Source organism: Myxocyprinus asiaticus, chromosome 26 (assembly GCF_019703515.2).
Source record: "Myxocyprinus asiaticus isolate MX2 ecotype Aquarium Trade chromosome 26, UBuf_Myxa_2, whole genome shotgun sequence".
NCBI classification, from domain to species: domain Eukaryota; kingdom Metazoa; phylum Chordata; class Actinopteri; order Cypriniformes; family Catostomidae; genus Myxocyprinus; species Myxocyprinus asiaticus.
Genome location: NC_059369.1, coordinates 41,940,633 through 42,001,580, shown reverse-complemented (window position 1 = coordinate 42,001,580; position 60,948 = coordinate 41,940,633). Strand labels below are relative to the sequence as shown.

The window sequence follows — 60,948 nt, the reverse complement described above, 5'->3', positions numbered from 1 at the left end:
GACAATTAGCCAGTTGGCTTGTGATAGGATGTGTACTGAATTGGACGTGTACCTGTGGATGTATTTTAAGGCCTACCTTCAAACTCAGTGCCTCTTTGCTTGACATCACGGGAAAATCAAAAGAAATCGGCCTCAGAAAAAAATTGTGGACCTCCACAAGTCTGGTTCATCCTTGGTAGCAATTTACAAATGCCTGAAGGTACCATGTTCATCTGTACAAACAATAGTACGCAAGTATAAACATCATGGGACCACGTAGCCATCATACCGCTCAAGAAGGAGCCGCATTCTGTCTCCTAGAGATGAATGTAGATTGGTGATAAAAGTGCAGTATCTTCACAAGGTCCTTTTGCTGTTGTTCTGGGGGAAACAGGTAGACAGGTATCTATATCCACAGTAAAACAAGTCCTATATCGACATAACCTGAAAGGCTGCTCAGCAAGGAAGGAACCACTGCTCCAAAACTGCCATAAAAAAGCCAGACTACAGTTTGCAAGTGCACATGGGGACAAAGATTTTACATTTTGGAGAAATGTCCTCTGGTCTGATGAAACAAAAATGGAACTTTTTGGCCATAATGACCATTGTTATGTTTGGAGGAAAAAGGGTGAGGCTTCCAAGCCTAAGAAAACAATCCCAACTGTGAAGCATGGGGGTGGCAGCATCATGTTGTGGGGGTGCTTTGCTGCAGGAGGGACTGGTGCACTTCACAAAATAGATGGCATCATGAGGAAGGAAGATTATGTGGATATATTGAAGCAACATCTCAAGACATCAGCCATGAAGTTAAAGCTCAGTCGCAAATGGGTCTTCCAATTGGACAATGACCCCAAGCATACCTCCAAAGTTGTGGCAAAGTGGCTTAAGGACAGCAAAGTCAAGATATTGGAGTGCCCATCCCAAATCCCTGACCTCACTCTGATTGAAAACCTGACTCAGATACACCAGTTCTGTCTGGAGGAATGGGCCAAAATTCCAGCAACTTATTGTGAGAAACAATTTAAAGGCAATGCTACCAAATACTAACAAAGTGTATGTAAACTTCTGACCCACTGGGAATGTGATGAAACAAATAAAAGCTGAAATAAATAATTCTCTCTACTATTATTCTGACATTTCACATTCTTAAAATAAAGTAGTGATCCTAACTGACCTAAGACAGGGAATGTTTTCTACGATTAAATGTAAAACTGAGTTTAAATGTATTTGGCTATGGTGTATGTAAACTTCTATAGTGTAACACACTATATATATATATATATATATATATATATATATATATATATATATATGTGTGTGTGTGTGTGTGTGTGTGTGTGTGTGTGTGTGTGTGTGTGTATGTAGCATATTTATATATATTCTCGAGTGGACTTCAAAATGTAACACAAATTTCAGGATTTCTTGGAAATGGTATGTCCACTTTTCCCTTCAGTGACAGCATGCGCTCGAGCTGGCATGGACTACAAGTTTGATCCACATTATCTTAAACTTTCATATTCATTTTACATTATGGGGTGTCATTGTAAATGTTTTTAAATCCAAAAACCTGTGATTACTCACAGGTATAAAATTAATTTAGCACATTAACTATGGACACACATTCCAGGTTGCACACATGGACAACCAAAAAGTATTTTGAAAACAATACCTATGTTTTATCACTAAATCTAAGTTAAATCAAATATTAAATCTTATATTAATCAATATCTTGCATGAAATCAAACCTCATTTGTAATGTTTTCAACGCTTTCTTGAAAAGTGTACTATTTCTGCAATGACATTCATATATTTTTAAGTATTGCATATGTGCTAAATATTCAAGTAGAGATGTTTTTTTCTCTTTCAGAAACTTAGAAGGATAGTTCTCTCATCATTTACTCACCCTCATGACATCCTGGATGTGTATGACATTTTTCTACTGCAGAACATAAATGAAGATTTTTAGAAGATTATCTCAGCTCTGTAGGTCCATACAATGCAAGTAAATATTGGCCAAAACTTTGAAGGTCCAAAAAAAAAAAAGGCAGCATAAAAGTAATTCATAAGACTCCAGTGGGAAAATCCATGTGTTCAGGAGTGAAATGATAGATGCGTTAGAAACAGATCAACAGTTATGTACTTTTTTTTTGGCAGAAGAGGTAGGATCAGAATCAGAATCAGCTTTATTGCCAAGTATGCTTACATATACAAGGAATTTGTCTTGGTGACAGGAGCTTCCAGTGTACAACAATACAAAAACAATAACAAAAACTTTTTCCTCACTCTGGAAGTGCATAGTTCTTGAAGGGGGGGCAGGGGGCAACCAATAATCCTCTCAGCAGTCCGAATTGTCCTTTGTAGTCTTCTGATGTCTGATTTTGAGGCTGAACCAAACCAGACAGTTACTGAAGTGCAGAGGACAGACTCAATGACCGCTGAGTAGAACTGTATCAGCAGCGCCTGTGGCAGGTTGAACTTCCTCAGCTGGCGAAGGAAGTACAACCTCTGCTGGACCTTTTTCACAGTGGAGTAAATGTGTGTCTCCCACTTCAGGTCCTGTGAGATGGTAGTGCCCAGGAACCTGAATGACTCCACTGCTGCCACAGTGCTGTTTACAATGGTGAGGGTGGGTCAGTGTTGGGGTGTTTCTCCTAAAGTCCACAATCATCTCCACCATTTTGAATGTGTTCAGCTCAAGGTTGTTTTGACTGCACCAGACAGCCAGCTGTTCAACCTCCCTTCTGTATGCAGACTCATCGTCATCTCGGATGAGGCTGATGACAGTGGTGTCATCTGCAAACTTCAGGAGCTTGACAGAGGGGTTCTTGACGATGCAGTCATTGGTGTAGAGGGAGAAGAGTAGTGGGGAGGGCACACATCCCTGGGGGGCACCAGTGCTGATTGTACAGGTGCTGGAAGTGAGTTTCCCCTGTCTCACAAGCTGCTGCCTGTCCGTCAGAAAGCTGGTAATCCACTGACAGATAGACATGGGAACAGAGAGTTGGTGTCATTTATTCTGGAGTATAGTTGGGATGATGGTGTTGAAAGCCAAACTGAAGTCCACAAAAAGGATCCTTGCATATGTCCCTGGTCTGTCCAGAAGTTGCAGGATATGATGCAATCCCATGTTGACTGCATCATCCACAGACCTGTTTGCTCAATAAGCAAATTGAAGGGGATCTAGAAAGGGTCCAGTGATGTTCTTCAGGTGGGCCAACACCAGTCTCTCAGATGATTTCATGACCACAGACTTCAGGGCGACAGGTCTGTAGTCATTAAGTCCTGTGATTTTTGGTTTCTTTGGGACAGGAATAATGATTGAGCGTTTGAAGCAGCATGGGACTCCAAACTGCTCCAGTGATCTATTGAAGATCTGTGTGAAGATGGGGGCCAGCTGGTTAGCACAGGATCGAAGACACGCTGGTGAGACACCATCTGGGCCTGAAGCTTTCCTCGTCTTTTGTTTCCGAAAGACATATAGGTTAAGATATATGCAGTGTGTTTCAGAGCTCCTGCTTCAATTAAGCAGGTCATGGCAGTGGTTATAAATCACACAGAAAATAAACGGTGTGCTGGGACTGCTCAAATTATGATGGTCTTCATCAAGGCTTATCTGGCAGAAAGGGTGGTATCATTGTGCTGCATAATAAACAATACAACATAAGTCCTGTGGCTATTCCCCCGTTTAATTCTTTTGAATGTCTCATTCTGAGTGTCCCTGCACCCTTCACTACTGCTGTAGCTACAGTCTACAGGCCTCCTAAGACAAATGTAGATTTTTTATCAGAGTTTGCAGATCTACAGTCTATGGTATGTTGTGCCTCAAGTTTGAGAGAACTCTTATTCTGGGGGACTTTAACATCCACGTTGACACAAAAGACTCTGTAATGACAAAGGACTTTTTGTCCATACTGGAGTGCTTTGATTTGAACCAGCTTGTGGACTGTGCTACACATAATAAAGGTCACACATTAGACCTTGTGATTGCAAATGGATCGTTTGTGTCTCAGTTTTCCACCGCTGATTTAGGGCTGTCTGACCATTTGGCTATCTTTTTTAATATGGAACTCCCACACACTAACATTTCCTCTTCTCGCACTATAAATTATCGCAAATGGAAATCCATTGATCTCTCTGATTTCACTGACTTTATTGACTCTTCTTTAAGTTGTTTTTCTCCATCTGACCCTCTGGAGGACAAAATTCTATGTTTAATACTGTTCTCTTGTCTGGCTTGGACTCATTTGCTCCTATGAAATCACGGACTGTCTCATTTGTACGTTACGCTCCCTGGTATAATGATGAGCTGTGCTCTATGAAGGCAGCTTGCCGCAAAATGGAGCGAAGGTGGCGTCTCTCTGGCCTGAACGTTCATCACCAGGCTTGGTAAGACCACCTGCATGAATGTAAGGCAGAAATTGTATCCGCCAGGTCCCATTATTTTTCTCAGATAATTGTCAATAATCAAAGAAATCCCAGACAACTGGTTCATACCATTAACAAATTGCTCAAATATAATAGTTCCTCTATTGTGCCTGTTTCAACTCACCTTTGTAATAGATTTCCTAATTTTTTTCAGCACCAAGATTGACAATACTCGTAAATGCATTCTTTATACTCCTGTCTCATCTGCTTCTCCTCTTAGTATTTCTTATTTCTCTGGCACCTCTTTCTCAAATTTCTCCTCACTTGACCTGGTTTCTCTTGGTAATGAGGTATCACAAATGAAAGCTACGTCTTCCGGTTGATCCTATTCCAACTTGTTTGTTTAAATCATGTTTCGCCTCTTTGTGTCCTGTTGTCTTGAGCATAATAAATGACTCCCTGTGCACTGGTGTTGTTCCAGCAGCATTTAAAACTGCTGCTGTAACCCCTGTACCTAAAAAGACTAATATGGACTTGGACAATCTTAACAACTTTCGTCCCATTTCTAATCTTCCATTCCTTGCAAAAATTTTAGAATGAATTTTGGCTTCTCAATTATACACTCATCTCACTGTAAACAATCTTTTTGAGCCCCTTCAATCTGGCTTTTGCAAACTCCACAGCATTGAAACGGCAATAGTTAAGGTCACAAATGACTTGTTAATAGGTTTGGACTCTGGCTGTCTTTCAATTCTTATCCTTCTTGATCTCAGTGCTGCTTTTGACACTGTAGATCATTCTCTTTTACTCACTCGTCTTGAGACAGTTTTTTGGTGTTACTGATACTGTATTAAACTGGTTCAAGTCTTGAATCTCTCATCATCGGCAGTGTGTATCCTTCGGTGGATATACATTAGGTTTGATTAAATGTGGTGTTCCTCAGGGATCGAATTTGGGCCCCTTACTTTTTAGCATTTACATGTTTCCCCTTGGTCAACTCTTAAGATCTCTTGGTCTTAATTATCATTTTTACGCAGATGACACCCAGATTTACATCCATTCAAAACCTGGTGATCGTGTGGCAGTCGCCTTTCTTGCACAATGTATTACTAAGATAAAAAAATGAATGTCTCTAAATTTTCTTTGTCTCAACAGTGACAAGACTGTGGTTATGCTCATTAGTTCACCCCACCAGCTTCGTAAAGCTGATTCCTTAACCTGAAATATAGATGGCTCTGCTCTGGAGTTTCAAGCAAAATTGAAAATTTTGGGGGTGATATTTGTCAAGAATACTGTTAAAACATCATTCTTCCATCTCAGAAACATTGCAAGACTGCGCCCCATGTTATCTTTCTTGGTGGCTGAAAAACTGCTCAGTACTTTTGTATTTTCTCATATTGATTTTTGCAATGCTTTACTTGTTGGGGTCTCTAAATCTACCTTAAATAAGTTGCAGTATGTGCAAAATCTGCTGCAAGAATCTTGACTAGGACCAGGACAAGTGATCACATCACTCCTATCTTGGAGTCCTTGCACTGGCTCCCTGTTAAGTTTCGTGTAGACTTTAAAATTCTCATGCTTACCTACAAGGCTTTGCATGGTTTGGCCCCTCAATGCTTGTCTGAACTTTTAATCCCCTACACTCCAATGCGTGATCTCCGCTCCTTTGAATCTGTTTTCTTAACTGTTCCTCCTACTCGTCTACGTTCTGTCGGGTGACAGGGCCTTTTCTTCTGATTGCATGTTTTCTTTTTCTTTTTTGTATTTCAATGTATTTTTCTTTTTCTATTGTAAAGCGCTTTGAGATGCAACTTTTAAAGGTGCTATAGAAAATAAAGTTTTATTATTATTATTATCTTCCATAACAGCTATTTTAGATTTGTTTTGTTAGTTTCTCTGTCAGAACCTTATATTTTGCTTAAACTTTGAACCATCACTGCTTTGTTATTTCTTGCTTACAGTGTAACCTGTCTTTGGTGAACCTGTCTACTGCATCAGTTCATCAACTGCAAACTATCCTTCATTGTAAGTAATATAAACTATTTACTGTATTTGAGGGTTTATTGTTAGAGTATTCAATAAAGCTCTGATGGAATCCAGTTTAAGGTGGCAGCTGTGTTTTGGAACATTAACAATTTTAGCTGGTCCAAGCATGTTTAGGTGTCATCTGCCATCCGTTGTGCTGGTAGGCCATCTTGGTCAAGACCCTGTTGGAAAAAACGGCCGACCGACTGACCAACCAAAAACAACAGGTCATGGCAGCTTAATTTGGTCAAGCTTTTAGAACATGGTAGCTGGGTTGTTGCTTGCGATGTTCCAATTGCGATGTTCCAAAACACATTTACCACTTTAAAATGGTTTTAGATGGATTGTCCAGTAGGAAGTTTATTTCAGACATCAAAACATTTGGTAAAAATGTGCACAGACAGTGCATGTACAGTATTCTGTTTTTATTTGTGTCTAGGCCTGTATCTTGTAATTTCAACATTTCGGTCAATGAAATAGCAAAAAACGAAAGGTTGAAGACATTCATCTTTATTTCTGAAATAGAGAATACAGCTGGTATTTTTTATCACTATACCAAATGCACTCTCTCCCAGTCTGCCTGAGTCACCATGGCAACAGCGCTGCACTACCTGTACATTCACAACCTTTCATTAAATAAAAAACTCATATTTATATAATAAGGCATATTAGTATGTCAGCAGTACTTCAGCCATGTACTAAACCAAAAGTCATTCAGGGAGAAAAGGAATTAAATGATCATTAATGAGTCTACATTTAAAGAACTGCACACATTCTTGCAATAAATATCAACGTTTTTCTACGGAAAACACAATAGCAATTACACAAGAACACAGGAGCGAATGATGCTTGTGCCGAATAAGAGGTGTGATAAAACGTGTACATGGGATGGAGTGAGAATACGTTTAAATGGCAGCAAAGGCTGATATACCTCAAATATTTACAGCTCTGTTTTTCCTGGTGTGGTTAAAGCTTACAAGTATCAAAACACAATCACTTTTATAATATAAATATTCTGTTAATATAATATTTTCTCATGTGTTTAGAAAATCATGGCAACGAAATGAGTTACAACTGAGTTAACAAAAGTGACTTGTGGATCGTTGAAGATAAGAATTAACTCGGTTAAGTGTCACATTGCGATTGGTGGGATTTCACATGTCAAAGTTGTTGTCAAAGGGCTCGATGACTTCCGGGGTCATGACTCGGCCCATGAAAAGGATGGATCCTATGAGACAACAAAGGAAAAAATATTTAAAAAACTCATACATTTAAAATTTGTGAACGATCATATTTGACACAGTGGCTCAGCATATAGTATATATATATATATATATATATATATATATATATATATATATATATATATATATATATACACACATATATGTGTGTGTGTGTGTGTGTGTGTGTGTGTAAATACATATGTATATGTATATATGTATATACTGTATATACATACATACATTCATACACACACAAACACACACACACACACACACACACACGTACATATATATATATATATATATATATATATATATATATATATATATATATATATATTTCTTTAAAATAAATGTCACTTGGTTTCATATTTCATTGTCTTAAGCAATGACATTTTAGTGTGGCTTAAGCGTTAAAATACTTTTTGGGGTCACCGGGTTTCCTATCCTACATATTTCCATCATGGGCTTTTGAAGTTGGCATGTACCTGTTTTTCTGTTTCTAATGATGAAGAAGAAGGGGTGGTCTGCCATCACCTGAGGGTACAACACCAGCGTCCTCGTCAATGCGATCATACCTGCAGCAAAGAAAAAAAAAACTCATTATAATAAAGAACTGACATTAAAAGGTTTTAACTAACACCATATGATGACTTGGTCAACCTTATATGCTGTCATACACCCTAATTAAAATAACAGATATTGAACAGGTGGGGGCGCTTTTAGCATTTGCCAATGTACATGATTCTCCAAGCAATCTGCTGCAGTGAAATCCAAAAAAAGTGCTTAGAAATCAGACAAGAAAGAGCAAGACTGTACAGGCAAAGCAAAAGGTAAAAATGAGAAACCATGATAAAGAGGCTTGAAAAGGAGAAAAAATGAATCAGAAATGGCAAGAGATGAATGAAGCATGAAGGAAGAGAGAGAGAGAGAGAGAGAGAGTAAAATTATTAAAATGGATCATGTAAATAGAGTAGAACATCACCTGATCCGGCTGCCCCTTCAGCTCCTTCCTCTGTTACTTCCAAGTACGCTTTCTGCACTGCCTTACCGATAAACAGATCCTGTCCTTCTGTAGATAAACAAAGAAGACAAAAAATTAGAAAAGTATGAATATTCTAAGTATCTCCACACACTTTGAATTATTCATTTATTTATTGTCTGGTGTAATTTGGGATGCAGAGCAGAGTGGCTTTGCGTATAATGAACATACAGTACAGTTCATTCACAGACATAAAAGATTCAAGGGAAGTATATGTAATACTAAATGAAAAAATAAAAGTAAAAACAAAATAAGTTTTTGAGCATAAGCAACACAGACAAAAATATATTTTATAAAAATTGTATAAAATAAATGCTGAATTCGCATATAAACCAACTCTTTACAATAATAAAATAGTAAAAATGTAATAAAAAACATTCTTATTCATATCATTGTACATTTTCTCCGCAAAAATAAAATAACTGTTAAAAAAAATAATAATTCTGATTGGATGAGCTGCATTTAAAGCCGTTGTAAAAAGCCGATCAACACATTCTAGATTAATGTGCTAATTAATAATTATTTAAGAATGCTACAGTTTCTATATTGCTTGGCAACCGTAAACAGTTTAAAGTTACTTTTATTACTTTGCAGAGTAATAGTTTATTTTCATTATTATTATCACTATTAATACATTTAACTACAGTGTTTATTGAACATTGGGGTCTGCTTCACGCCTAAGAACACCTCTTAAAAGCACTGCAAGTCTTTTTGCTTTAATGACAACATCCTGTCCGTTAGCTGTCAATCATGTTTTGGAGGGCATCTGTGTGCATGTCTAGAATCCCGGAATGTTCTGATAGGTCAGTAGCTCTGAGGGGGGCATGCTTTATCGAGTACCTGCCATCTCAGCTGTCATGGCCGACAGATCAGCATCTTTGCTGAAGATGTTCTTGATGCCAAGCTGCTGCAGCGTGTCTCTCAGATCGATTTTCTGCTCCACCTTAAACCTACAAGAGAGAATACATATGAACAGGCCTAATGAGGATCAGCAAAGCTACCGCAGCAATTGCCAGACTAGACAGATTGTGGAAAAACTACTCCATCGGCTTTCCGACTACTTATTAGTACAAGCTTTTCAAGTCATTCGTTGTTTCCATTCTCCTTTACGGGTGCAAAGCATGGACCCTCCTGGCAGACACTGAGAAGAGAATCCAGGCTCACAAGACCAAGTGCCTGAGGAAGCTGCTCCTCATCTCTTATTTAGAACACAAGACAAATGAATTTGTGTCGAGCAGAATGAACACCCTGGATGGCCCTCAACTGTGGAATCAATTCAGCTGTATGGCCCTCAACTTCAGGCAACTGTGAAAAGAAACAAGCTGGCCTGGTTTGGGCATGTCACCCACTACAGCAGCCTTTCAAAGACAATCCTCCAAGGAAAAGTGGAAGGTGGGCGAAAGCGTGGACGACAAAGAGTCTTGATTCGATAACATCAAGGACTGGACATCCCTCTCCATGTAAGAGCTTCTGTCAACAGCCTCCAACAGACACGGCGGGAGGGCAATCTCAACTGCATTGTCCCTCATGTCTCCCCGATGGCCTGATGGGCCGAGGGACTGACATGACATGATATGAATCAACATTATGCTACAAATGCTGTCGATTGAGCTTATCTTGTTTAAGCCACACTTAAAATGTATGAATTTAAGTTCATTAGATAACAAAATATCAACGTCTTTAAATGACACATTTTAAATCTAACCTGGGCAGGTAGACCTCCACCTTCTGTCTCTTGACGTTGTTGGCCCATTCCTCCAGCAGCTGAGCTTTGATGATGGGCTCCAGAGAGGCCAGAGGAACCTCTTGACGGGGCAACACAATCATCATGCTCATGTCTTCACCTTCATAGAGCATCTCCAGAACCTGATACACTCCGCCAGCCTCTGTGGTGCCATCACTGAACTCTCCTGAGGATGAAGAATGTGGCGAGGTTAGTGTATTAAATGATAATGAAATCTACTGTATATCTGAGGTGATGCGAGGACTTTAGTATGACGTAGATGGACAACTGAATACTGAATGCTATGTGAAGTGACTATGAGTTCAGCTCTACTCAGTTGAAATTTAATCATTCATAATGTCAGTTTGGACTTGTCCTCCAGCCAGTTTCACAAAAAGCAATACTGCTTTTCACATGAACAACAACCTGAGAATGCAGACTCTAAAAACATCTCAGATCATTTCCGTTACTGTCTCTCCTTCTCTCGCACCATTTTTCTCACTTTTCACCTTCAGTTCTTCTACTGAGCAGTTACTCAGTTTGTTCTGTTTCTCTGCTTCTTCCAAATTCATCCAACCTTGTTCTGCCTATCTATCTATCTATCTATCTATCTATCTATCTATCTATCTATCCGTCCGTCCGTCCCTCCATCCATCCAACCAATCAACATTCAAACTTCAAGCTTTTAAAACTGTTTTAAGTTGTTTACAAGCAAACATTGTTGTTTTGAAGTGCCTTCACACATGCTCTTACCATAGTAAAAGTCTCCCTGTTGGTACATCATTAGGGTCTGAACTTCACTGCCATCGTCCTTGGTGAAGGAGAAAGTTCTTGTGTTTTCTGGTCTGAACAGATTCTTCCAGCTACCTCTGAAGTACACAGCATTCACCAGCATGATCATTGTAACACTGCTGAAGTCGTCCGCCGACACCAGGTTGTGGATCTTGCCTGGAATCCAAAAACAAACCCAAATACTGAAATAAACGTTGCACGCCTCCGTTTCGTCTCAGAACAGGAAAGATTGTATGATCACTTCAGTATCATAAAATGATCCCATATCAAAGCTCTGGGATTAGTGCTACTATCTGGGCTAAAGCCCCCCTGGGTATGAGGCACTTTTGGTTTTATTTTCTCCCAAAACACTACATAGCATCAAAAACTACCATTTTTCCTCAAAAAAACTTTTTTCTTGCTATCTCTAAAGTATTTGCATAAATTGACACATTTTTCCCTTTAACTATTACCCATACATCTACACTATATCACTACAACCCCCCAGATGGCCTTTTAACCCAAGTGTGGGGTAAAAGGCTCCCTCGCCACCTTAAAAAAAAAAAAAAAAAAGGCTCAGTTTAGGCTCAGTGGAAATATCGAACCAAAACCAAATGCAAATGTAACACAACTGTAACAACAAATGTTAAACAACGAATCATACTTTTAATCAAACATTTCAATAAAGACCATGTGATTTTTTTTTTTTTTTTTTACTTTTGTTGCTTTTAGTCCATGTCTATTACTGTAGCTTTGAGGCATTCTGTATGCAAGCATACTTCTAAAATATGACGAAACTGGACTCATTTTTAGTAAATTTTGGCCTTCATTTAAAATGTACAGTCTCTTCTTGCAAATTTTAATCCAGTAAAATGCTCTACAGAGTCTATGGACTGAGATTATTCCTCCCCCAAACACTACCTGCCTCTGACTAGCATAGCAATTTGCAAATTAGTTTATTGGTTATTTTAAACAAATGGATGAGGCTTATGATATGTCCTGAAACAAATTTCTGTTTCAAGAAGAAAACATGTCAATACAGAAAAGAAAACTGCACTCGTCAGGCCAATTCATGGGGTCATTTAGAGGTATCAACAGTTGTTAGTAACAGTCATAGAACAAGGACAATATTTCAACAAATCTGCTTAAAACTACAGCACAACAGGGCCATCTGAATCTATTCTTCATTCAGCAGTGTAAACAGACTTACTCTCAGTGTGGTTTTGGACCCAAGAGTTGATGTGTTCGGCCACGGCTGCTGACTCGCTGAAGTCCACCGTCTCCACCTCGGCTTTAAAGTACTTATTCATGAGATGAAGGAAGTCTTCGCTGAAGTGAACCCCTGTTTGTAGAAAGAGGGAATTGGCAAGCCGTACCACATACTGCTCTTCGTCTGTGGACAGGGCCTGAGTCAGGTTGCTCAACAGAGAGAATTCCTCATCTGGAACAGGGGGAGAGAATCAATCCCAATGGTAAATATGTAAGAAAATGCTTTTGTACCAAAGTAAACATTCCATTTAAAATCGAATATATGGGGGAATTTCACAAAACCTGTCAAGAACATGTCTGGGTCATATTTCACTCCAAATCAAAAGAAAGAATTAAGAAATTTCACATTACTGTAATGCCAAAAAAATATGATAAATTATTTAAATTGTAAAGTATTCATATATGATGGTATACTTTGTGTTGCCTTTAATTCGTGATGATTTAAATACACTCAATGAGCACTTATCAGGAACACTGTGGTCCTAATAAAGTGCCCGACTTGGTCTTCTGCTGTTGTTGCCCATCCACCTCAAGGTTCAACATGTTGTGCCTTCTGAGATGCTATTCTCCTCACTACAATTGTGGTAAACTGAGTTTTTGTTTTTGCCACCATTCTGAGCAAGCACAATCCCAGAAGATCAGCAGTTACAGAAATACTCAAACTAGCCTGTGTCACCACAATTGAAATAACTAAGATCACATTTTTTCCCCATTCTGATGGTTGATGTGAACATTAACTGAAGCTCCTGACCCGTATCTGCATGATTTTATGCATTGCACTGCTGCCACACAATTGGCTGATTAGATAATCACATGAATATGTAGGTGTACAGGTGTTCCTAATAAAGTGGTCACTGAGTGTAAATAAAATATAGCCGCAAGCAGCAATCATTGGGTCTGAGCAGTTTGGAAAAGTGGTGGAAATGACCAAAATTGGCAAATTTGAAAGAACAGATACTGTTGTTGGAAAATGAGCATACAATTCAAAATCTTAGAGCCACCTAGCATTGGATATTTACAAAATGTGGCATGTTTCTTCAGAGTGTCCTGCTGTCAATGTGTTCAAAGCAAATGAGAATGCAAAAATAATATTTGCTGTGGTCTTCCATTCACCACTATAGAAGTTAACTTCTGCGTTCCAAACCCATAAATGTGAAAAGGGTCAGTTGGACTCAAAAGTAAAGGGTTAAAACATCTCAGGTGACCCTCATGTACAGTACTATGCATTTAGATGCTTGTACCTTCTCTGAAATGGCTATAGCCCACAGCCTGTCTGATCTCCTCTAAAGAAGAGCCCCGGGCGCCCAGCTCCACCATGCCCAGAGCCAGAGCCACACTCAGTGGGGAGAAAATTATGTTCTCCTCCCCTCCTGTGATTTGAAGCTGGTGGTACAGTCTGACCGAGAACTCCGCTGTCACGTCCTCAGGAACGTCTGCCGCTAGGCAACCACTCCCCCGTAGCAACATCAGCAGCAAGAGTCCGAGCAGCAGCATGGTAAACGAGGGACAAGCTAATGGGAGAGAGAGGACACTAGTAAATGCAACTCTATGCGAATGAAAGGCATCACACTCTCCTGAGCATTAAAGAGCATTACAATGGAAAAAAGCATGTGCCATTGTTCTTTTGAAATGAAAGTGTTAAATATAGACAAACCAGCCGCCGCCCACCCAGACCATTTATGGAAACTAAGCTGTAAAAAACTGATGATTCAGAGTATACATATTTCACATGTTAAGAGGTTACAATTATAAGTACAGTTGGCAGGAAATCAAAATAGAAACTAGATAGGTATTTGTCAAGACAAGCTTTGATGTTGGCTTGACAAAGCCTTGTCTGAAAGTTTACTGGTTTTAAAAATGTGAAGACTGATTGTTATTCTGACATTACAGTAAGACAAACCACTAGATAGCCAGCAAGATAGTCAGACAGAATGTCACATGGATAGTCAGACAAACTGTCAGATAGATAGATAGATAGAGAGAGGGAGGGACATAAAGAGAGAGAGAGAGAGTAAGCAATTTAAAGCAGATCAAAGGCCTTCTGTGGGTTTGTGCCATCTTTGGAATGCTCCTGGGCAGCTATTGTTTATGTAAACAAGTGGCATGACAGTGCAGCTCCTATCTACTTGAATGGGGAAAGACCGAAATCTTCAAAACGGCTGGTCAAGATTACGATCAAAGAACATATTTCAAATCAGCAGTCAAATCTGACAACACTGGTCTCATAAATGGTGCTTCTTTACCTCAGATCACGCTCAAAAACACAATTTTCCCGACTTGACTAGCTAATGCGCATGTATATCTTGAGTTTATTGACAGACAATGTCTGTATCTAAGAAGTGGCTCTTTTACCTGTAAGGCAGGACTTCCTTTTCTAAATCCAATGACTGTTGGGAGTTTCAATTTCTCCTATTAATTTTAATAGAGGTGGCCCGTCTCTACGAAATAGTCTCTGGTTGGAGTTTGAATTAACAAGCATTCCGTTGGCCCATTTGATCATTCCGCCAATGTAAATCTGTAGGATTTTTCCATTTTTTGATCGTCCGTTGTGCAAGAACCGTGAGTCTGATACAGTAAGTTGGAAAAGACACAGCAAACTATTCCAGAACAGTCTGAAGAGCTGTTTCCCAAATGACGCATTACACTGTGCATTAACAATTTACACTATGCGCAGACATGTAGTGCATGAATTTTCAAAGTGTAGTACTGTCCCAAATGGAACACTTAACTGTTTTTCACAACAAGGACACATTTGGGGTTTAATATCTGACGGAAGTGACGTTCTAAATGCGTGCGATGTGTTGCTGCTAGCTTTAGCACGTTAGCCATCCTCAGTTCAACACTTGTATCTCAAATATCATCCATTTTCAAATAGTGTGGGGTGATGGTAAATCATAATCAAATTACATTTGTAAGGTGCTGTCTTCAAAGATGTTTTACTAGTTGCCCCATTCTCCATTATTTACCATTGTTTTGTCAGAACAGCATCGCAGTCAGGTAAGTCCGCCCCTTCCGCTACATACGCCAAAACGCGAGCACTGAGTGCAGGAAGTTTCCAACATTCCACGCTCTGTTTTGATGGTTGAAAAAGTGCATCATCCATGTACACAAAGTACACTTCTTATTGTTGTATTTTCAGTGTTGACATACTACTAGTCACACTACTTACACTACAAACATGACATAGAATAATGCAAAAGTGTGTGGTTTGGTACACACCTAAGGTCTGTACCAGATTTGGTGGATTTGTCAAGCCAACATAACTAGATAGGTAAAGTTTGTCTTGACAAAATGTTATGTTATCTTAAGCCACATCCACACTAATCCGTTTTCTTTTTCTGAACATCATCGTTTTCCATATTATGCGGTTATGGAGAAATGCCTTGAAACCCTCCATTTTTGGTGGAAAGAAACATCAATCTAGGATAGATAAGAGACGTAAACCTAGCAAAATGTATGCGTTTTCAAATGAAAACGTATTTGTCTGGACGTGGCCTTAAAGGACTATTCTGGGGTTAATACAAGTTGATGTTGGCGCTTCTATCCTTATGAGGACTCTCCATAGACATAATGATTTTTATACTGTACAAACTATAGATTCTATCTCCTAACCCTAACCCTACCCCTAAACCTAACCCTCACAAAAAACTTTCTGCATTTTTACATTTTCAATAAAACATCGTTTAGTATGTTTTTTAAGTGATTTGAATTATGGGGACACTAGAAATGTCCTCATAAACCACATTTATAGCATAATACCCTTGTAATTACCAGTTTTTAACCTAAAAAATTGTCCTCGTTAACCACACAAACCCGCCCACAGACACACACACACACACACACACACACATATAGAGGTTAATACAAGGATCGTGACAGGATCATGCGAGTGGTATCACATTGCTGTGACATCAGATCAAATTTACAAGTGCTGGCTAATGCTAAATGTAGATTTTCTAAAATTGTTATTCATGTCGGCACTAATGATGTCTGGCTTCGCCAGTCGGAGATCACTAGAGATAATGTTAAAGAGGTCTGTAAACTTGCAAATATGATGTCAGACACTATAATATGCTCAGGCCCCCTGCCTACACGTCATGGTGACGAGGTTTATAGTAGATTAGTGTCACTGAACGGCTGGATGTCTGAGTGGTGTCTGGAGAATAGCATAGGATTTATAGACAATTGGAAGAGTTTTTGGGGTAGACCTGACCTGCTAAAGAGAGACAGACTCCATCCCTCCAGGGACTAACTGGGGCCCAGGTCAGGAAGCAGACAAACTGGTTAATCCGAACATCTGCTTGCTGCCTTGAGATGTCACACAGGTCACATAAACTACAACACATTGAGAATGTATCACGTAGATCACATAGAGACTGTGTCTGTTCCCCGAACTACCAAACACAAAACTCTCGCTAAATCATTTAGAAAAAAATAAAAATAAAATTAAGATAAACATCATATAAAGGTAGGGCTACTAAACATTAGATCTCTTTCTACCAAAGCACTAATTGTAAATTAAATGATTAGAGATCATAGTTTGGATGTGCTCTGTTTGACTGAAACCTGGCTTAAACCAAAATATATTAGTTTAAATGAATCTACTCCCCCAGTTTATGTGGCTAAATTGGTTAGGAATAAAGCATCGACTGAACCAGATATTACGTCGCAGCACAATAGTAATGACTTCATTAATTTTTTACGGATAAAATTGAAATAATCAGAAATAAAATTGGAACCATGCAATCAACTGTCACAGCACCTCAGAAAACGGTGTCTCATGATTTTGCTCACAAGCAATTTCAATCCTTCGCTGTCATAGGTCAAGAAGAGCTAACAAAACTTATCAAAAAATCAAAAGCCACAACATGCATGTTAGATCCAATACCAACTAAGCTCTTAAAAGAGGTATTTCCAGTAATCTCGGAACCTCTTCTTAATATTATTAACTCCTCGCTATCCTTAGGACATGTCTCAAGAAACTTTAAAATGGCAGTTATCAAACCACTTATAAAGAAGCCTCAGCTTGATCCTTGAGAATTGGCTAATTACAGACTGATTTCAAATCTACCATTTATGTTGAAAATACTAGAAAAGGTAGTGTCCTCCCAACTATGTTCATTTCTACAGAGAAATGGAATATATGAACAATTTCAGTCAGGATTTAGACCTCATCACAGTACAGAGTCTGCACAAATGACTTGCTCTTATCATCTGATCGCAGCTGCATTTCTCTTCTAGAGCTATTAGATCTTAGTGCTGCCTTCGACATGACAGATCACGACATTCTCTTGAATAGGCTGGAGAATTATGTTGGCATTAGCGGACTTGCATTAGCATGGTTTAGGTCCTATTTATCAGACCGCTACCACTTTGTATGTGTAACCGAGGAATTGTCAAATCAAACAAAAATTAAGTATTTCAGTTTTAGGACCTCTGCTTTTCTCCTTATACATGCTTCCCCTGGGAGATATTATCAGGAATCGTGGAATAAGTTTCCACTGTTTTGCCGATGATACCCAACTTTAAATTTCTTCTAAACATAATGAAAATTCTCCAAATTAGCAGAGTGTATCAATGAAATCAAAGATTGGATGGCCAGAAATTTCCTTCTACTCAATTCCGACAAAATAGAGGTATTAATGATTGGACTGAAAACCTCTAAAAATAAGCAGCTAAAATATTATTTGACACTCGATGGATGTACTGTTACGTCCTCTTCTTCAGCAAAGAACTTAGGTGTTATATTTGATACCAATCTGTCTTTTGAAAATCAAATTTCCAATGTTTGTAGAACAGCATTCTTCCACCTGAGAAATACTGCTAAATTATGACACATGCTCTCTGTTGCTGATGCCGAAAAATCTAATTCATGCGTTCATGACCTCAAGACTAGATTATTGTAATGCATTACTGGGAGGATGTCCAGCAAGATCAATAAATAAACTTCAATTGGTTCAAAATGCAGCTGCCAGAGTGCTGACTAGAACTGAGAAATATGATCATATTAGCCCAATTTTATCATCGTTACATTTGCTACCTGTTAAATTTCGTTTTAATTTTAAAATTGTGTTAACTACATACAAAGCTTTGAATGGTCTAGCTCCACATTACTTAAGTGACCTTCTGATTCATATCCCGAGGTTACCAGAGCCTGCCAGATCCATCTCCGTTCCTGCTTGGAGTCGGACTCCACTGCAACATGTCGCTGAGAGATGATGACAAACTACAGCCAGTGCTAGCCAGGTATCACTTCAGTTTTTTTACTTCAGAGGATGAACTGATGGCAACTCCAACTGTAAGACATCGGATAATTCATATGCCACTGCCTGCACCTTGGACTTAGGATGGACCCCACCGAACCTCACCAAAATGACCTGCCGATTGAACTGCAGTGCACCTCATTAATCTCTGCCTGAATCACCATTGTCTATTGATGGACTACACTCTTGAAATAGAATACATAGACTATAATTTAATTGCCAGCAAAAGCCTTCATCAGCCAACTAACAAAGGACAATGCATCAATGTGAACTTCTGCAGTTAATCCAGGATGGACTTCAAAGACATTAGTCATTAATCTTAAAGTTATAACACACAAATAACTAATATTGGCATTATATTCATGTTGTTTAGCCAGAGGTGAATTGATTTCTCCATTAACCAACATCTTATGGAGTTTTGTGTTCCTTGCCACAGTCGCCTTCAGCTTGCTCAAAGGGGTTCTAAATACAATTATTATTTAATTATTTAATTTCTATACACATTTTACAATCATATTTAAATCAAACTACACAATGATCACTGTAGACATTATATATATTAACGGTTTCATTTTTTTTGTTTTTGTTAATGCATGATTTTCTGTAAAGCTGCTTTGAATCGACGTGTGTTGTGAAAAGCGCTATACAAATAAAAATGACTTGACTGTTTCTCCCACACATACTATACACACACATTTCCCCTCACATAGTACCTTCATCCTAGCATGGCACAGTCTCCCTGCTTTTGCCGTTGCCTGGCAACGGTGTTTTCCACTCAAATAAAGAATGCAGGGAGAATGTGGCCTTCTGACATTGTGTGATGGAGAGAAAGAGAGGTGGCACAGGTTGTGATGTAGGATGAAATGTGTGTGTGTGTGTGTGTGTGTGTTTGTGGTGTGGGGTGGGGAACAAACATGTTTTGCATGAGAGCTTTTGTATGTTAAAGAATGTGATGTGTACTCTATCCGTTGTGGTCTGTTTTTGTTCTAGAATGGTTTTCAGCAGATACAGTAACTATGGCTCACAACAATGACAGCAGTGATACTGTGTCTGAGATTTAAAGAACACAAAACAGTTTTACACAAGAAAAAAATTTGATTTTTTTGGAATTATCTGTATCTCTTCATAGATGGCTCTGAAACTGTTATCTAATCTTTATCGTCACCATATTCTAGTTTGAGCAATAAAATAGATTTGCCAGTACAACCGAGAGATCTTCTCGGTTTATTTAGTTATTTGGGTTTTTTTTTTTTTTTTGGTCACATGACAACAAAAAGGATACCTGTATGTTGGTAACACAACCTGACTTTTATTTGGTGGACAATGTTTTTTTTTTAAGAAATAGTAATGAAAGATCCTGAAGATTCCAAACTACTTATGCCAACATTTTTTTTTCTTTCAAGAATTTCAACTTTTAATGATACTTTTATTTATTTTACTGTCTCCAGATGGTTATACCACTTACACGTTTTTTTACTTTAGCCCCTAGAAAAAAATCAAAATGACTTTGAACTTAGAAATCGAAAACATTTTCATCATAGCAGAGGTCTATTCGAGTAATCTAGGGACCAACCACAACACAAGTTATATCCTTGTGACAACCTACAAAACCCTAGCATCGTGGAGGCGACTTTTGCACAGGTAAGCACCACTCACTCGCATTTTCTCTTTATAAAATGTAAAAATCTAGTTTTGTTACTCTATTGTTACACTATCTAGTGTTATGAAACACTATTTTCGGCACATATCTACTAATAAATACAAAGATGGATGAAAAAAATTGGAAATATCTTGCAGTTAATCTTCTAATGTCCTTCCTTACACAAAGGCAAAGACAATTTCTATTGTTTCAGCAGCCTCTACAACGTCACCAGTGAATTAACCTGACACAAGAGCCAGAAACAGAGCTGAATTGGGGTTTAATGTTGCTGATTTCTTTCTGGTTGGGGCCATTAGGGTGGTGGGAGTTTTCGACTGGTCTCGTTGCGTTCTCCCAGGTGGCCGTCAGACCTTTGTGTAGAATCCAGCCTGGGTGAGTGAAAGGTCAGGCTTGTCTGTTGGTTTTCAGGTGTACCCTCTCTTATTCCTCCACTCTCCTTTCTCTCTTATTCACAACCGGCCATCTGTTTTTCAGTCCAGACCACGGTCACCAGGGTCAGGTCCAGTTACACAAGCAGGGCGTGTCTGTGCACGTGAGTCTGAACGAAAGAGTCACTGAGATGAAGGGCTCAAGTCATGAGAGGTCAGGAATGATCAGATCTGTAGAAGAACAGATCTTGTATGCTTTGCAGGTCAGTAATGTCACATAAATTCCATCATCATTAGCTGATTTGTTCCACAATAATAGTATTTTTGGATTTGAAATTAATTTTTTATTTTAATGAAATTAGGCAAAGTTCAGAATGGCATACTACCAAACTACTCTAACTATGTCCGCTGCATATACACTTACTGGCCACTTTATTAGGACCACATGCACATCTACATATTTATGTGATTATCTAATCATCCAATCGTGTGGCAGCAGTGTAATATGTAAAATCATGCAGATATGGGTCAGGAGCTTCAGTTAATGTTCACATCAACCATCAGAATGGGGAAAAAAATGTGATCTCAGTGTTTTGACCGTGGCATGATTGTTGGTGCCAGACGGGCTGGTTTGAGAATTTCTATGACTGCTGATCTCCTGGGATTTTCACACACAACAGCCTCTAGAGCAGGGGTTGGCAACCTTTTTTGACATGGAGTGCCATTTTTTATTTTCCTGGTCAATGGCTGTGCCGATGCCTTTGTGGGCGCAGAGGGGTAATCACTAGCATGCAAGCAACAGTGAGAGAGGAGCAGGCTATTTTATATGAAGTTTTTCGCACCTGCATTCCAGTCTACATCTTGAAGTAATCCTTCTGCATGATCACACAGCGTGTTTTCATCAGCTGAATGGGAGCTTAAACACTATTAAAGTGTGACGAGACTCGCGCTGCACGTGCAAGCCATTCGCGCATCACGAGCAGACCAACCATTCAGCCCTTTTCAGTGAATCGCATCTGCAAAATCTTAAAACTTTATTTCCAGGTTTAATTTATATTTTGAATAATTAATATTTTGCCATGTGTGTTTTTTTAATCCCACGATGTGGGTTTATGTTTTCTCTTTTAATATTTTAATGTAATTTTGAGTGTGACTATGGTTTAAGAGGGTGTACCTTTATGCTGGGTTGGAAATCTCAAGGATTAATAGTGATGTTTTCTTTATCACATGACATGTTGTTCTGAAAGCAAAAAGAAACAAATGAAACACTGTCATCCGCGCAGACTGACCGGAGCAAAGTGGGCACGTTTACTCAAGCGATTAACTGAAAGTGAAGCGCTGCTGACTCCTGATGCATGAATGGCTTGCACGCGCAACGCACGTCTAGTCATATTTTAACTTTTTGTTTAGTCTCCCATTCAGCTCATGAAAACTCACTGCAGCCTCAGTTTCCTGTTCTAAGCTGACAGTAGTGGTACCCGGAGGGGTCTTCTGCTGCTGTAGCCCATCCGCCTCAATGTTCGACGTGTTGTATGTTCAGAAATGCTTTTCTGCATAGCACTGTTGTAACGCGTGTTTATTTGGGTTACTGTGACCTTCCTGTCAGCTTGGACCAGTCTGGCCACTCTCCTCTGACCTCTGTCATTAACAAGCCATTTTCACCAACACAACTGGCGCTTGCTGGATGTTTTTTGTTTTTCGCACCATTCTGAGTAAATTCTAGAGATGTGCATGAAAATCCCAGGAGATCAGCAGTTACAGAAATACTCAAACCAGCCCGCCTGGCACCAACAATCATGCCAAGGTCTAAATCACTGAGATCACATTTTTCCCCATTCTGATGGTTGATGTAAAAAGTAACTGAAGCTCCTGACCCATATCTGCGTGATCTGCTGCCACACAATTGGCTGATTAAATAATCGCACGAATAAGTAAATGTATAAGTGTACCTAATAAAGTGGCCAGTGAGTGTATATGCTGCCTTTATGGCACCAGAAGGACGCCAGGTTCATTCTTGCATATTTCTTGGGGAAGTCTTATTTTGAAACCGTATTTAGTCAGCTTCCAGACGATAATGCCATTTTCTCTGTGTAAAAGTTTAAAATGTGCATCAAATAGTTACTGATATATGTAAATGTTTCTGATCAAAAACAGCAAGTGATAAGGTAGCTGCATTGAGAAAAATGAATAAAACTTTCCACTACAGAAACCGTACTGTCGTCCACCATTTTGAAAGTTTAAGGCAATTTGGAAACTCAGGTATCAAAATTGTCTCTAAATTTCCCAGTTGTAATTAAAACTTGAGGGGGCAGAATGATAATTTGTATTACCATAGTTTTGGTATTCCTGTATTATTACTATGGTTTTACTACAAAGATCATGGTTAAAATATGGTTACAGTAGTAAAACTCTGGAAAATTGTGTGGTTATGGTTTTAATACAAATACCTGAGTTCAACTATAGTTACTGTAGTGTAACCAAGGTAAACCTTGTATTTGCCCTTGTTTTACTACAATTTGATTACTTTTTTATAAAGGATGGATAAAACTATTATGAGGAAACTCAAAATAATTGTGAGGCAGTGCAATATATGGCGAGGGAACGCAATACATGGTGAGAGAACTCAAACTCAAAACGTATAGCAAAGGAACAAACAATTGCGTGGGAATGCAAAACTTATTGTGAGGAAACAAACTTTTGCGAGGGAGCACAAAACTATTGTGAGGGAACACAAAATTATTGTGAGGGAACACAAAACTTATTGCAAGGGAACACAACCATCGCGAGGAAACGCAAAATTATTGGGAGACAATGCAAAACTTATTGCGAGGGAAAATAAAAATGATTGCGAGAGAACACAAAACTTAGTGTGAGGAAACAAACTTTTGTGAGAGCGCAAAACTATTGTGAGGGAACGCAAAAGTTATTTTGAGGGAACGCAAAATTATTGTAAGAGAACACAAAACTTATTGCAAGGGAACACAAAACTATTGTGAGGAAACACAAAACATTTTCCAAGGGAACGCAAAACTACTGCGAGGGGACAAAACTTATTGGGAAGGAACAAAAAACGTATTGTGAGAGAGTCCAAAACTATTGCAAGAAAGCAAAACTTATTGCGAGGGAGCGCTAACCTTATTGTGAGGGAACACAAAACTGTTATGGAGAGCAAAACAGTTGTTAGGAATGCAATTTTTTTTTTTTTTTTTTTTTGTGAGAACACAAAATGATATCACAAAAAAATTCCCTCCCTGTCATCTAAGAGGATACATAGTAATGCACAGAAACCACATGTGGAAAAGTTTTAGTTTTTATCTAAAGGTCTTATATATTTTAAAGGCTAAATACAACCCAACATGTTTGTGTTGTTTTAATAATACGTCGTTAATTGAGGCCGTCTACATAAAAATCCCCTAAACCTAAAGCATGAGCAATAGTGTTAGTGATTCTTGCCATAGCAGTCACAACTAATGAGACCTTGAGAAACTGCCAGTGTTTTTAATCACCTCAAAGCACATTCCAGAGGTTAACTCGGTCCAGGGTCAAGCTGTATGCAAACATTCAGATTTTCCTGAGCAAGTCTGATATATGGCATGCAAACCACAAAGCCAAGACAACACTGTACGTTTTTCCTCAAGCGAAATTAAGCTTTTAAGTAAATGCCTGTGTTTCACACAACTCTCACAAACACAAACAGAGCAACTGCTCTAACTATGTCCTACCCTCCCAACCATTCAAACTGTACTCAACTAACAGGTGGCACTTTTTTTTTTTTATCTCCGACTGTTTTTATCTGTTTGATAAACTCTTCCCAAGCATATTGAGCAGGAGCGAGTATCTTTAACAAGGAAGGCATGCCAAAGTAAACAGCTCGAAATTTCCCAGATACGATCGCTCATTCACCTCTGAATGAGAAACACAGCTGATGGCCCCAGAACTCACCCTCCACATCCATCAGCCCCCATTTTCCTGACAGTATGGCCCAGATAAAGTAGAGCATACTGGGTATGCTGCCATCTCTCTCCTTTTGCCTCCAGAAGTCTACAGAGGATAGACCCAGTGGTGTAGTGCTGTCAAGAAGGGACACAGAGGATGACACTGGGAACATGAGCAGAATTTGATGGCAGGAGAAATGTCAAGTGAGTTGAGGATAAGTCAGAATAAGATTAAATAAGATAAAAGCCAGAATAAGATAAAATATTCAGAGGTAGAGCCATCTAGAAGGCAGTCATGAGGAAACTCCAGAGAAGACAGAGCGAGCCCAGGGTCAGCTTTAATTAACTCTAATAAACAACCTGTCACCTGTAGGAACCAGCTGATCACTGCCGTATAGGACCGTCATGTCTACTGCTAGCTCTTATCTTTAACATCAGATATAAAAAACATAGAAAACAAGCTAAGCAGACTTATGAGGACTCCTAAGGTTTATGCCGTTTTAGGGGCCATTCATACTAATAGCTTTTTACAATTGTTTTTCGATGCAAACATGCATTAAATGGACATCGTTGACCATTGTGACGCATCTAGATGTTTTTAGCATCTCATGCAGGAGCGGTGCATTTATTAGACACCGTCACACCTGGTCTACACTGGATGCGTCCATTGACGCGATGCGCTGCAATGGCTTGAGGTTGTCTCCACGAAGCTTTGAAATGAACTTTCTAAATGATGTGCCGATAACAGGGACCAATCAGCTTTTGGCTCGAATAGACCTGAGCAATGGTTAAATGGGTGAATAACCTGTATCATCATACTTCAGTTCAATGCAAATCCACTGGTATAAACATTTACTATACTTCTTACATAATTATCATTATAAGGTGAGTCCCAAACCGCACACTTCTGCACTATTTTATGTCTTTTTCACTTACAAAAACTCTAAAGTTCTGACAAACTTGCAGCAAACGGCACTCATTATTTTTACATGCAAATGAGCTCGCGATTCACCGCAAACGTTTGCCAGAAGTTTGCAGCTCTTCACGTGGTGAACCTGCAGCAAACCTTTGGCGTCAATGAAGATTTTGCAGCAAAGCTCATTTACATGTGAAAAAAAAGGAGTGCCAAATTTGCAGCAAGTTTAAATTTTTGTAAGGGTTTGTAGCGTAAGTAGTGCGAGTAGTATGTCATCACTGAAAAGGCAACAAAAAGAAGTGTACTACGAGAACCCGGAATATGCACTTCTTCAACCGTCAAAACAGAGTGTGTTATGTTGGACACTTCATGCACTCAGCACTCGCGGCTTGCTGTATGCAGTGGAAGGGGCGGAGTTACCTAGCTGTATTGCTGGTCTGACAAAACAGTTGTAAATAATGTAGAATGTAGCAACTAGGGAAACCTCAGTGAAGACAGCACCTTACAAATCTGAGTTGAATGCTTTACCATTACCCCACGCTGTGTGAATATGTACATTGTTTGGGATACAAATGTTGAACTGATGTTGGCTAATGCGCTAAAGCTAGTGGCAACACATCACGTTTGAAACTTCCCTTATAAAAAAATCGAAACTTGCCGCAAATTTAGTTTCACATGCAAATGAGCTTGTGATTCGCCGCAAATGTTTGCCATAAGTTTGCAGCTCTTCACCGGTAGTGGTGAACCTCCGGCAAACAATTTGCAGCAAGTTTTCCGCAAAGCTCATTTGCATGTGAAAATGATCTGTGGCGAATTTGCAGCAAGTTTGCGTCAAATTTGCAGTGAACTCTCAATTTTTGTAAGGATTCCATTAGCTGTTAAAAGGCAAATTCTTCTGTGTACTGAAACGTTCCACTTGGGACAGTACTGTACTTTGAAAATGCATACACTACATGGCTGAGTGTATAGTGTACAGTGTCGTGTGGGACACCAATAATGTTATTGTTGCTAAAATTGCATATACATGTTGTTAGAAACAAAATATGATTGAAATTAGAGACCAGAAACGAGCTGGCTTTTAAGTAAAAAGGGGGTCGAGTCGAAATGATTTTTTGTGGTAATAAACATTATGGCACACGCTGTTGATTGAGTTTAAAGGAATATTCTGGGTTCAATACAAGTTAAGCTCAATCAACAGCATTTGTGGCATAATGTTGATTACCACAAAAATATATTTCGACTCACATTAGCATTAACATTATCCGAGCAAAAATCAAGGTCACAATGAGACACTTACCATGGAAGTGAATGTGACCAATTTTTGGAGGGTTTAAAGGCAGAAATGTGGAGCTTATAATTGTATAAAAGCACTTACATTAATTCTTCTGTTAAAACTCATGTATTATTTGAGCTGTAAAGTTGTTTAAATTGACATTTTTACAGTCATTTTAGGGGTTAGGGTTTGTTGACTTTAAATCGCCATGGCAGCGAAGTTGTAAAATTGTCTATAACTTTTCCCAGAAAATGTTAGTAAGTTATTTTATCACTAAAATCATTTTAACACACATATTGTTTACATCATGTGGCAATACTTTTGAAAAAGTGAGTATTTTATCGTTCAAAAATTGGTCCATATTCACTTCCATTGTAAGTGCCTCACTGTAACACAGATTATAGGTTTTTTATTTTAAGGAGAGTCAAAATTAATTTTTGTGGTAATAAATATTAAGCCACAAATGGTATCGATTGGGCTTAACTTGTATTGAACCCAAATATTCCTTTAAATTGTATTGAACTCGGAACATTCCTTTAAAAAAAGGATAGTTGACCAAAAATGAAAATGTACTCTTTTAATGTATACACCTCGTTGTTCCAAACCTGTGTGAAGCACAAAGGAGATGTTAGGCAGAATATTAGCTTAAATCACCATTCACTGCCATTTTCTGGAAAAAAACATGCAATGCAAGCGAATGGTGACTGACACTTACATGCTATCTAACATCTTCCTTTGTGTTTCACTGAAGAATAAAGTCAAACGGGTTGGAACATGAAGGTGAGTGAATTACGACAGAACTTACATTTTTTGAGTGAACTATCCCTTTAATGTCAAATAAAAAAATGGATGGAGGTTTTACATGTCAATCAGACATCTCTTCCTGTCTAAGTGGGTGGTTCTTGGCCAGAATAAGCTGCAGTATATGGACCAGACTTTATACTAATAGTTCAAGTCTGACAACACAAGACTAACCCTGCATCTGAAATCTCACACTGTCGCAGTATGTACTATATTCGATTAAGGATCCACTTCTTGGCCGGTAAAACATTACGTTCTTTAGGTATGTATGTGAGTAGTATGAATAGATTCCGGACTTCATCCTGGGACGTGGGTATTGACCTGTGACATGAATATATGATGTAAAAACAACAACCGTGAAAATAATCTACTCTGGTTTAGTTATACAAGCACCATTTAAGCACAAGGAACAACTTTCTTGGTATATACAGCATATCACTTTCAGTTGAAAAGAGTCCGACTTGCAGTCTTCTCCACCGTTTAAAAAACATTCCAGTGTATGAACATAAAGTCTCCTCAGCTCCCGAGGGATTATGGGACAGTAAAGTGTCCAGTCGATCCGCGTTTTTGAATGCTGAGGATTCGGACATACTACTCCATTGGCATACTGTTTTTGACATACTATATAGAAAGGACGAATGTATGTTCGGATGCATCATAAGGTTTTCATTGTTCTAGAGGCAGCACTGCTGAGGTACCGAGGTTCACTTTAAGAAATGCAACCTAGAAAAAAAATGGACACACCAAAAACCAAAGAAATACAGATGGGTTTAGAGTACCCAGGCTCTTATCCACCCAGCAGTGCCTGTACCACCCAGGTCACAACATTGCATCATCCAACTATCATTAGAGGGTTAGCATCTGGCTCTTACTGAGAGTGCCAATGCAGAGATTCAGAGTAAAGAGGCTTTAACTACTTTGTATGTGTGTGTGTGTGTGTGTGTGTGTGTGTGTGTGTGTGTGTGATATTATCTCTCTCCATCTGCACTGGAGCAACTGTCCAACAGTATTGCCCGCCGCTGGAAAATAAACACAAAACAGAGCCATAAATCGCTGCCATCATAGAGAACACCAGGCTAATGCATGTGGCTATATTATAAATAATATGAGGCAGCTTATCTTCTGCAATCATGGGACAAATCTGTCTTTCCATCTGTCACTTGAAAGTCACTTGAAAGTCGTTCCTCTGCCGGTTCAATCAGACCTTCCTCGTTCTTTTCCTTGGGTTGCCTTAACACAGACAATCACCCGAGTTTAACTCTCTCTCACAGCATGCCATGGTGATGAAGCTGAAATCCTTCTTAGGTGTTTTTATCCTTGCTAAGTTCGAAGGCACTTCCTCCCTCCCAGTGCTGACGAGAGCAGACATGACTCAGGATTGCAGGCATCCTTCAAAAACAACCCCCCCAATTGCTCGTGGGCTGCCAATGCACACATGCTTCAAATCACCTCATTTATTCACCTGTCCTACAACACGTCAATTCAGCGATTCTAGCATCTGCAATGTAAGATCAACAATGTTTCTATTTTGACTAATGAAAATGATCTGTTGCCCAATTAATTCTGAATGCTTGAACTTTTTTAAGCGCTTCTAAAGCACAGAGATCAACACGTAAATACATTTTCCAGGCACAGTTGAAGTTAAGGTCTACCGCTAGCATCAGTGTTGTTGAATACTACAGAAGAGAATTCTTGATTTTAGAATACAGTTCATGAAATTGTCCCTCAGTTTGTAAAATTAAGCATAAATAGTGTTGACACAGTAATGCACTTACAAAAGACACTACACCACCATAAACTTTAAAACAGACACTATTTCGAAGATTTAGCTACAGTACTTTCCCACATTATATGTGTTAACTAGTGTAATGGAATTGCTTACTAACCTTGTCTGCGCAAAGGTATACCCAATGTTTACTGTCATGACCATTTAAAGCCAATAAAAACTGGCAAGGATAGCAGAAACTCACTGTTTACATAGAGAAACATTTACTCACTGGAATTACACCTGTAATGATTACCAGAACTTCATACCCTTAGAAAGTAACCCACAGCTAGGGTGTCTAGGATGAATTGGCCAAGTATACAGCTGAAATAATGCACAATTTTGTACTGAAGAATTAATGTGTTTTAAAATAATATGAGTTGTGCATTTCTGCTTTTATATCCTCCGGTAAACTTGCCCCAGAGACTTCCATTGTAAAGGCATTACTGTAAACATGATTTTTGTTTGTTTTAACAAACCGAGGGACAAATTTAATAGCCAAAATTTTCTATGGTAATCGACAGCATGCACAGATGCTATCCACAGAGCTTATAACTTCTTTTAAACCTGGAACATTTAACATTTATCCCAGAGTTATGTCTTGCCCCATAGACTTCCATTGTAATTGCATTACAGTAAACATGACTTGTTTTTTTGTTTTTTAATGGGAGACAATTCAAAATTATTTTCTTTGGTAATCGACAGTATGCAGAACTTGTATTGATGGAACTTTGGAACATTCCTTAAATGTCAATTTATGCGTATTACTTATTCGGGTAACACTTTATAACACTTTCCATACCTTAATATTAGTTAATGCATTGGGTATCATGAAGAAACAATTAATTAACATATTAATCTTTGTTAATGTTAGTTAATAAAAATACAATTGTTCATTGTTAGTTCATAGTGCATTAACTTATGTTAACAAATACAACTTTTTTTCAAACTTTTGATTTTAAAAATGTATTAGTATTAAAATTAACATGAACTAAGATTATTAAATGCTGACAAAGTATTGTTCATTGTTAGTTCATGTTAACTAATTTTGCTAACTATGTTAACAAATGGAACCTTACTGTGAAGTGTTACCCTTATACTCATAGAGCGAGTATGTGTGAGTTTCTCTGCTAAAAGTCATCCACACAGAATATGAGGTTCTTCCACTGCGATTAAGCTTCACCATCAAGCTGTGAATCTCCTCATTATTGCTGAAACTGAATGACTTTTACTGATAGAATTAGATCCCCCATCACACGAACCCATCCGAGAGGAGACCCGCACAGAATGTACTCAATGCAGAGCACAAGAAAAATTAGAAAGATGCAGACTAAATTAACATGTACTTGCTTTCCAGTAGAGAAAATCAGGAGAATAAAAATAATCTATGAGGCCTAAATAACTAGGAGAAAAAACCTTGTTGTTGCTCCTCTATGCTGTCCAGAACATCAACATGTTCTCAGAAGCAGATTAATATTTGCTCTGGACAGTTAGGGCACAATGAACAGTTCTGCCTATGGCCTAATGTTGAAGCCCATTGATGTGACATAATAATAATAATAATTAAAAAAAGCAATCAATAACAATCAGCTTTGCATTTGCTTAGAAAGTTAAATATATTATGCACATTTAGAGACATTGCCTTTGAGAGAGTGCAGATGTTGCCTGGATACTTTTTCAGCCATCTTTGCTTTCCTAAGGGCAAGCAATGAGTGACAGTACTGGCACAGTCCCCCAAAACCAGATATGCCATCATCTAAAAATCAATATTTCAAGCCGTGGCTCAAAATCAGATTTTAAGTGGATGTGACTGATACTGTAAGTCATCTCATTTAATGGAACATTGAAGGTTGTCCACTGTAAACTGAAAGACGCAAGTATATACTGTATGTGTGTTTTGTGCACAAAAAAGCAAAGGGTAAATTGTAAATCTGTCAAATTAAACAGCAAATGAATCAGCCTGACCTCAAGAAAATAATGTGACACTGGCCACATTTTTCCAAAATTATATTACGTGGTTCATTACACACGTATTGAGGAAATTCCAAGGTGAAATATCCACTGAGTGGCAATAAAAGCAAGTTACATTTTCTGCCAAACAGATGAGGTTTTTTTAAGGTTAATGCTCTATCGAGTTTTAAATCAACAGATCTGACATCCCTACCCTAAACCTTAAACCTAAACCTAACCGATAGTGTCATAAAAAGCAAATGTGAAATGATAAACAATTGCTGATGCAACCACGTCATTTTGTGGAGCTTCTATGACACTTTCGACTCACGTGTCGACTCGCGTACTCATCAGGACTCGTACTCCGGTCTTTTGTATCGCAAGTGCAACGCTCTATCAGTTGAGCTACCGCACAATTTGATCGTGCTTGAACAAGCTTGTAAATGTAGATGGTTATGCAGTTCAAATGTTAAAATGTATCGCCTTAGAAGCAGATGCGCTATAGTAAAAGTGTTTTGATGTCATAAGACAGCATTATGTGCGGAACAGGACAAAAAATTAGTGTTTATGTGCTGTTTTACTTACAATTTATGTGAATGGGAATAAAAGTCATTGTTATTTTAACACTTTTAATGTTAATTTCACCAGGAAACTGGCACGAGATGTTAAATTTGCCACATACAAATTATTTTGTAAAAATATACTGTAGGTGTTTTAACATGATTCTATGAGACGTGGTTGCAGATAACTTAAAACATTGTTAATCTTCTACATTTACATAACAATGTTCCAGTGTGCTATAAATAAAAGTAAACTATCCAGGCCTGAAATTTTCTGGACACAAAAACAACCTCTCCTCTCTCTAACCATCATTAGTGTACGCACAACTACTTTAAGGGTAATTCCGCCATTTAGTTAATTTCAACCACACGCCCTCACTTCAAAACCCCGCCCTCCAAAGATATACCAGCACACCTGATGTCAGCAAACTCATCAGTTCATGGGCAGTGTTTCCGATTAGCTAGTTTTCTGGTTCACTTAAAAAAAACAGAGCGTCTAATAGAAATCTCAAATTTAAATATCCCATGCAAGTCTCTGATATTCTGCTCTCTAGAAATAGCAATGTAATTGTAAGTTTGTGGGATTTTTTTAACCTGTTTTTTCGTCCACCAAGCAGAAATGTGTTATTTATTGATATATAGTTTACGTTACATTATTTATATTGAGAATTGAGTGAGAATAAATGATTATATGATCATATGCAACAGGAAAGTTATGCTGATTTTACTTCACCATGGAGTGTTATGGTCATGTTTTGGATTTTTTCTGCAGAATGCAAAACATATATATGCATGTACACCTACAAACGCACATATCATTTCACAAGTAAAATTGATAGTTTTAAAAACATGTTCTATTTCACGTGTAAAATTATACAATATATATATAAATATATATACACACAAAAAAAAAAAAAAAAGTTTTGAAACACGACTGAAATGTTTCTCATTATCCTAAAAATCGTTTGATCTGAAGGCGAATGCTTAAATGTTTGAAATTAGTTTTGTAGACAAAAATACAATTGTGCTACCATATTAATTTATTTCATTATAAAACTAAAATTTAATAAAAATAAAAAAAACAAGTTTTTGAAATTGATGACTTGGACCAAATAATAAAGAAAAGCAGCCATTAAGTGCCCAACATGATGGGAACTCCTTCAGTACTGTTTAAAAAGCATCCCAGGGTGATACCTCAAGAAGTTGGTTGAGAAAATGTCAAGAGTACATGTCTGCAAATTCTAGGCAAAGGGCGACTACTTTGAAGATGCTGTAGATTCCATAGTTTTGATCACTTTACTATTATTCTAAAATGTAAAAAAAAAAAAAAAATATTATAAAAAAAAATGAGTGTTTCAAAACTTTTGACCGGTAGTATATATATATATATATATATATATATATATATATATATATATATATATATACACACACACACATGGAAGGCAAATAAAATGGAACATGCTTAGACAGATGCGTAAGTGTAAGTCTGGGATTATTTTAACCTGTTTTATCGTCCACCAAGCAGAGATTTGTCAGTCTGATAGCATAGAAAAATATTAACACACCTCTCCTTAACCAGCCACATGATTTGAAGCATCATTCATGTCTTTAGCACAATAGTGCTAAATTAGTTTCAAGCTAAAATTCAATCATAAGGGTTAGGGATTAGACACCACTAATTACAGGGCTTTAAATAAATAATTACTAATTACTGCATTTGGAACAAAAAATTACATGATGCAATTTATTTTGTTTTTTATTATAATTTTTTTTTTTATTTTTTTTTTTTTGTCTGGATCTATTAAGCTTTTCTAAAATAAATTAAAGATACAATTCATCCAAACCAATTACTTCAATACACATCTACTATGATGAACATGTTTTTAATTTCTGCGTTCAATGTCATTTTGAAGGTTTTATTCTGAGTAGTGTAAACAGTCCAGAGACAGTAAATAATAATAATAATAATAAAAATCAATGTCTCATTAAAAGCTGAAGTTCTTTAAAAACATAAATGTTGGCATAAGTACTTTGGAATAATTGTTTATTATTATTATATTACTATTTTTTTAAAATAAGTAGTTAAACAAAAGTTTAAAAGTTTAAAGTTTTTTACTTTTTCCACCAAATCAAAGTGAATTGTCACCAACATGCAGCATGACAATAAAATCAAAGAGGACCCCTTTAGACCCTCATGACTGTGAAGTTTTTAAAAAAATATATCAGATATTTCAATATTTATATGAAAAGACCATTTTTGACCTATGTGCTGATTGTGCCAATACATCTGAAAAAGCACTTGAGCAGCCACTGTTATTTGTGCTTTTAAATAAGAAGCTCATCCACGCCTGCAAAACAGCAATCAATCGAGGAATCAATATCCACTGATTGGAGGTGTTCACCAATGAGCCCACATATACATATATACAGTATGTGTGTGTGTGTGATTGGCAGCCCTTGAGACCACAGCAGAGGGCTTGGAACGATGGGCTGCAATTCTATTACAACTCCTTTGCACCTTCATGCAGCTTGTCATCCAGTCCGTTCTATTCTTCTCTCTTCCCTCATCCCTCTCCTATCGATCTGTCGCTTTCATTGCCTCCCATTTTGTACCGATTGCACTTTAACACCTAATTTACCCTCCCTCTCCTTTAGTGGATATATTCTACATTACACATACTCTTTCAAGCACACCTTATCTCCACGTGAGAGAATCCCACCAGCTTTGCACACAACAAACCAGCTATTTTACAGCAGCCCAGCAAGGAGAGCTTGGAAGGGAGGTACAATCTCCCTCTCCCTATGCGACTCATTTACAGAAACGTGAAATAGGATTTTCTTGCAGGAGAAGATTTACGCATCCCCAGACATGCTCCCCCCACGCCCAAATGTGAGAGGATGCAATGCTGCCTGCATTATTCACATATCCTCTGCTGCCCTTTTCTGATTCAACAATTTAATTACTGACTCTAGACCACAAGGAGTGTTTAAAAATAGAAAATGTATAAAAAGCCAAGAATATCACTGAAAAAAACACATGCAGGGGAATATCAATAGATTGAGAATTGAGTGAGAATAAATGGTTATATGATCATTAAAACAAGAGGGAAAATATGCTGATTTTACTTCATTATAGAGTGTTATGGGTTATGGTCATGTTTTGGATTATTTCTGCAGAAGGAGATTATTTTTCTGCAGAATGCAAAACATTTATATGCATGTACACCTGCAAACGCACATATCATTTCACAAGTAAAATTCATAAGTTTTAAAAACATGTTCTACTTCACATAAAATATGTATATATATATATATATATATATATATATATATATATATATATATATATATATGTATGTATGTATGTATGTATGTATGTATGTATGTATGTATATCAGAATGAGCTTTAATGCCAAGTGTGCTCTCATACACAAGGAATTTTTTGGTGATATGAGAAACAAGCAAGTGCACACAGAACATTACAAGTGAGACACAGAATATAAAACAAGGTAAGAGTATAAATAGACATACAAACAAATAGGACATATAACATAGAATGGCGTATGTACATGTGCAAGTGGTGATATATGTGCAAGGTAGGGGTATGTACAGTTATTGAATTAAATATGAGTGAATTTACATATGTACATGACATATTTATACATTATTGCACTATGGGAGTCCTGAAGGCAGTTTAATTGTTCATGTGGTAAATGGCCTGATGATAAAAATAAATAAAATAAATAATAATAATAATAATAATAATAATAATAATAATAATATATATATATAATACACATGGAAGGCAAATTAAACGGAACATGCTTTGACAGATGCGAAAAAACATTCACATCTGCACACCCCCTCTTGTAGAAAAGAAAACCAACATATCGTAAATAGCTTAATGAAAATGAATTATGAAATTTGCAGAATACATTTTTGTATGTTAGCCTGAGAAGGTGCGTGGAAATGTCTTACCGTGAGATATCAGAGAGATGGTGATGCTATGTGATGCTGATGTTGAATTCTGCTTTCCTCCGCACACTCACACCTTTATTATGAAAGGCGGTCCCGCCCTCTCTCTCTCTCTCTCTCTCTCTCTCTCTCTCTCGCTCTCTCTCTCTCTCTCTCTCCTGATTGGTCAGATTTAACATTTGCTTTAAATTACCCTTATTGATCTTGTTTTTCCTATTTTAGTTTTTTATGCTAAATTACTGTTATTACGTTAAATGTTAAATTAAAAATAAGTAAATATAAACCTGACAGAGATTAATACAAAAAGAAATACGTGTCTCGTTCCAAGAAAACTGTGAATGGACGAAACGGACGACAATCTTTTGACTGAGCGTCGTGAGGTTTCACAAAGGGTATCAAGGGGGTTGTAGTTTTTTATCCAGCCGCTTCGTATCGGACCGCAGTGTTGAAAGTCTGTCAGAGGACTACAAAACGTCACACCTCTCATCGCCCTATTCCAACACTGTCCTCTGATTGGTGCTTACCGCCACACTGCCCCGCCCCTCATCCTTAAGATTGGTCATGCAGAAACTTCCGTCTTTCGCAAGCGATTCCAGACAGACAGAAAGGAAAATATTCAAAAGAGTTAACGAGTCTAATCAGCAGTCGGATTGAGCCTCACACAGGTAGGAACGGCTAAAATACGTTTTATAACTTTTATATGTCATAAACGGTGTTTATTTATGTTTGTCTTTCATTAAAAGAAACATACAGTTGTTTTGGGACGAGCAATTGCCAGCTAAGAGTCTTTAGCAAACCAGCTAACCAGATCATCACAAAAGATCAGATATTTGGAAGCATATAAATAATGATGTTTAAATTTGAAGTTATGTTTTACACAAATGCACGAAGTCCGATTCGAGTAAATATTGATCAGTCATCAGGTTCTATTGAAGCTGTTCTGGTTAATCAATTTTTAAGAGAGCAAAATCAGGCCTGCTAGAGAACATTTAACAGGACATTTAGAAAATCACGTTTTTAAAACGACACAATTTGATACCATTTTTTTATACAAATCTCACGGTAGATCGTTTTGATCAATGCAATGTGAATATTTTAGATATGCCATTAGTATCAGCCTGATGTTACTATGTGTCGGTGTGTTGGTTTTGATGAATGACGTTATATTTGTGCGTAAACGTGACGTATCTGATCTTTTAGGAATCTGACGTGACAATGTTGCAACATTCCATTTGATACATGGAACATGTGACAATTGTAGCAATGTAGCACAGTTGCCATTGCGTTTTGTGTCAATTTTGATAAATCAAGAGTGTTGTGAATGAAATGACTTATATAGTGCTCTGTGTATGTGATTCTCTGGAGTAAACCAGGTAAAGACAGGCGAAGGTTAATAGTAGGTTTCGTGTAATACCATAATTGTGGAAGAAATTATATAAATCCTCTTGCAATAAAATAGTAAATGTATTTGTTATTGTCGTCCTATCTGAAAAACTGGGCTGGACAAAAGTGTTAATGTTGAATGGTTATTGATCTATAAATGTAATAAATAGTCAAGGCTGAAATGAGCCAGATGTTTATGTTCTGACAACAACATCTTGCATGTTTATGGAAGATGATCCAGGAATAATTAGATCATTGATTAACAGTGAACAATAATTTTATATTACCATTTAATGCTGTTATAAACCGGGTGCAGCCGATATGGGTTTTTAATGGCTGATACCAGAAAGCAGGATCATATGCAGTATTTATAATCTAATTATAACAAATAAGTTAATTTTGACTAATTTAAAAGTGCACTTAGTCTGTACCAATTAAAAAAAAAAAAAGTAAACATGGAATTTGGATTATCCATTGACAAGGCTGTATGTCAATTTTGAAACTGACACTGGGCACAGCTATCGGCCAATGCCAATAATTTCTAAATCGGCTGAGTAATCGCGTGTTTGATATATTGTTCTGTCATTGGTAATTAACAACTGAATTCTGGCAGTGTAATGCAGATTCTTCGGGTGAAACTAAATGCCTAGGAAAATTGAATGTCCTATTGACATATGCATCCGCTCTGTCAATTCATAAAGTGATGTGAGTAATTTGTAGAACTTTTGTCCACGTGAGGCTACAGGGTTACGTTGATTCGGTTTTTCCAGTTAGGTTGTTAATTGGATAGTTCACTCAGAAATGAAAATCCTGTCATTTACTCATCTAATGTTTCTTTTTTTTTTTCTTACCAATTTGGAATGCCCAATTCCCAATGCGCTTTAAGTACCTCGTGGTGGCGTAGTGACTCGCCTCAATCCTGGTGGCGGAAGACGAATCTCGGTTGCCTCCGCGTCTGAGACCGTCAAACCGCGCATCTTATCACGTGGCTTGTTGAGCGCGTTACCGCGGAGACCTAGCGCTATTCTCCACGGCATCCACGCACAACTCCCCACGCGCCCCACCGAGAGCGAGAACCACATTATAGCGACCATGAGGAGGTTACCCCATGTGACTCTACCCTTCCTGGCAACTGAGCCAATTTGGTTGCTTAGGAGACCTGGCTGGAGTCACTCGGCACACCCTGGATTCAAACTCGTGACTCCAGGGGTGGTAGTCAGCGTATTTACTCGCTGAGCTACCCAGGCCCCCCTACTCATCTAATGTTGATCTGAACCCGTATGACTTCTTTACAGTTAGGCAGACTGGCTTTCCTCTGTGGAACACAAAAGGAGATGTTAGGCAGAATGTTAACCTCTGTCACCATTCTTTTTCTTTGTTTTGCTAGAAGGTGCTTTGAAAGTGAATGGTGACTGAGGCTAACATTCTGCCTAAAGGCCCCTGCCCACTTCTATGAAACCAGAGAACAAGCTTATGTCATTTAGAACAAAATCTGGCCAAAAAGGAGGTGTTTGAGTTTGTTTCGGTGATTCATAACAGCTCGCCAGGTGAACTGTCAGGAAACGTTGAGTGTGCTAGGGCCTTAGCTTAGTAGGCTAAATGATGACAGAACTTTAATTTCTGGGTGAACTGTACCATTAAACTACAATGCTTTGAGTTAAAAATATAGTATCTGATGCAGGATTCACCTGTGTTAGGGTATTACCCATTTGAGACTCTGACTAGAGATGGTACAGGAATCAGGTGTTTGTTGGCCTTTGTCAAGAGGAAAAAGGTGAGTTATTATAATGCATATGTAACCTGGCAACCATGTTTTATAAGGGGAGTGCTGGTATTTACAGACGTTGAGTGAAGCAATGGCCTGTTCTGTTACGTCACATTGCTCTATGTGAATGTCACCCAGATAAGGCCGCCTCCCACAGCGGGGCCAAAGGCCTTCCGATCAGGTGGGAATAAAAAAGTGTGACTCACTGTCTCCTGTCCATTAGCCTGAATCGGCGGCATTGAGATAAACGTGCCACTTTCAATGGTTTGTAAGGTTCCTTGTAGTTTGAGAGGAGCCGTGACCTTCTGCAGATAACAACAAGCGCTATTGTTTAACACATGTCAGATGAAGAAAAAAATACTGTGGCATGTTCTTGTGGATTTTGAACAGGGAAAGTGTTCAAAAAGGGAAAAGTCTGGGATTATGCTGTTATTTTTTCACGGAAGTACAAATGGCTAATTTGCTGCGTTTCCACTATCGGGCTGAATGAGGGTGTGCTAGTGCATGCCAGGGCTAGTTGCGTTCCCACTGTCACTTCTGGGGCTTCATCGTGCCTCTTCTGGGCTTACTTGGGGCCAATGGCCTTTGGTCTGCCAATTACCATTGGGCCAAACAAGGCCAACTGAGGATTGAGGCATGGTCAGTGTCAAAGGCAGAATTTCGATGAGTCAGGTCAGAGGTTTCCGCACCAAGATTGCCGAACTTGCAGGTTGTGAATCCAGCAGGCAATGGTTCTGGCTCGGGGAAAAATAAAAAAATCGCGGGCACAGTACAAATCCGTTAATACGCACAATGGACAAAGCGGTGCCCAAAGGAAGAACTTTCCATGGTTCAAGATCATGAACGATGTTCTGAGACATTGTCCGCTGTTAGTGGAGAGACCACTCAGGACACTATGGCAGTTACAGTTGCAGGTGAGTTGTCAGCGCTAACTTACCTTGCTAGCTAGCTAATTTTTACATAAAATATCAACTCGATATTCTAGATTACTAGATAACATGATACCTCAGCCTGAGCTACCCTCTTGCTTGTGAAATGGGCGGGGTGTGTGACGTTGGCACAAGATCGACGTATTAAGGGCGGGTTTTAAGTCAACGCTCCGGGGCTTTTGGACCGATGGTGGGAGTGCAGATCGATTTTGGTCTCGCGGCTCGAGGTCTGTGGATATTGGTCCCGGCTGGCCAATTGATAGCCCTGGCTTGCACTGGCCCAATAGTGGAAAAGCGGATTTTGACGTTGTCTGTGAATCTCCATAATGAAAAACAAAACACTAAAAGTATGATAAAAGTAGTCCATATAAATTGTGTGTTATAGTCCAAGTCTTCTAAAGCCATATGATAGCTTTTTGCGAGGAACAGACTGAAATTTAAGTCCACGATTGCCGACAGATTCGAAAATGACGTGTCAATGTCATTGACACCACAACATTATAGCGCACAAGTCTTATGGACTACTTTTTATGATACTTTTGTGGTCATTTTATGGAAAGAGCTGCATATAGATTCAATCAAAACTCCTACTTTTAATTAGAACTGAAAATAATTTTTTTGAAGTAGACTATGTCTTTAAAGAAGTTATGCCTTTATATTAAAAAAGCTATAAATAAATGAATTCATGAATTCAATTACAGCTGCCACAATTAACTAATTGCGAAAAGTGTCAATTACTGCATTCCATTTAGATCTTCTCCCATTTTGTCAAAAATAACTAATTTATTTATTAATAATTTTAATGTTATTATTTGAATATCATTTTCGTTTTTCATACTGCTTGTTAATTTAGACACTGTCTTGATTTATTAATATGTAAAACATTTCTGTGCTTGATTTGGATGTATCCTACACAAAACAAAGCTAGTACACACAGCTTAACTATAGTGCAGTAGAATGTCATTTCCATTAATCAGAATTAATTGCAGTTACGATATCAAGGGATAAAATCGACAATTATGATTTTTATCACAAGTGTGCAGCTCTGATATATTGTCAAATTGCTGTTGTCTTTGGGCCATACAGCTTGAGAAGGCTATTTCATAACATTGTCATCATAAAGGCATTTGTGTGACGACCAGGAAATAACTTTTATTTTTGTTACACCCAGCACATGACTAATACCTTAATCTTGAGGGGCCTAATTTGGCCAAAACTCACAGGTTCCATCGAAAACTTGGCGTTTTCCCATGGCTATCACGTCTACCATTTGAACGCAGGTTGAAAATGTCATTTCCTTACTTGTGAAATGGAATACTGCTACCCTTTTATAATCTCTTCCTCACGGTGCTCTTGTGTATTAGGGATCGTCTGGGCCCCTCTCATCGTGAGCCCCCCCAGGAGTGAATGACACTCCACCCCGTCCCTTCCACACCCTGCCGAGGATGACAATGGAAGAGATGAAGAATGAAGCCAACGCGACCTCGATGGTTTCCATGACGCTTTACGCTGTGATGTACCCTGTCTTCAATGAGGTACGGTGGTAACAGTATTTGACTGGCTTGTACGCTGGTTGGTTCTGTTCAGTCACGGATATGTTGAGACACACAAACAGAAAGAAGTTTTAGGAATGGAGGATTAGGCGATGCAAATGAAGCACACCCACATGCTCAGGAAGGCCTGTAGTTTTACATTTGCTTTGCTTCAAGTGTAGTCACACAAATCTCTTCTGTATATTTATGCTGAGAAGGGCAGATCTGGTTGTCCCAGTATTTAATCAACAAATTAAGATTTGTTGTCAATCCAGCCAGTGAACTGAGTTGATCCATCTAATAAATACTGTTTAAAGATAAAGGTTATTTTTATTATGATAGAGCGCAACAGTCTGGTTCCTGGAGTAAAAATCTAATTTATTTTCTCCATAAGGGAATTGATTTTTAATGCAAACTTATAAACCTATAAAGACAGACCTACCCTGAGCTATGAGGTTGTTAATCGATGTTATTATTTCATGGCTCTCTGGAATACTTTATTCTGAATGGCGCCATCTAGGGGTCTGATATTTCTCGGTAACAACTGCACATCCATGAATCAGACCGCTCATCTGGGCTTTGCGAGCCATATTTCCTGCTCCCTGGATCACTGTGTGATCTCTTCAAGTAAGCTTATGAAATAATTTCAACCCAAATCAGTGTTTCGTGTGCATTTATTTATTTGGCAAGTAGTCTTGTGATAAGATGCATAATGAGCAGTTAGACAGTCATTAATTACTAAAACTTTTATTTAGCTATTTAGTGATTTATTTCTTCTCACATAATTACATGATTTCAACACAAATCAATGTTTCATATCCATTTAGTTGTTTATTTGGCAAGTATTCTTGTAATAGGTTGGATCTTTAACATGTATTTATTTATTTGGTTAGCAGCCGTGTAATAAGTGGGATAACGTACAGTAAGCCTTAGGGCTTCACAATTAATCGGAAAAAAAAAATCGCGATTACGATTATGGCTGCCACGATTATGTAACCGTGAAAACTGACGATTACAGCGTTCAATTTAAGTCTGCTCCTGTTGCGTCAATGGTTTCTATTTACAACGTGTTTTTGCGGCGGTTGAGTACTCTAACCAATAACTAACATGTCTGTTGAGCGCTGAAATGGCAATGGCCAATCAGAGCCACTTTGATCAGTCCTCCATCCTATCTGTAATGACAACTGATCCTAATGCGCAAGTTTTAAACCGTCTGAATGCCCAGATGCTTGCTTTATGTTCTAGCTCTGTTCGCGTGGCACACGAGAATTAATACTGAAGAAACATCACCTGACACTTGAAAAGAAGCTGTAGAACAAGAGCGAAAAGCACTTTGGAGTTATTTTGTACTCATTGCGTATCGCACTGCTCGCTTTGAATGTAGATGTTAAATACACTGAAAATGAGCAACACGACAAAACTAAAACGATCCCGTTCTAATCAAGGCACAGATGCGGTGTAAATAATTGATTTATTATGCTGATTAGACAGCTTTGTTTTTAATGAGAGCATTCGCGAGAGTGCAGAACATTGTGCGGAGCGTCACTGAGCTCGCGTCAAAATGCAGATCTCAAACCGTGTAAACCTGCAGTGAGTGACAGCAGTCATTGTAATGGGAGAGTTTGTCACGTTGCTCGATTTCTGTGTACAGTTTATTAAAAATGCAATAACAGTTTTGTTTTGTCATGTTAATAAGTAGGACAATGTGAATTTGATTTGTACAAAATAGCAATAAAGTAATTCAGATTAACTGTTCTAAGTGTGTTTTGGAAGTGTAGCCAACATAAAAAATACGGCATGAATAGCATATTTCAGGAATCACCGTCATTGTTATCGCGTCTGCTCTAATAAGACCCATTTGCCACGTAGCTGGTATTAGTAGATTTAACATTTTCACGAATCGCACAAACTCCGATCGCAAATGACTGTTTTTAATTTCCAAAGTGCACCCACTGAGGCCAAAATGATCTGACGATGATCTTGCATGAACAAGATCACCACTGACGATCTAACGGGATGAATGGTCCCCTGTCTCGGCACCAAAGGGCTTACTGAACGCAGTAACTTGGTCGATTTAAATCGGCTGTTAATAAGTTTGAAAATTGAATATGCCATATTATTTACTGTACGTGGACTAATAATTTAAGCAGTAATTTAGCAATAATTTAATTTATTCTATACCGTAGATATATTACCATAAACATTATTACAATATAAAATACAATACAATATAATGCTTAAAAGAAACTGGAGCGCAGCTCATATCCACCATTGAAACCTGCTACTCTGAAGAAGCACATGTTTGCTTACTTTGTGACGTCGCGGTAATTTAATATTTTAATCGACATAAATAATCGCGATTACAATATCGAGGGCAATAATCGACAGTTATGATTTTTGCTATAATCGTGCAGCCCTAGAAAGCCTGTTGCTATCCTGATCATCATCATCATGGTTATCCCTTACGTACGTATACTTGATACTTGTATTTAACTTTAAATCATACGTTTTATAATTTTCCATCATTTTTAACTATTACATCATTTGCAGTTCTTCGTGAGATTGTAGTTCATTCCCTTTATTCAAGATGTTAAGTAAAGAGTCTTGTACCTTTTTTCTTTTTGCCCTTTTTCATATAATTTTTTGCTTCAAATCAAAGCTTGCAATATTGTGGTTTGGTGCATGGCTTACATCTCTGTATTAAAGGATTTTATAAAAACCCAATGGAAAAAAAATGAATGGGAAAAATACTTCAGGAACCAAGACTGCTGAAAAAGTGGGCGGGCAGTGGACTGTTGCACGTTATTGCAATTCCGTATGGTGCCTCTAGTTGTGCAATTTATCCCACTTATCAAATGACTACTTGTAAAATAAATGGCCAGGAAATATCCTAATATCCATATGAAATATTGAGCTGAAATTATTTTATCCTGTGAAAAGAAAGAGACATAAATCTAGCACAGCAATGTAGGAAATCGGTTGTCTGGGACAATGGTCAGTTAAAGAGTTAAGTGGTCATTATACAAAATTCTTAAACCAAAAATGCTTGATTGTTCAATTAGAATGTGGAATAACACATGTTAAAATAGACATTTAAATCACATTTGTATGATTTGCTAATCAAGTCAGAAATTTAATTCTGATACTCTACATTGATAGATAACAAACAGCACACATTACTTACCAGACCTACATGTACTTGTGTGGATTTATTTAGATGTCTAATTAGAAGCAAAACCCACACCCACCACAAACTATTTCCATTTTTAATGTGGTTATAATGAATGCAACACTAAAACTAAATAACCTACTATATCTTGCTATAAAAGTGTGTGTGTGTTCAGGTATATATGGTATACAAGGACAATTCACTAGCACTATTCTAGATTATACACATGTAATTATGCTATTAACGGGGTTTATGAGGACACCTCAAGTGTCCTCATAAACCAAAAGGCTTAAACATACTAAACAATGTTTTTTTGAAAATGTAAAAATGCAGAAAGTTTTCTGTGAGGGTTAGGTTTAGGAGTAGGGTTAGGGGATAGAATATACAGTTTGTACAGTATAAAATACATTATGGCTATTGAGAGTCCTCATAAACCAATGTGTGTGTGTTTGTTACAGCTGGAGAGAGTGAATATGTCTGCAGCACAGACTCTGAGAGCGGCTTTCATAAAGGTGAGAAGACGTGATGTGCTGGTCATTACGAGAGCAGGAGAGCTCTGCATTCTTGAGTTGAGATTTGTATACTTGATATGTTTATAGAGGGATAGTTCACCCAATATTAAAAATTCTATCATTGTTTACTCACTCTCATGTAGTTCCATAGCCACAGGACTTTCTGTCTTCCATGGAACCCAAAAGGAGATGTTAGGCAGAATGTTAATCTCAGTCACCATTCACCTTCTTTGCATCTTTTTTCCATGCAATGGAAGTGAATGGTGACTGAGGCTGTCAGTCCTAAATGGAAGAAATGAAGTCATATGGGTTTGGAACGACATGAAGATGACAGAATTTTCATTTTTGGGTCAAGTATCCCTTTTATTGTGTCTGAAAATATAATTTAAATCAACATTTTACCCCTATTTACTTTCTTCATAAACATTCCTGATCGTATTGTGCACGATTCGTCTGTGCATGTTATATTTTTGTCCTCTTAATATTTCTATATTTGTCTTCACAATTTTTCATCAAAATGTAATAACTTTCTACACCTCTGAAATTCCTTTTCGGCTGTCGTCACCCAGTTTCAAGATTTGATGAATTTGATAAGTTGGGCAAATGATGAAACCAAATACTGGTATGCTATGCATGACTTCTGAGTTGTCATCAGTTATATTGTTCCAATTTTTACCACCGGCCATTTCTTTTTCAGAAGTGGTGGTTGTTAGGGCTGCTCGATTATGGCAAAAATCATAATCATGATTATTTTGGTCAATATTGAGATCACAATTATTTAACACGATTAATCATTGACTTTGGTAACATCATGCATTATTTGAACTTTAAAAAACAAAAAAAAACATGTCTTTTTAACAATGGATTTCCTTGAACTAGAAACGTAAACTGTACTTGGTAGGGGAGGAGGCTATTGTCATATGGTAATTATTTTATGTCACGTATGGTAGCCAAATAAAGGAATGCCTCCATCACCATCATTATCAGCAGGGATGCTCACACGTCTATGGAATGAGATCTACTTTTTCATCTTGTTATTGCAGCAAGATGTTTTCAAGTTCTTAATTATTCAAGACTAGTAAACAGTCAGTAATAAAATAATAATAAAAAACAGCAATGAATAGAAATAGATTAAAAATAATAGAACGGAAAATACAAATGAAGAAAATTCAGTGCTTTTTTTTAACAGCTTTAAAAGTTTTTAACAGCAGTTTCAAGTATTCAAGTAAACATTCAGAATGAAATGCAACATAAAACGACTACTGACCTTCACTCTGATTATAATACATAAATACTTTTTAAAGCTACTAAAGTTACCCAGTCAAGTAAGTGTTTTCTCATTTTCTTGTTATGGTTGTTTGATTATCATAATGACTCAATAGATGGCAGCAGGTCTATTAACTTATATTTACACTTAAAGTTGTGCTCAAAAGTTTGCATACCCTTGGAGAATTGGTAATATATGTACCATTTTTAAAGAAAACATGAGTGAGAAGGTAAAACACTTTTTTTATTTCTTATGGGATTCATATTCAACTGTAGGTTATAACAGAATGACACAATCATAAAACAAAACATGGCAACAAAGAAAAAAATGAAATGACCCCTGTTCAAAAGTCTGCATACCCTTAGTTCTTAATACTGTTTATTGCCCCCTTTAGCATCAATGACAGCGTGCAGTCTTTTGTAATAGTTGTCTATGAGGCCCCATATTCTTGCAGGTGGTATAGCTGCCCATTCGTCTTGGCAAAATGCCTCCAGGTCATGCAAAGTCTTTGGTCGTCTTGCATGAACCGCACGTTTGAGATCTCCCCAGAGTGGCTCGATGATATTAAGGTCAGGAGACTGTGATGGCCACTCCAGAACCTTCACCTTTTTCTGCTGTTACTACTGGGGGGTCAACTTGGCCTTGTGCTTAGGGTCATTGTCATGCTGGAAAGTCCAAGGGCGTCCCATGCGCAGCTTTTGTGCAGAAGAATGCAAATTGTCTGCCAGTATTTTCTGATAACATGCTGCATTCATCTTGCCATCAGTTTTCACAAGATTCCCCGTGCCTTTAGAGCTCACACACCCCCAAAACATCAGTGAGCCACCACCATGCTTCACAGTGGGGATGGTATTCTTTTCACTATAGGCCTTGTTGACCCCTCTCCAACGCTTACGGTTGTGATTATAAAGCTCTATTTAGGTCTCGTCACTCCAAATTACAGTGTGCCAGAAGCTGTGAGGTGTGTCAAGGTGTTGTCGGACATATTGTAACCGGGCTTTTTTGTGGCACTTTCACACTAAAGGCTTCTTTCTTGCAACTCGACCATGCAGCTCATTTTTGTTCAAGTATCGTCATATTGTGCTCCTTGAAACAACCACACTGTCTTTTCCCAGAGCAGCCTGTATTTCTCCTGAGGTTACCTGTGAGTTTTTCTTTGTATCCCGAACAATTCTTCTGGCAGTTGTGGCTGAAGTCTTTCTTGGTCTTTAATCCATCTTTAACTCACAAAAAACAAAACTTCTTAAATAGCACCTATTATAGTTTTTCAAATATTACCTTTCATGTAGTGTGTTATATAGCTGTTTGTGAATGTAAAAAAGTCTGCAAAAATCAAAGTGCATGACAAATGGTGTTATTGACTCCCAAAAGAAAGAATGATTCTGAACACCTGAAACAAGTCGTTAGTAATTCCAGACTTAATTCCTGTACTAACGTACGTAATTTGGTAACAAAAAACCCGCCTCTGGTCTTCATTGGCTGCTCGCGAACAGCTTTGACCCGCCCTCAAACACTACACTAAGCGGTAGACCAATCACAACAGACTGGGATATCTGACCAATCAGAGCAGAGTAGGCTCTCTGAAAGGAGGAGTTTAGAATGAAACCTTTAGAACGGATCATTGAATGAGTCGTGTTTGACACTGGGGAAAATAAAGGTAATGCTGCAATTTAAATTTGAGCAAATCAAAGTGTTTTTTGACCTTGGATGCATGTAAATCTATTGTATGAGACCTTTAAAACAAAATTAGGCATGTTTAAAAACCATAATAGGTGCTCTTTAATAGAGCTGCGTATCATCGATTTCTTCACACAGTGAATGTGACACTTTTTTTTTTTTTTTTTCTCCCAATTCTCAACGTGCTTTTAAGTCCTCATGGTCGCGTAGTGATTTGCCTCAGTCCGGGTGGGGGAGGATGAATCTCTGTTGCCTCCACGTCTGAGACTGTCAACCCACGCATCTTATCACGTGGCTTGTTGAGTGCGTTGCCACGGAGACATGGCGCGCTTCACGCCACCCACCGTGGCAACCATGCTCAACTCACCACGCGCCCCACCGAGAACTAACCACATTATAGCGACCACAAGGAGGTTACCCCATGTGACTCTACCCTCCCTAGCAACCGGGTCAATTTGGTTGCTTAGGAGACCTGGCTGGAGTCACTCGGCACACCCTTGGATTCGAACTAGCGAACTCCAGGGGTGATAGCCAGCATCTTTACCACTGAGCTACCCAGGCCCCCCGTGACACACATTTTGATTCAATACGTCGCGAGCCATCACGTTATAATCTAGCTGCAACAAACGCGCTTGACAAGGTTGACGGGGTGACAAGTGTCCCCGCACCAGAGTGTGCATCTGCCGGGAGAAGATTCAATCTCTTCCCCGGTCACTTCACGCAACTCAAACACGGCACTGACCGCACAGAGAAATGCCAGTTTCAGAGTTTATTTTCATAACCCGCTTCCTTATTATTTGAACTTTAATAAAGGATGCTTTAAAGATATAACGCCGGGGTGTTTCATTGCGAAACGGAATGCGGCACAATAATAGTTTTTTTTTCTATTTTACTGACGCCCTTAAAATGGTTTTTAACAATGTCAGTCCAGAATCGGGTTTAGATTTTTTATTAAAAATGCTATTTAAACAGGTATTTAGTTGTTTTTTCCTATTATTCTATTGAAACCTGATTACATCTTAAGAATAGCCATAAAAGCTGGAATGGTTTTAAAAAAACAAACAAACAAAACTTTTGGACTGACGTGTGCTCTGCGTTTCTGTCTGTGTTAGGCAGAGAAGGAGAACCCCGGACTGACTCAGGACATTATCATGAAGATTCTGGAGAAGAAGAACGTGGAAATCAACTTCACAGAGTCTTTATTACGCATGGCTGCTGACGATGTTGAAGGTTTGTTTAATTTTTCAGGTTTTGGAGAGGGAGAGAGACATGCTGTATCCCAGAGGAAAAGTTTGTTGTTTTAAGGTTGAGTTATATAGGTTTTTTTTAACTCCAAGATTTTACAAAGATTTTTAGAATTATGAGACCTGCAAAAGAGAGGTCTCCTTTGAATCTTATTGCTGTCTAGGGGAAACTATTTTGATATTAAAGAGGTCTCATTGGTGATTCCTATGGTATTGTTTGCAATCAAAAGTCTTGTTAAAAGTGCCACCTCTTGTATCTGGGGGGAGCTGTTTCCTCATGAATTAAAAAACAATTGGGATGATAATGTATTTTCCTTCATAGTTAAATTTCTTCCTTTTTGCAAGTGTTTGACACATTTGGATTTATACTGCTAATGAATGCACAGACACGCCGGGTGTTTCCGGGTACTGCTCACTTGTGTTGATTTAAACTGTGAAGAATTCTGAATTTACCTTGAAATTCAATCTAAACCAATTGTAATTCTGTAATCCTAGCTTTGCTGTTTCAACAGTAATTTATCCTTGTATACTTCTATGTTTGAGGTGACTGTGTTAGTTAGACTGACTGAATTGCAGGATTCTACAGGATAATATAGACGTTTTAGGGTTGGAATAGAGATCTCTTCAGTCTGTTTTATATTTCAGCATTTGGATGTATTAGGGTTCGTAATGTAGATGGTTGTCAGTCATGATTACCTCTTAAAAAATAGTAAAAAAAAAAAATATCAAGGAATTGTTCAGCCAAAAAAAAAAAAAAAGAAGATTTTACTCATCCTCATGTTGTTCCAAACCCATATGAATTTCTTTGTGCCTTTTTCCATGTACAGTAATAAGTAAATGGTGACTTAAGCTTATATTCTGCCAAATATTTCCTTTTTGTATTCCACAGGAGTTACAGTCGTACAGGTTTGCAACAACATGAAGTTGAGTGAATGATGACAGAATTTTCAGTTTTGGGTGAACTATCCCTTAAAGTGTTCTGCTTTGGTATTTTAATGACTGGTCATTAGATGGAACTCAACATTTGTTACCATGGTGACTGATTGTTTCCTGTGGGCGTGTTTTTTGTGTGTGTAGAGTACATGATTGACAGGCCCGAGCGGGAGTTCCAGGACCTGAATGAAAGAGCTCGTGCACTAAAACAGATCCTCAGCAAAATCCCAGACGAAATCAACGACCGAGTCCGTTTCCTGCAGACAATCAAGTGAGCGTTTAGTTTTTTTAATGTGACTTGAGTTTTGTTTCCTTACATTTGAGTCAGCCTTTAAAAAGAAAAATGACATTTGCAAAACATTTAAATCCCACAGTTTGATGTATTTTTGAGTAAAACAGAATAGACATTCAGTGGGAAATTATGTAAACTGGATGTAGATTTAATTTATTAATTATAAGTTGTAATGTTGTTAACGACAGTGCATTAAAGGGGGTTTATTTAGGGTGCTTTCACACTATCACTTTTGGTGCGCACCCACGTTTGGCAAACAGCGTTCACACCACCCAAACAAACCGAACTTTGACGTCATTCAAACTCTGGTGCACACTAGGGCTGAAGCGATTAGTCGACGTTCTTGACAACATTGACAATAAAATTTTTTTTACAATTTCCGTTGTCGAATAGTCGTTTGATCTCATTTAATGTAACATGAGATCATATGAAACTAATGATGACGCGTGAGAGCAGCACTTCAGTTCGCGCCTGACCGAGGAGAGATGCACTCTAAACTATCCAGACAGCTTCAGGTGATGTAGATCGCAAAGTATGAGGGAATTACAATGAAAAAATAAAAAAATAAGTAAATACAGAAGCACTCTCATTGTGGAATAAGTGGAGCTGGAACTGCCGCTTCGCTGAAGCAAAACTTGCGTGTCGAGCATCTTTAAAGGAAACACCCCGGCGTTACATCTGCAGTTATATTTAATGCATTATAGCTTTATTAAAGTTCAAATAATATGGAGGCAGGTCATGTAAATAACTACAAACTGCGAAACTGCCATTTCTCTGTGCGGTCAGCACCTCTTCTATGAGTTACGTGAATGTCTCGATCTTAGGGGGAGAGATTGAAACTGCACCCGTCTGATGCACACCTGTCGCGGGGATGCTCATCCCTCGAACGCGCACGCTTAATGCAGCTAGATTATAACGTGATGGCTCACGACTTATTGAATCATAATATACGTCACTGTGCATTTCTTATCATGAAGAAAATTGGCAATATGCAGTTTTTTTTTTTTTTTGTTTGTTTTTTTTTTTGGTGAGTTAAAGTTGGATTGAAGTGAACAAAGGTGAGAGAGGGTAGTCTTCGTCCCATTATACATTGCACCAAAATACGTTTTTGATTTGTTTTGGTTTGTTTTCCAATATAAATGTCTAAAACTCCTTTAAAACAATGTACATTTACTTTAGCAGCTATACTGCAGAAGAGAAAAATTGTTATCTGAGAATGTTGAATATAATATTAAAAATACAAATATTTTAATATATCTAAAAATCCTTTTAAAAAGATGCATTCACCTGAGAAGCAGCATATAAGATATTTAGACTTGCTTTTAGAGAATAGATCTTGAATATATGTATATTTGTCTTTACTGCACTTGAAGTATAACTATGTAAAAAGAAATACTTGTATACATACAAAATACAATTATATTTAAGATACATTCTCTTAAAGAAAGTCTAAATATCTTATGTTGCTTCTCAAGTAAATGTATTTTGTTAAGGATTTTTAGACAATTTTAAATGGAAAACAAGACAAAAACACTTGATAACAATTTGATTTTTTGCAGTAAATTTCTTTACTGAATTAAATTTAATAAAGTATTTTTTTCCTTAATTCAGCAAATGTCATTTAGAGGTATATTTAAAAGATGATTTTGTCCTCTTTATTGTTAGTAACCTTTTAAGTTGGGGCACAAGCTGAATAATCGGCTAAGAGCTAATGATTAATCGTTGCAATAATCGCTGAATAGTCGAATAATCGTTCTAATAATCGTTAGATTAATTGATTATCAAAATAATCGTTAGTTGCAGCCCTAGTGCGCACCCGCGAACCGCACCCGTGTCCGCTTGAAAAGATGGTCTGGGCAGGGGCGGAGTTAGGCATGGGCGACATGGGTGGCATCCGTCAACAAATTTTGTTGGGGGGGGGTGTTGGTGCTGAAGGGGGTTTTGCCCAGGGTGCCAAACAAGCTAGAACCGCTGCTGGGTCTGGGGTATGGTTCTCTAGTGAATGGTGAACTCTGGTGCGGTTTGCTACAGATATGAATGCAATCGTATCAAATCGCGGAAGTGAACCGCTATTGATGATGTATAATTTGCATCTTTGCAGGCTCACGATCGCAGTTACTATGGTTTAATGCATTTCTCATACCTGCTTGTGTGCAAATAAATCCCCTTCAGAGAGCAGCTCACATTCTTCACATCTCTTGCAACGAAACCTCGGGCTCGCGGCAGACAAATGCTAATATTCTTCTTATCATTGCACATTCAATGCATCCGTGGCAGACAAACATAATTGTCATTTTGTGCATGTAAAGTTTTTGTGGTGAATCCAACACAGTGAAGCTGATGTCTTCTTGAGTTGTTGCCTAGTTACAGTGGTAAACAGCTGCCACTTGTACTTGCGTTGATGACGTAATTGGGCTGCGGTTCAGACCCAAAAAATATGATGTGAACAGAGACCGGCGGCGGCGGGGGGGGGGGCAGACTCTGGTTTGGTCCAAGCAAACAAACCAAGTGTGAAAGCACCCTTAGACACACAAGTTCTCAGAGTTTTAGCGTGCCAACAGTAACCATCTCTGTCAACTCTTTTTGAGAAGTTGCTTTCTTTTGTAACAAATTCACCACCTTGATCAAGGAACTTTCGAAACTATTACTGTCACACTTTAAATCACCTGCTTTGAGCAATGTTTCTGTTTTTATGCATAATTCCTACATCTATGATTGTAGAAATTATACTTTTGTATGTTTAAAGTTTATGAGCCAGTTTATTTGTTGAATATCTGTCTGTTTCCCATTCACGATGGGCTTTGCAACCAAATATTGCAAAGAAACGTGACTGATCAGATAAATATCAGAAAATATGTAGTTTTGCACATTCCTAGTTACATTGGCAGAAAAAAAAAAAAAAAAAAATTGTGAATGGTTCACAATAAGACCAGGGGCATTTATTAAAAGTATAGTTCACCCAAAAATTTAAATTCTCTCATCATTCTCCATGAGCGAGGTGTGAGCGGTGCGTTTTCGTTTCTGCACCTATATTAACAGTTGACACCGCTTACACTGCAAGTGTGAGTCGTGAGGTGACGCGTTCCAGAAGCGTCCCAGACGCGGCAGTGAGCAGATTAAGGCTATTTTTGCCGCGCGGCTCATGCTGAGCTCAGTGGCTCTGGGTGCAGTACAACACTAAATAATCAGGAGATTATAGAAAACACACAAAAGCAAATCAAAATTATTAAAACCGGACCTATAGTACACTACAATTTATATGTCCGCATGCAAGTAAACTCAATAAAATAAGTAAAGAATTAATAAACTGCCGGACCTTTTGCTGCTGATAAAGATGCTAAAGAATATGATGATAAAGAATATCAAGTGCACGTGACTGCCTGCTGTTGTCCTTGAAGCAGCAATAACCTCAGCTTATAACAACCTTGTTAAAAGAAAAATTTGGCGTGGGACCCCATAGATAACTTTATTTCCTGTGCAGAGGCGCTTCTGTTTCTTGCGGAAGAGACGTGGCCAATGTGAACGTCCCAACGTGACCGCCCTGCTCACGTGCCGCTCACGCCACACTCGCGGAGGATGTGTGAACCCGGCGTTACTCACCCTCTTGCTACCCTGGATTGTATGACTTTCTTCTGCTGAACACAAACGTATGGTAGATTTTTAGAAGAATGGACCTACAGCACCGAAACATACAATGCAAGTGTATGGTGACCAGACCTTTTGAAGCACCAAAAAGCACAGCAGAATAAAAGTAATCCATAAGACTCCAGTGGTTTAATACATTTCTTCTGAAGTGATTCAATTGGTTTTGGGTGAGAACCAACCAAAATGTAACTCCCTTTTAACTGTACATCTTGCCATTGCAGTCTCTAGGCACCATCATGATTTAAAGATCGATTAGGCTTCCTAGTGCTTAACGCATGTGCAGAGCACTAAATTGCGTTAGGAAGTTTAATCGAGCTTGAAATCATGATTGCCAAGGAGACTGCTGATGTCAAGATTTATATATAAAAAAAGAGTTATATTTTGGTCTGTTCTCACCCAAAAATGATCATATCACTTCAGAAGACATGATTTAAACCACTGGATTACTTTTATGCGGTCTTTACATGCTTTTTGCAGCTTCAAATTTCTGGTCACCATTCACTTGAATTGTGTAGACAGAGCTGAGATATTTAAAAACAAAACAAAAAAACCTTTGTGTTCTTCAGAAGAACGAAAGTCATACATATCTGGGATGGCATGAGGGTGAGTAAATTATGAGAGAATTTTCATTTTTGGGTGAACTGTTCCTTTTAAATAAATAAATAATTTAATGTGATCTTTTAAGCAGCTTGCACATGAAAAGCACTGACAAACTTCGACTGAAAGTATCCAGGTGTTTATAAGAAGGATAAGAGAGTAAAATCTTGTCAGAAATAGCAGTGCTGCTTATCTGAACATACATTTATTGGGTATTCACAGAGACATTGCCAGTGCCATAAAAGAACTGCTGGATACAGTCAACAACGTCTTCAGAAAATACCAGTACCAGAACAGAAGGGTGAGTCGCTCTCTTTTACACACGATAATATGCTTATTTATGAGATGGATTTATTCGGGATACCGAATACAAAATAATCTTTCACCTACTGAAGGAAACAAATGGTTTTGTGTTTTCCAGGCACTTGAGCATCAGAAGAAAGAGTTTGTGAAACACTCAAAAAGCTTCAGCGACACTCTGAAAACATATTTCAAAGACGGAAAGTATGGACGTTTTTTCATTGCAAGACCTAGGGCTGGGCGATAAAACGATATCGATATTTATATCGATGATAAACTTTTGAGTAATTTTCGATATTTAGCCTATGTTCTATATCTAGACGATCGGATTAGGTATGTGTCACTAAAAACGCAAGCAGTTCGGCAAAGTAATACAACTAGCTAACTCAGGGGTTCTCAATGGGGACGTTCAAAGGAGGGTAATGTAATGAAATAGGGGTGGCGTTCATCAAAAAAAGGTTGTGAACCACTGAGCTAACAATCATAGAAGTGAAATCAACCTGTTAGGAAGTATTAGCAGGCAGCCCTGCTGTAATGGAAACCAATCAGGGCTGCATTTCCCAAAAGCATCGTAAGCCTAAGTAGAGTTTGCATCAGTGGTCTCTACGATCAACTTTAGCTTGCGATGCTTTTGGGAAACGCAGCCCAGGTTCGGTAGCCGCTAGCTAGCAGCTAGCGATCTGGCTATTTAAACATTGTGTAACGAACAAGACAGCACGGACAATGCAGTATAACAGCTGTCGACTGAACACAACAACAACTCTGACACAAACACCATTGCTGTTTATTTATGTACAATTTACAGTGCTGTGAAACTTGTTGGTTTCTTCTGTTTTTGTATATATCTCATACTAAATTGTTTCAAAAATTCAAACAAAATCTAACATAAAACAAAGGCAATCTGAGTAAACACAAAATACAATTTTTAAATGATAATTGTATTTATTAAATCAAAAAAGTTATCCAATACCAACTGGGCCTGTTTGAAAAAGTATTTGCCCCCTTAGTTACTAAATCCCCAAATCTATGAAACATTCATAATGGGGTTCAGCTGGACTAGACACACCCAGGCCTGATTACTGACATCCCTGTTCAATCAAATCATCACCTAAATAGAACTTTTTCAGCAGAATAAATTTGGCTAAAAGGTTTCACCCAGTAGCACTCTATGCCAAGGTCGAAAGAAATTCCAGAAACGATGAAGAAAAAGGCGATTGAAATACAGAAAGGCTTTCGGACTCCAAATAACCACAGTGAGAGCCATTATCTCCAAATGGAGAAAACTTGGCACAGTAGTGAACCTTCCCAGAAGTGGCTGACCTTCCAAGATACCTCCAAGAGCACAGCGACGACTCATCCAGGAAGTCACAAAAAAGCCAAGGACAACATCCAAGAAACTACAGGCCTCTCTTGCATCAATAAAGGTCACTGTTCATGACTCCACTATCAGAAAGACACTGGCCAAAAATTCCATCCATGAAAGAGTAGCAAGGCAATAACCACTGCTAACCCAGAAGAACATTAAAGCTTGTCTGAATTTTGCCAAAACACACCTTGATGATCCTCAAACCTTTTGGGAGAATGTTCTGTGGACTGATGAGTCGAAAGTGGAACTGTTTGGAAGACAGGGGTCCCGTTAAATCAAACACAGAATTCCACAAAAAGAACATCATACCTACGGCCAAGCATGTTGGTGGTAGTATGATGGTATTGGGATGCTTTGCTGCTTCAGTTCCAGGGCGACGTGCAATAATTGAGGGAAACATGAATTCTGCTCTCTACCAGAAAATCCTAAAAGGAGAACGTCCGGTCACCAGTCCATGAGTTGTAGCTCAAGTGCAACTGGATTATGCAGCAAGACAATGATCCAAAGCACAGGAGTAAGTCCACCTCTGAATGGCTCAAATGGAGCAAAATTAAAGTTTTGGAGTGGGCTAGTCAAAGTCCTGACTTGAACCCGATTGAGATGCTGTGGCAGGACCTTAAACGGGCAGTTCATGCTCAAAATCCCTCCAGTGTGGCTGAACTAAAGCAGTTCTGCAAAGAAGAGTGGACCAAAATTCCACCACAGCATTGTGAGAGACTGATCTCCAGTTATCAGAAGCGTTTGGTTGCAGTTGTTGCTGCTAAAGGTGGCACAACCAGCTGTTAAGTTTAAGGGGGCAGCTAGTTTTTCACATGGGTGATACAGGTGTTGGATAACTTGTTTGCTTCAATTAAAAAAATATATATATTTGAAAACTGTATTTTGTGTTTACTCATTGTCTTTGTTTTATATCTCGTTTGTAGATCTAAAACAATTTAGTATGGAAAATACACAAAAATTTCATGATCCATAGTGCTGCCACAGGAAAGTTTTCTTCTGGTGATGTTTATTGCCGGTTGGCAATCCAGTTTATGGTGCATTACCACCACCTGCTGAGCTGAACAATGAAACGTCACAAAGTGTTTCAGTGGAGTCAGACATCAGCTGAAGATAATGAAATTGGCTAATTTTAATCAAAAAGAGGTCACACACCTTATTTAGGATTAAATTCTAAACTGAGTGTACTTTAAAGGTAGCTTACCCTATGGAGTTTACTTGTAAACAAACAAGTTATGTTGAATTCATTCTTGAGGACTAACAAACATGTAGAATGCAGTTCTGCTCCCATTAATGATATGAAATGTATATCGTGATAAATATTGATCTCGAACTATATGAAAAAAAATATATCGCCATATTGCCCAGCCCTAGCAAGACCCCCTTTTTTTTTACATCTTGTGGTCTTCCTTGCTAAGTTTAAAGAATTTATGAATTCATAATGGAAATGACATCGTATAGTGTTTGTGATCTTTTGTGCTGATATCAAAGCATGCCATGGTAATCAACGCAACAAAGAACCAGTAAATAAAATATCTATAACATTGTAGTAGTAAAACAAATAATATAGTTTCAGATGTAACTCTCTCTCTCTCTCTCTCTCTCTCTCCCTCTCTCCCTCTCTCCAGGGCGTTAAACGTGTTTGCTAGTGCCAACAGGCTTATTCACCAAACCAACTTGATACTGCAGACCTTCAAAACTGTTGCATAGGAGTTATAGAAGTGTATTTTTATTTTAAATATTCTTTATATGAACAATGTAAAAACAACCTTTGGACTGTAATTTATGATTCTTGTCTTGTGGAAGTAACACTTAAGGCAAGATGGCTTCTAAAATCATTTCTAACCCTACATCTAATGTTCTTCATATGCTGGAGTGACAGCCCAGTGCTCCTCATATGCTGAGATTTACAGTCATGCTATTGCTATGGAGATGCTCTCGCTTGTTTTCTCCCTCTGTCTCGCTTCCGATGTTTTTTTTTTGTTTTGTTTTTTTCCCCATTTTGTCCAGTCAGTCCATGAGAGCCAAAAGCCTGGGGGCCTTTAAAGGGGCGAGACGTGGGGCATTTCAAAGGCGCTTGTAAAAGCTGGAGTTTATCTGTCTACTCTGATGCTTGGAACTTGAATGAGAGATGTATATTTAATAGATATTTGGTAACGGAATTGTTCAAATAAACATCGCACATGTTGGAAAGATTTAAATTGAATTTGTTTGGATTCTTTTTCTTTCTTCATAGGGTAGCACATGTAGATGTGCTTGCTACGGCTTATGTTTTTTGTTATATCTCATACTTTGGGTTAGGGGTTTAAATTTGACCCTTAACCCCAAGTACTAAAGTCCAACACGGAACTCGGTCAGCTTGTTGTGGAGAGGTGTGCTATCACTACTTCTGAGCGATCAGAGTTGTGATTTGCACCTGCTGAACATTTAGATAAGCCCATGCCATATTTTCTTCAAAAGACTAAAATACTGTGCTTCATTACAAAAGTTCAGTCAATTCTATTGCAGCAACCTCATTTCAAATCTGTTTGAGGAGGTTAGAGTCGGCTAATTCAGATTATTTTGAGCTATTAAAGGAACTGTCCACCCCAAAAATGAATATTCCAAACCCGCATGCCTTTTTCATGCGGTATACAAAAGGAGATGTTTTAATGAATATCACAGATGCAGACCATCTTTTCGATTCAATGACAGTTGAAAGGGCCTCAATTTAAAGCTTAACAAATGGGTCAAAAAGTATCAAAAGTAGTCCATGCAATTTTGTGACTCATATTCCTTCATAAGTCTCTTCTGAAGGCATATAGATGATAGGTTTTGGTGAAAACAACCAACGATTTAAGCCGTTTTTCAGTGACAGTCTGAACGTCCGTTGCGCTTTCATGAGTGCTATGAGAAAAGCATGTTCATCTTTTCTAACGACTGGCATTGTAATGAAAAGATGGAGCCAGTGTTCATTAAAATGAAATGAGTTTTTGGGTGTACACTTCACTGTATGAGCTGCTTTAACTATCAAAAAGAAGTCAAATTTACCTGAATTCACACTTTATGTATTACTATTTAATGTTGGCAAATAATATACAGCTCTTATTTATTTCATCTTTGCGTAAGGCTGTACGCAAACTTTCTGACCGGTGGCGACGAACTTTCGTTTATTGGCGAAGTGGGCAGAGTTAATGCAATACAGATGATAATAATAATGTGGCCAAATGTTGTCTGATTAATTAGTCTGCCTATCTATCACTTGTTATAGAAACATGTCTTTCAAAATCAAGCTAAGATGAGCACTGTTTCATTTTATATTTGACTTCTTTCCAAGAAAAGAAATGACCAAGGTAGCAAATTAGTTCATTAAACATTTGTGGAAAATATGACGTCTGAACTTCAATAAACTAGAACCATGTGTTTGTGGTCTGGCTTAATTTTGAATAAGATCCAAGCTTCCCTTTAACTGCTATTGTTTTAAACATTTGAGAAAAGAAGGATGGTGGAGGAAGCTACCACTGGGGATTTGGAAACTGCAATAAAACTTGTGTATGTGTGTGTGTTGGGGAATTGTGCTCTGGGTTATGATAAGCTCCTCTCTAGTGTCCAATCTTTGGACACAGCAAAGCATGACACACAAAAACTGTGCTCTCTCACTCCCTGGTCGCCAAGAGACATACCTGAGGCTTTGATAAAGGACAGATAATACAAGGATAATGTGTGTGGGATATGACACTGCCACAGCCACTGGTGGCAGTTGCCTTTCGTCTCAGGACATACTCCCACTCTTTGCTGTCTCATTGCGGGTGGCTGTCATGGAAATACCCTCCTCCTAGGAGTTTAAAGACATTCTTGGATTGTGCTTGAACTCGAGATCTTGGTATACACCACATCAGCATGGAAGGCTCTAAAGATTGGGGCAGTTTTGAAACCACTTTATGCATAGGGTTATGGGTAGATTTTTTTATTATTATTATTTATTTATTTTTAATCGGTCCTGTTTTAAACCAAGTTTATTTGTGTCCTTTACATTTTGAAACTAGGATATGGGTGATGTGAAGTCTTTGCACAACACATTTGGGCAATTAAAGTACTTTAAACAGTTTTACCACTTAAGGTAGATGGTTGTTTTGAAATATTTTTCGTGCAACCTACAGTTGTGTTCAAATAAATAGCAGTGCGTTAATAAAAGTGAATAAAGTGCAAATATTTTTTAATAGCTTTTATTTCCATATTTCAAATGTAGTGGAAACAGTACACATTCAATTCCAAATCAGAGCATTAACAAATTTTATCAAGTCTGCGTTATTCTTTACAGGAAGCAAAGAAAAGGAATATTAATGTGTTTAAAAAAATAGCAGTGTCGACATTTTTCAAGATTTAACTTCAATTTAAATTACTGAAATAATATGTAGTTGCATAACCATTGTTTTTAATAACTGCTGTGCATCTGCGTTGCATTGAGTCAGCCAACTTCTGGCATCTAGAA

General features: G+C 38.1%; 2 protein-coding genes across 2 annotated transcripts; one reads left to right on the top strand and one right to left on the bottom strand.

The window, feature by feature from the left end:
* Window positions 1-6,850: 6,850 nt before the first annotated feature.
* LOC127416917 (neuroserpin-like) lies at window positions 6,851-35,991 on the bottom strand. Its single transcript, XM_051656519.1, has 9 exons — window positions 35,873-35,991; window positions 13,642-13,911; window positions 12,342-12,572; window positions 11,114-11,308; window positions 10,343-10,547; window positions 9,478-9,587; window positions 8,581-8,667; window positions 8,084-8,173; window positions 6,851-7,597 (listed from the first exon to the last, which is right to left on the bottom strand). The coding sequence occupies exons 2-9, from the start codon at window positions 13,892-13,894 to the stop codon at window positions 7,524-7,526; spliced, it is 1,245 nt and encodes a 414-aa protein (XP_051512479.1). The 5' UTR covers window positions 13,895-13,911; window positions 35,873-35,991; the 3' UTR covers window positions 6,851-7,523.
* A 427-nt stretch (window positions 35,992-36,418) lies between these two features.
* Window positions 36,419-58,678, top strand: LOC127416936 (programmed cell death protein 10-A-like). Its single transcript, XM_051656543.1, has 8 exons — window positions 36,419-36,534; window positions 41,311-41,481; window positions 45,106-45,159; window positions 49,216-49,333; window positions 50,425-50,551; window positions 55,037-55,115; window positions 55,236-55,318; window positions 58,106-58,678. Exons 2-8 carry the CDS (start codon window positions 41,392-41,394, stop codon window positions 58,185-58,187), a joined length of 633 nt encoding a protein of 210 aa, XP_051512503.1. The 5' UTR covers window positions 36,419-36,534; window positions 41,311-41,391; the 3' UTR covers window positions 58,188-58,678.
* Window positions 58,679-60,948: the final 2,270 nt, after the last annotated feature.

What these genes read in the sequence shown, in the direction of transcription:
- LOC127416917 (XM_051656519.1), bottom strand. Translation starts at nt 13,894, where the DNA reads ATGCTGCTGCTCGGACTCTTGCTGCTGATGTTGCTACGGGGGAGTGGT. An exon ending in CTATAGCCATTTCAGAGAAG is followed by an intron (nt 12,573 to 13,641) that starts GTACAAGCATCT and finishes CCCCTGTTCCAG; the next exon opens with ATGAGGAATTCTCTCTGTTG. An exon ending in CATTAGAAACAGAAAAACAG is followed by an intron (nt 7,598 to 8,083) that starts GTACATGCCAAC and finishes GTTGTCTCATAG; the next exon opens with GATCCATCCTTTTCATGGGC.
- LOC127416936 (XM_051656543.1), top strand. Translation starts at nt 41,392, where the DNA reads ATGACAATGGAAGAGATGAAGAATGAAGCCAACGCGACCTCGATGGTT. An exon ending in TGTACCCTGTCTTCAATGAG is followed by an intron (nt 41,482 to 45,105) that starts GTACGGTGGTAA and finishes TGTTTGTTACAG; the next exon opens with CTGGAGAGAGTGAATATGTC. An exon ending in TGAGAGCGGCTTTCATAAAG is followed by an intron (nt 45,160 to 49,215) that starts GTGAGAAGACGT and finishes TGTCTGTGTTAG; the next exon opens with GCAGAGAAGGAGAACCCCGG.